Consider the following 55,118-nt stretch of genomic DNA (forward strand, 5'->3'; position numbering starts at 1 on the left):
TGCCGTGCTTTCTCTCACGCAAGCACACAGGACGCCGAGGGGAAGGGGTTTTACACCGAAGGAGAACGCGCGGGGCCCCTCGGTTGGAGAGGCCCGCGAGCTCTCGGGCGGACGGTGGGGCCGCGCGGGGGCGAAAGCACCAGCCCTGGAGAGAAACCCCCTCCTCCCAAGTCCCCCGGAAAAAGAAAGGCGGCCACGTTTCCACATTCTCCCGGGCCCTCAGGACCCCGAAGGCCTAAGCCCCCGGTCGGTTCGAGCGGCCCCGGCAGGTGCCAACGAGCCCGGGCCGTCGCGCAGGTCCGCGTCTCTGCGCGGTCACCCGCTGCCCGCCCGGGTTACCCCGGCCCAGGAGGCGGCGGCAGGTTGGGGCCCCGCCCCCGGCGCCGGGGGCCTGGGGCTGAGCGAGGGGCGCGCGGCGGCGGCTCCCCGGCGCTGATTGGCGGGGGCCGCGGGGGCGGGGCGTCGGGCGCGAAGGGGTGGCCTCGGCGGCCGGCTGCGTCCCCCGCGCCGCTCCCGCGTTGCATCATCTCCAGCCGGCGGCGGCTCTGGGGAGGTTGGGTAAGGCCAGCTCCGCTCCGCCCGAGACGCCAGCCCCAGCCCGCACTCCCGCGCCCTTCGTCGCCTTTCCGGCACCTGCCTCTGCGCCCAGGCCGGGAGACCCCGCGGGCCGGCCCCTAGCACCCGCGGGGCACAGCTGGCAGGCCTCGCCGGCTCTGCCCGCCTCCATTCATTGAGCGAGCCCAGGCTTTCCCCAGAGCCCAAGTCCCCCGCCTCCTCCAGCGCGAAGCAGCGGGCAGCGCCATGGAGAAGAGCGGCGAGACCAACGGCTACCTCGACAGCGCCCAGGCGGGGCCTGCGGCGGGGCCCGGGGAGGCGGCGGTGCGCGCGCGGCGCTGCGTGGGCTTCCTGCGGCGCCACGCGCTGGTGCTGCTCACCGTGTCCGGGGTGCTGGCGGGCGCGGCGCTGGGCGCGGGGCTGCGCGGGCTCGGGCTGAGCCGCACGCAGGTCATCTACCTGGCCTTCCCCGGCGAGATGCTGCTGCGCATGCTGCGCATGATCATCCTGCCGCTGGTGGTCTGCAGCCTGGTGTCGGGCGCCGCCTCCCTCGACGCCAGCTCCCTCGGGCGCCTGGGCGGGATTGCCGTCGCCTACTTCGGCCTCACCACGCTCGGTGCCTCCGCGCTCGCCGTCGCTTTAGCGTTCATCATAAAGCCCGGGTCCGGCGCACAGACCCTTCAGTCCAGCGACCTGGGGCTGGAGCAGTCGGGGCCCCCGCCTATCCCCAAGGAGACGGTGGACTCTTTTCTCGACCTGGCCAGGTAATGCTTCCCCAGCTCGCCGAGGGCGCACTGGGAGAACGCCGTGCACTGCGGTTCATAAACATTCACACCCTCGTACACTTCTGAGGGTTAACTATTGGCTGCTAGTGGCCTTTAACACTAAAAAATACCAAACTAAGCTCTGGAGTCTGCATGCAAACCACACATTTGGGCATACGGGACAGTATCAATTAGCTGGGCCGTATCATTTAGCAAGAACCAGTCCTGCCTTCGGGTGGGAGTGAGCCTTAGGGAAGAGCATTCCCACCTGTACTTACTTACTCCTTACACTGTCAGGCTGCCCCCACGGGTGACACCGCTCTGGCCTCGACCCAGTATTTTCATTCCATTCTCTCCTCATAGGGCCAGAAGGCTCCAGGGAGCTTTGGTTAAATTTTGCGTGTTGGGCCAGCCAGCTAGTAATTTCTGGGAGCGCTTGGGCTACAATGAAGCTGGCATTTTCTGAAGAGTTGCCAGTGGACCCAAGGATGTAGGGTGGGGTTAGTTATGTGGGGGCCATTGACAGGAAGCATCCCCCCCGCCCCCCAGGGACCTGCGTTGCTGTCCACCCAGCAGTCAGGGCCACCACAAGTGATAGGGTGAGGTTCAAGGAGCTTCATTTGTGGGGAGGGTGGGAGAAACATCTAACCGGGGCTTGGCCAGCTTTTCTGTGACTCTTAACAGTTACATTTCCTCCCTTGAGATGACATAGTGTATGTAGTGTCTTTGGATTATCCAAAGCCTCGGCCTCTTTTGGTGTCTCGGTTAGCTCCAAGGTCCACAGATGGGAAAACTGCATCCTGGAGGCATTTACGAACCTGGGTTGAGTGAGGAATCCAGCTGGCTCCCTCTTGAGGTTTCCAGCGGTTCTGGTTTCTGAGAGGGGTGTTTTGTCTCGGTTCTGAGGTAAAGCTGCGCATCACTTGGGCTGTGGAACATCAAACTCTGGGCAGAGTGACTTGACTTCTGCTGTTTCCATTTCTCCATCTGGAAAATGTGATGACTGTCTGCTACTTAGAGAACGATTAAAAAAAAATCCAGGGTATTTGCATTGAAAATAATCTCGGGTGAGGGAGACGAAAAATTCTTACCAAACGCCTGGTGGGCAAGTGGGGTGGCCTTTTGGGATTTCCATGAGCTCACAGACTGCATTCAGTATCTGGTTACTTGATGTTTGGAGTCTTTAGAGGTTCATAAAGTTTTGGGACTAATTTTTAAGCGGTTGCTGAAAACAATCTGCTGTGGTTGAGAGCACCTTTGGCTTGCCCTCAGGTTGTTAGCCCTTATGGGGAGGGAAGACATTGCTGGGGGGGGGGCGGGGGGTGGTGACAGGATTCTTTTCTGCCAGGAACCGTGGCATAGGGAGGGATTCTGGGTGCTTCAGTATCCCTTAGGGAGCCTCAGTAGCGTTCTTTTATCTCCAGGAGAGGGGCAGTAGCCAAAAATGCATGCAGCTCCAGTAAAAAACTACTTGCTACCCAATCACAGTTTTCTGGTTTTAAATGGAAGCCCCCTCAGCTCCTGCTTCTGAAGCAAATGGTGACCCATCCTCATGGCTTAGTAATCTGTATAAGGGCAGACTTTTCCATGGCTTGGGTAGCAGATGCAGGGGAGGTCTCAAGAAAGGTTTGTCATTGCTTGTTCAGTCCAAAGGCCAACTTTAATCCAGCAGCTCACGGGTACAGGTAGAGCAGGTATGTGATCCTGTTTTACGACTGAGGAAACTGAGACACAAGAGAGATTAAGTGATTTGCTCAAGGTCATGAAATGGTTTATCAAAAGAGAGATTAGAAGGACTAGGAATTCTCCAGCCATAATTCAGGGCTATCTGTTTCTCCCACCCACCCTATCCCAAGTCAGCATGCCATCGTAAGGATGCTGAAAAACGTGGACCTGTTAGCCTCTTCTAGTCTGATAGCCTCAGAAATGTTTGCCCCGGGCCAAAAGAGGAACCAGGTAAGATTCAGCTGGGTCAGGGCAAATGCGCACACTCCTCCCAGCTGGGGAATGGGCCTGTGTCCCTGAAGTGAAGGAACACTTCTGTGAAGTCGCCCAGACTTGGCTTTCATGCCCAGCAGTTCGTGAGAGGAAATGGAGTCCTGAGCCACCTGTGAATGCTTCCTGCGCCTGGGGAGTCTTGGGGTACAATTTTTAAAAATTGCTTCATTTCAGGAAACTTCATAGATTTTGTGTGACTCTAGGCATGTTCTTTGGCAGAGGCAGGCACCAAGTCCTTTCTTGCCTGTGGCACCTGAGTGAAATGAGACTCTGTCAGGACACACCTCAATTTTCTAGCAGGCCCTCACCTGGGAACCATCCAGAATGTAAAAACACCTGGACGGAGTGGAAAGTCTTTGATGAGTTGGTGACTTTTCATCCTAAATGGAATGGTTTTTGGCATCTAAAAAGAAACAGGTTGTAAGGACTCTAGACATTGTAGAACCTCTTGATTCCTAACAGTGATGTCAGATTGTGGGTCCTGGGGCACGTAACTTTCCTGTGCCTCAGTTTCTTCATCTACATAGTGGGGGTTGTGTACCCACCTCACAGGCTTGCTGTGAAGGGTAAATGTGTTATAATGTGTGTAAAGCTTTTAGAACCGGGATGGCCCAATATATGCTTGCTCTTATATTAACTGGAGCAAGATTCAGAGTGATTGGGTTTAGTTCAGATGGGCCAAGGGGATGGCCCTCTTTTCATAGCCTGAATAGATGAGGGCAAATGGCTTTGAAGGATGTTGGGGAGCTCAAGATGACGTGAAGCTGATGTAGCCTTGAGGTGTACTGGGAGTGCCGTGTAACAGTTGGGACTGACTGACTGTGTTTTGGATTAACAGAATCATACCACAGGAAATTTGGAAAACAGTAAAAGGTCAAAACTAAACACTGGAGGTCCTCCTGTTATGAAATGGGGCCTCATATATCCTTGTCAACATTCCAGTTTCTTTTTCCCTGACTTATGCCTTTATTGTCTCCACAGTTGACCTCAGTTTTCTTCAGCTTCACTTTGAAGATTGCAGTAATGAGCTTCTACCTTTCTTTTGGGCACTAAAATATATAATTTTGAAATGGAGAACCAGGGGCTTAACTGCAAAGGGAGCGGGAAGGACCAGTGTCCAGGCCCAGGACTCGTGTCGGCCCTGGTAGCCAGCAGCACGACCCCGGGGCACCGTCCTTTGCAGAAACAGAGCAATGTGCTGCCACACATGTGGTGAACAGAACTGGGTTTTGTCTGTTGCCTGGCTTTCCAGGTTTTCTCCTTGTGCTCATTTTCTCCACGGTAGACTGTGCCATGAGCCTTTCCCTCCACGGGGGGAGCAACGCAGAGCCCTTCCCCAGGTCTGACGGGAATGCGATGTCCCTCAAGCTGTGACGAGCACAGTGCTTTAGCAGGCACAAAGAAGCCTAACTGAGACTGGCATCTGCAGTGTTCCCCCCTAGATTGCAAAGTTAAGGGAGCGAATGGGGAATAATTTATTTTTGACAATGACAGGGCAGGCTGTTTTAACGATGCCTGTGCCTCTTCTGTAGGCAAGATGAATATTCCTGGTAGATCTCACAAGGATCCCATTTTTGGATCCCAGGAGGTTTGTCAGCCTGAGTAGTCTCTAAAGAGGAAAAAATGTTGCAGCTTGTAATTTTTAATTATTATATATTTTTTAACTTTATTTTATACATTTAATTGAAAATATAAACGATTAAAAAACACAGTTGAATAAAAACATACATTTCTCAATTGAATGTACTGGATACATTAAAAAAAATTTTTTGAATCATACAATAATATGTTACACAATTTATTTGGTTCATAGTAATACAATCCTACAGTATTTGTCCTTTTGTGTCTGGCTTGCTTCTCTCAACATAATGTCCTCCACTTTTCATCCATGTTATCATATGCTTTATGCAGCTTGTAATTAAAACAAAAAGGTTTTAAGTCCTGCCACCATTCCTTCTATCACCCAGGAACATACCTGAATGTTGCAGAGACTGAAAAGAGCATAAACCCAGAGAAGAAGCTTGGGTAGTAGACCAGACACTAAATCCAAGTACCAGGGTTTGAATCCCAGCTCTACCACTTACTAGCCGTATGTGGACAAGTCACTTAGCCTTCTCTGTGCCTCATTTCCTTAGCTGTAAAATAAGGCTAACAGGGTCTGCTAACGAGAATCGTTATGAGGATGGAGTTGCGTATTTGGGTGCCTCGCTAAAATTCTGGTGTATCCAGCTTCTCTGGGATAGCTAAGGACTATTTGATACAAAGAATGAAGGCTCTTCTTACCCTTTTTCGCCCCAAAGCTCTCCACCCCAGGGGCCCAGCACTAACTTTTCCCGCTGCGATCTAAAACTGGGTGTGGGCCTTAAACAGGATAGGTTCACCCTGTCCCTATGGTGTGAGCCCACCACTCCCTGGTAGGGGGTACCAAGATCTGAAGGGTGCGCACTCTCACAGTAAACACTAGGGAGAATAAATATTTATATGCCATGCCATATCCTATTCTTGAAGGGTCTTTGAAATTTTCATAAATTTGGTAAAAAATTTTTGAACTTAAATGAAAGGAAATAGTTCTGGAACAAAAAGTATATCTAAGCAAAAGAAAATTGTTTTACGTTCTTTTCCTATAGAACAGGGAAGTACATACTGCCTTGACAATAGGATCACAAGAACCAACAGTACCAGATGTAAAGAGGAAACATGTTTGAAGTTTTTAATTGTGTGAGCTGCATGAGCCTGTCCAGCCCCCCTGCTTTTGCCAATTAGCCTCAGCTCATACCAGCTTTTGTACTTGTTTGTTTTAAGCATTGTATTGAAAGACTCTTAGAGCACTGGAAAGGCTTGTGATTCTCTCTCGATTTGATCTGATTTGGGTCTTTGGAATTAGTAGTGTGGTCTTGGCACTTTTGCAAACGTTTTAGACTTTTACCTACAAAAAGAAATATATTTTATATGATGGCACCCATGCACACATACACAAACCAAAACACAAGTTCTGTAAAACAGTATTTTAAATATGATACAGGCTGATACTTTCTAGTCTGTCTCAAATACTGCGTCTTTTATAAAATGCTGATTGAGAGTCAGTAAAGTGATTTCAGGGCCTACTAATGTTTGAGAAACTTTAATGCAGGGGTTCTTAACCAGGGATCCATAGACCCCCAAAGGGTCTGTGGAAAAATTTCAGGGGGTCCATGAGCTTGAATTGAAAATTCAGAAAAGCTTTTATTCTTGTGGGGACCTGTTGGTATGTGTGATATGTTTATTAAATAATACACAGTATAGTGTGGATTTAGTAAGGGGTCCATGGTATTCACCTGACTGGCAAAGGGGCACATGGAACTAAAAAGGTTAAGAACCCCTAGTCTAATGTATATGGGGTATTACATATACATACTATCTCAAGATCAAATAACAAAAAGGATAAATATTTGAGAACTTGAATAATATGAAGAGTTGGTGGTTAATAGCATCCTAATACCCAGTGAAACCGAGTGAGGTACAGTGGTAAACATGAGAAGACTGTCTATCTTATCCTTCTGATTTCCAGACTCTGAATTTCAAAACTCTAGATCTCTGCTGTCCAATATTTTAACTAGCCACCTGTGAGTAGTTAATTTAATTAGTTTAAATGTAAATATAATTTAGAATTCAGTTCCTCAGTAGCAATAGGTACTATTTCAAGTACTTATTAGCTATGTGGCCACCATATTGGCTAACCCAAATATAGAAATGGAAATTTTCCTCTTTGAAGAATTTTTGTTAAACAATGATGATCTAGATGGAGCACAAATGGGAGACACATCAACTTACTGTCTCTGGGCCTTGGCTTTTCCATGCCCTAAAGGAAGGGGTTGAATTGGATCTCCTCCCAAGTATCTTCCAGCTAAAATGTTCCTCCTTTTCTGGGAAAGGGAAGTGAGGAGTTGGAAAAAGTGACTGGAGACAAAGCTCTGGGGAGCAAAACTGCTTGCCTAATGAGCACCTGATCCCTGAATGCAGAGAGCTCAGGAGTAAGAAGAAACCAGCGGACACTGTAACATCTGTGTTTTAATGCCAGAAGAGACAGGGGTAAGAAGAAGGCAGAGAAGTGTTCTGCTTTCCTCCAGCAGCTGGAGCTTCTTGGTGCTGGTGGAGGAAACTGCTTCTGATTTACACTGACCAGAGGCGTCAGGTAAAAGGAGTACGTTTTGTGGGAGCAGACATGTCAGCTAACAGCCCAGACAATTCCGTCCCAGGGATTAATATCAGAGTGCTGAGCTGTAGAAGCTAAAGAAATTTCTGTCATCTCATTGAACGTATATGTTTTTAAGATTGTAGAATCTCCTTATAGCACTGTACCTTTTAAAACAGTTTTAGGCTATGACTCCCAGAAAATGAAGTACACCCGCTTTAGCCACACAGTTGAATGAATTTTGAAAAATGTGTAACTCCTGTAACCACCAGTGCAATTAAGATACCCAGCCCTTCTCAGCAATCCCCACTTCCCACCCCAGGCTAGAGGCAACTGATCTGCTAGCTATCACTACAAAATGAGTTTTGCTTTTTCTAGAGTTTCAGGTGAGTGAAATCATTCAGTATGTAGTCTTCTTTGCCTCTGCAGTGTTACTGAGATTTTCCATATTGTTGTCTGTATCAGTAATAGTACTTTTTTATTGCCAGGTAATATTCCACTGTATGGATCTCTCACAGTCTGTTTATCCATTCATCTGCTGATGGACATTTGGGTTTTGGAATATTACAAATAATGCCTTTATGCATAGAGGTTCCTTTTGCAGACATGTTTTCATTTCTCTTAGATAATTATCTAGGGGTAGAATTGCTGGGTCATATGGTAGGTGTATGCTTAATTTTATAAGAAACCACCAGAATACATTGTGACCTTTATAGGAACTTGATATTTTTGGCAAGAGTTCCTGATATGCCTCTGGTATTAGCTGCACTCCTCTGTGCCCATTGGATTTTGTAGACTCAATATTGTAGAGTGTCTGAAAATAGGCCAGGTGTGTCAGTGGCTGTTTGGTGTAAAAATTCTTGGGTTTAGGGTCAGGGTCTTTTCTGGGTGAGATGGTACTGGGTAATTGTGCCTAGTAAAGAGAACAGGCAGGCCAGATAGAAGAGTCTAAGCAAATAATATTTGTGCTCTTTGGAAGAGTGCATTTGAAAGCTGGGGGAAAGGCTTTGCTTGCACCAAATGAGGAAATGACTTATCTCTGAAAAATATGAGCTATTTGCAGGGGAAATGTCCCCTCTGGGAAGACAGAGGGCTTCTAAGCGGCTCTTTCCTCAACTTCACTGCCTTCTTAGGGAGAGAAACCATTGGCCGTCATGTGATAGATGTAGACAGGGACACCTTGGTTTGGGACGGTTTCTGCTTCTAACTAGTATAACAAATGGAAACAAGATACCAGATCTACCCCATAAGATTGGAATATGTCAGAAAGTTGCTTTATATCCTAAATGATAGGCAAATGTAAGTTGTCGTTTATGTATATTCTAAAGAATAGCCAATACAAGTTATTAAGGTTTCTACCCTTTTTTTCAATTAATGTAATAATTTTAAGTGAAATAGAAATCAAATTTCTGATCACAATTTTGCAAAAGTTAAATCAACCAAAAATCACTTTTGTCTGGTTAAATATAGGCATGTGCTTGTTGATATTCTCTAAGTATGTTGAAAGCAATTCAGGTTTCAGAGGCATGTGAGTTTGGGAAATGCTGTGCTGCCATCTCTAAATACTGGCTCTCCTGTGGGGTGATCTCATTAAACTCTGCTGGTTGGTTATCAGTTATCCATTACTGCCTGACAAATGATCATAAATTAGTGACTTAAAATCGCACACATTTGTTATTTCACAGTAACTGGGCAGGGCTTAGTGTCTCTTATAAAACTGCAATCAGGGTGTTGGCTGGGGTAGAAGTCTCACCTGAAGGCTTGACTGGGGCAGGATGCACTTTGTTTTTTCTTTTGTTTTTTTAATAAAAACATCCATTTTTCAAATGTACTAGATACATGTAATTTTTTTAAAAATCATACAATATGTTACATAATATATTTGGTTCATAGTAATGCAGTCATACAATATTTGCCCTTTCGTGTCTGGCTTGCTTCACTCAACATAATATCCTCCAGGTTCATCTATGTTGTCATATGCTTTATAACTTCATTTCTTCACACATCTGCATAATATTCCATCATGTGAATACACCACAATTTCTTTATCCATTCATCTGTTGATGGACACTGGGTTGTTTCCAGCTTTTGGCAATCATGAATAATGCTGCTGTGAACATTGGTGTGCAGGTATCTGTTCATGTCACTGTTCTCAGTTCTTCTGGTATATACCCGGTAGTGTTATTGCAGGGTCACATGGCAAGTCTATATTCAAATTCTTTAGGAACTGCCAAATGGTCCTCCACAGAGGCTGTACCATTCTGCATTCCCACCAATGGTGAATAAGTGTTCCTATCTCTCCACATCTTCTCCAACACTTGTCGTTCTCTGTCTTTTTAATAGTGGCCATTCTGATAGGTATGAAATGATATCTCATTGTAGTTTTGATTTGTGTTTCCCTAATCATTAGTGATGTTGAGCATTTCTTCATGTGTTTTTTTGCCATTTGTATTTCTTCTTTGGACGAATATTTATTCGAGTCTTGCCAATTTTTAAATTGTGTTGTTTGTCTTTTTATTGTTGAGTTGTACCATCTCTTTATATATCCTTGATATTAAACCCTTATCAGGTATGCAATTTTCAAATATTTTCTCCCATTGAGTTGGCTGCCTTTTCACCCTTTTGACAAAGTCCCGGGAGGTGCAAAAGTGTTTCATTTTGAGGAGGTCCCATTTATCTGTTTTTTTCTTTTGTTGCATGTGCTTTGGGTGTAAGGTCCAAGAAACCACCAGCTACCACAAGGTCTTGAAGATGTTGCCCTATGTTTTCTTCTAGTAGTTTTATGGTCCTGGCTTTTGTATTTAGGTCTTTGATCCATTTTGAGTTGATCCTTATATAGGGAGTGAGATAGGGGTCCTTTTTTATTCTTTTGGTTATAGATATCCAGCTCTCCCAGAACCATTTGTTGAAGCGACTGTTTTGTCCCATTAACACAGATTGGTAGGTTTATCAAAAACCAATTGAAGGATCAACTCGGACCAGCAGAAAATCTCAGTCTACATATAATACCAGGAGTTAAAAATGCTTTTTGACCTGAATAAAAGGGGGAAATGGAAAGGACAAATGAGTTTATGTGGCTTTGAGTCTCCAAAAAGAGCCGGGAGGTTATCAGAGGGGTTGCCCTTATGCACACCTGAGCAGAGTCCCAGAGACAGATAAAGTAGATACAACCCCAGGTATTGGTTCTTCTGAGGGCTACAGAGACCCACAGGTTCTATGGTCATGGCAAATGGAGTTGAGTGCCATGTCAGTTGGCCCTACTTTGGTGTTTGTGTTTCTGTGTGATGGAGCTGGACTCAGATGTGATCTTTGTCTACAAGCCTCTCCTATTACTTTTACCGGAGCTATAGTTGGTGCTGGGGTTTAATGTATACCCAGCAGACCTGAATCTCTGGACTGACCATGTGATAGCCAGGCCCTGAGCCTCAAGAGACTTGCAACTCCTACACTCTGGTTTATTGGACTTACCCCACTCAGCTAACATGGAGGTGAAGAAGGTCAACCACCACACCAGGGAGCCAAGAGTGCCTACAACTGAAAGCAGGAGAATTGCATCCAGCATCCATATGGAATCTAAGCCCCCTCTCGATATAGATGTGGAGTAGACATAACCATTCCAGGGTCCACAGGATGAATAGAGTATGGATTAGAGTGGACTTACTGATATTCTATTCATGAGCTATTGTGATTAGTAATTGAAGAAAATGTGGCCTTGGTGTGGAGAAAGTGGCCATGGTGGCTGCTGGGGGTCAGGAGTGGGAGGAAGAGATGTGATGTGGGGGCATTTTCGGGGGTTGGAGTTGTCCTGGGTGGTGCTGCAGGGACAGTTACCGGACATTGTATGTCCTCCCATGGCCCACTGGGTGGACTGTGGGAGAGTGTGGACCATTGACCATGAGGTGCAGCGGTGCTCAGAGATGTATTCACCAAATACAATGAATGTCTCATGATGATGGAGGAGGTAGTTGTTATGGGGGGAGGAGTTTTGTGAGGGGGGTGGGGAGTATATGGGGACCTCATATTTTTTTAATGTAACATTAAAAAAATAAAGACAATTTTTAAAAAATTTAAAAATTAAAAAAAAAAAACAATTGACCATATAGGTGAGGGTTTATTTCTGGATTCTCAATTCTATTCCATTCTTTTCCCCATTGAGTATGACATTGGCTGTGGGTTTTTCACATATGCTTTTTATCATATTGAGGAATTTCCCTTCTATTCTTATCTTTTGAAGTGTTTTTATCAAAAAAAGGATGCTGGATTTTGTCAAATGCCTTTTCTGTGTTGATTGAGATGATCATTTGATTTTTTGCCTTCAATCTGTTAATATGGTATATTACATTGATTGTTTTCTTATGTTGCATCAGCCTTGCATATCAGGAATAAATTACATTTGGTTGTGATGTATAAGTCCTTTTTTTTTAAAAAAAAAGATTTATTTATTTATTTATTTCTCTCCCCTTCTCCCCCACCCAGTTGTCTGTTTTCTGTGTGTATTTGCTGCATCTTCTTCTTTGTCCACTTCTGTTGTTGTCAGCGGCACGGGAATCTGTGTTTCTTTTTGTTGCGTCATCTTATTGCGTCAGCTCTCCATGTGTGCAGCGCCATTCCTGGGCAGCCTGCACTTTCTTTCGCCCTGGGCGGCTCTCCTTATGGGGCGCACTCTTTGCGCATGGGGCTCCCCTACGTGGGGGACACCCCTATGTGGCACGGCGCTCCTTGCGCGCATCAGCACTGCGCATGGGCCAGCTCCACACGGATCAGGGAAGCCCAGGGTTTGAACTGCGGACCTCCCATGTGGTAGACGGACGCCCTAACCACTGGGCCAAGTCCGCTGCCATAAGTCCTTTGCTATGCTGTTGGATTCGATTTGCAACTATTTTGTTTAGAATTTTTGCATCTAGGTTCATTAGAGAAATTGGTCTGTAATTTTCTTTTCTTGTGGTATCTTTTATCTGGCTTTGGTATTAGGGTGATGTTGGTTTCATGAAATGTGTTAGGTAATTTCCCTCCTCTTCAATTTTTTGGAAAAGTTTAAACAGCATTGGTGTTAATTCTTTTCAGAATGCTTGGTAGACTTCGCCTGTGAAACTTTTTGGTCCTGGGCTTTTCTTTGCTGGGAGATTTTTGGTGACAAACTCAATCTCTTTAAATGTGATTGGTTTGTTAAGTTCTTGTATTTCTTTTAGCATCATTGTAGGTTGTTTGTGCATTTCTAGGAATTTGTCCACCTCATCTAGGTTGTCTAGTTTGTTGGCATACAGTTTCTCATAATATCTGTGGGGTCAGTCCTAACTTCCCCCCTTTCATTTCTGATTGTAATTCATTTTTCCTTTGTTAGTCTAGCAGTCTAGCTCAGGGTTTGTCAATTTTATTGATCTTCTCAAAGAACCAGCTTTTGGTTTTGCTGATTTTCTCTATTGTTTTTTGTTGTTGTTGTTGCTCTCAATTTCATTTATTTCTGCTCTAATCTTTATTTATTATTTCTTTCTGCTTGCTTTGGGATTGGTTTGCTGTTCTTTTTCTAGTTTCTCTGGTTGTTCAGTTAAATCTTTGAGGTTAGCTCTTTCTTTCTTTTTAATACAGGCATTTAGGGCTATAAATTTCCCTCTCAAGACTGCCTTTGCTGTATCCTATAAGTTTTGATAAGTTGTAGTCTCATTTTCATTTGTCTCACTATATGTACTGATTTTACTTGCAATTTCTTCTTTGACCCACTGATTATTTAGGAGTGTGTTGTTCAGCCTCCACCCATTTGCAAATTTACTTTTTTCCTGTCTATTATTGATTTCCAGTTTCATTCCGTTATGATCTGAGAAGGCGCTTTATATAATTTCAATCTTTTTATATTATTGAGAGCTGCATTGTGTCTAACATGTAATCTATCCTGGAGAAAGCTCCATGGGCACTTGAGAAGAATGTATAACCTACCAAGTTTGGATGCTGTGTTCTGTATATGTCTGTCAGGTCTAACTCATTTATCATATTGTTCAAGTTCTCTGTTTCCTTGTTGATCTTCTGTCTAGTTGTTCTATCTAATGATGTGAGTGGGTTGTTGAAGTCTCCAGTGATTATTGTAGAGATGTCTATTTCTCCCTTCAATTTTCCCAGAGTTTATCTTATATATTTTGGGGCACCCTGGTTAGGTGCATAGGCATTTATGACTGTTATATCTTCCTGGTGGATTGTCCCTTTTATTAATATATGATGGCTTTCTGTATCTCTTACAACTATTTTGCATTTAAAGTCTGTTCTGTTTGATATTGGTATAGCTACCCCTGCTCTTTTTTTGGTTACTATCTGTGTGAAGCATCTTTTTGCAACCTTTTACTTTCAGCCATTTTGTATCCTTGGATCTAAGGTGAGTTTCTTGTAAGCAGCATATGGATGGCTCCTGTTTTGTTTTGTTTTTCCATTCGGTCAACCTGTCTCTTTTGATTGGGGAGTTTAATCCATTTACATCCAATGATATTACTGTAAATGCTCTATTCCACCATTTTATTCTTTGGTTTTCTTATGTCATCTCATGTTTTTGTCTGTCTTTTTACACTTTTCATTATCATTTCTGCTATTCTTTCTTCTGTACTGTCCTCCAAGCCTCTTTTTCCTATCTTTTTATTTTGGGTTCTAAGACTTCCTTTAATATTTCCTGTAAAGTTGGATTCTTTTTTATAAACTCTCTTAGTTTCTGTTTGTTTGTGAATATTTTAAACTCATCTTCATATTTGAAGGAAAATTTTGCTGGATAAAGAAATATTAGCTGCCCATTTTTCTCTTTCTGTATCCTAATTGTATCATACCAGTGTCTTCTCACCTCCAGGGTTTCTGAAGAGAAATCTGTGCTAAGTCTTACTAGGCATCCCTTGTATGTGATGGTTTGCTTCTCTCTTGCTGCTCTGGGAATTCTCTCTTTATCTTTGACATTTGACATTCTGAGTAGTATGTGTTTTGGAGTAGGTCTACTGGGATTTATTCTGAATGGGGCGTGGTACACTTCTTGAACATGTAAATTCATTTCATTCATGAGAGTTGGAAAATTTTCAGCTATTATTTCCTCTAATACTCTTTCTGCCTCTTTTCCCTTTTCTTCTTTTGAAACTCCCATAACACATACATTGTTGCATTTTGTTTTGTCGTTATACTATCTAAGCCCCAGCTCAATTTTTCCATTCTTTTCTCTCTGTTCTTTTGTTTTCAATTTTAGCTATTCTGTCTTCTGTATCACTTATTCTTCTATCATTTCAAGTCTGCTGTTTTATGCCTCTAATTTTTTTTTAAGATTTATTATATTTTCCCACCCCCTCATTGTTTCCATTTCCAATGTCAGTTTTTGTGTGCTGGTCTTCTTTTTCTAGGAAGACTGGGACTCGAACCTGGGGATCTCCCATGTGGGAGAGAAGTGCTAATCATCTGAACCACCTCCACTCCCTGCTTTGTTGCATCTCTCACTGTGTTTCCTCTCTGTCTCTTGGTTGTGTCATCTCGCTAGGTCATCTTGTCATGGCAGCTCACTGCACCAGCCCATTGCATCAGCTAACCATCTTGTGCATCTTTTCTAAGAGGCACAGGGAACCAAACCCAGACCTCCCATGTGGTAGGCAAGAACTCAGTTGCCTGAGCCACATTCACTTCCCTCTAATGTGCTTTTGATCTCACCTATTGTGTCTTTCGTTCCCATGCGTTCTGTTACTTTTCTGTTCAGGATTTCAAATTCTTTGCACTCGCTCAGTGTTTTCCTGACATCATTTATCTCTGTAATTGTATTATCTTTCAATTCATTAATTTGATTCTGGAAATTTGTGTGCATCTTGATGATTAGTTCTTTCAAATCCTGGGTCTCTTCTGGGGCTTTGATATATTCCTTTTCTTGGACCATGTCTTCTATTTTCTTAGTATGGCTCATAATTTTTTTGCTGATGTCTAGGCATCTGATTAGTATGTAGTTTACTCAGATGCTCAATTTCTTTCTCTTTTGTAGGGATTTAGGGCAGAAGGCTGTGTATTACTGTTGCTGTTTGAGTCTTGGCTCAACCTGGATTGTTAGGATTGTTCCTGCTAGTTGCTCAAAACTGGGCACTGGACCCAGTAAATTATTGTAAACTCACTTCCTAGGGCCTTGGGGAGGAAGGCTATAGAGGCTAGAAAACTACTTATTTTTAATTTTCTTGTGTGCACTACTTTGGTCTGCCAGCAGATGGCGCTCTTTGGCAGCTCTCAGTTCAATGCCAGGTCGGATGTATTTGTTGCAACATAGACTGGATCAATGTGCTAGAGCTTCCACTTGGAGGCGAAGAGCCTTGTAATTCAAACTTTTCTCTGAGACAGTTCTCCAGCCTTCTCTGGAATAGTACAAGTTATAAGAATGTTCCTTCATGAATTATAATAAATGTACAAGGTGTTAATAATAGGGGGGTATATGGGGAAGAATACATCTAATATAAACTATGAACAATAGTACTATTTTAACAATTTTCTTCTCTTGTAACAAAGGTAACTATTGTTAAACAAAATAGTTTAATTTTAAAAAGTGCTGTCATCAATTGTGACAAATTTCCACACTAATGCAAGGTGTTGGTGATGAGGTGGTATATGGGAATCCTGTATTTTATGTATGATGATTTGTAAGCCCACGACTTCTCTAACAAAAGAAAAATTTTTAAAGGAGGAAAAAAGGAAATAGAAATACTGAATGAATCCAGAATTTACTAAACCATGGCTAGTCAATACCCCAGTGATTAAACACTTAAGAGACTGCAAAGAGAAAAAGAAACACTTGGCACAAATTGTCAGGATGATTCCATCTTTTGCCATGCCTCGACTTTGTTACCTCTTTCTTGTAGGGAGTAGAACAAATGGACCACTATCAGCTGGAATTTCTTGCATCTCAATATCCACATCCTGTGTAGAGACTGTCCCAAAGGAGGTTCTTAATAAAAACGGTTTGCATGAATAGATTTTGGTTTCAAAATTTGGCTCTATTGCCCCCTACTTATAACATATGTTTTTAACACAGATATAGCAAATATTTTATATCCTTCATCCTGAAATGAAATCCATAAATAGAATTTACCTACACATACAGTTTCAAAACATCAATATGGCTTACCTGTAATATAAAGGACAAAAATAAAATAATAAAATATCTCAATTATGTAAGTGCTGTAAAAGAGAGCACTATTGAGACATTATTGAGACAGCTATAAATGAAGACTGCTAGGTGATACTCACGTGTAGCATTAAGAACTCAGGTCCTACAAGTTGTCATTGGTGATACAGTTTTCCAGAAAGATGAACAACTTCGGAAACATTCTGAACAAAATGTAAGAAAAGTCCTTCATTGGTTTACATAATAGTTGTATTCCTAGAAATTAAGTTTATGTTAAAACCATGCAGAAAATGCTTTGTTTTGGAGTTAGTCTAGGTTCAGGTAATTATAAATAAGGTCTTCATCCACATGCACATCATACAGGACACCGGAAATTCACGAGGGCCTTGAGGCAACCTGTCGTCCAGGACTTTGCCGCACATAACAGGACAAAAGGCTGGCACCTGGGGCTCCCCCTCCTTCCACTCACTCCCCCAATTTCAGGAATGCCTTTCAATTGTTGTGACACAAAAGCATCCCCTTGTATTTCACAAGTGAGCAACACCACTCTCAGCTGAAACAGGGCTTAACATCAAGGGGAGAGGAAAATGCAGTTATGGTTTAGCTGGGCTTGTTAAGCCTAAATACCAAGGAGTACCACGAGGGAGATGAGGGCAAAGTTGAGTGCACCCAAAATATCTTTTGTGTCCCAGCAGCCAAGGACAGTCAGGTTGCTTCGATGAGGAAGACTGCAGCAACCAATGGGGGTGGAGGGTGAGAGGATACTGGGTTTGGCTGTTAGAAATCAACAGCACAAAGCAGATACTTCAAATGCTGAATTTTAAGAATACTGATGAAATGCTTTCTCTTCCAACAGAAACCTGTTCCCTTCAAATCTTGTGGTTGCAGCTTTTCAAACGGTAAGGTCTTGATGCTTTGCTAAAAATATGAACCTTTGGTGAGGGGGACATATAAAGTACTACTATTTATAGTTAGACACAGTGGAACTGGGAGGGATAGTGTTGTCAAAAAAATTTAGTAACATGGCCTAAACTTTTACAGATGGGCTTTTGGAGTCAGAACAAAGCAACAAACAAACAAAACCTTTCTAAAGCATCACGCTTGTTCTACCAACTGAGAAATACCCTCGTGACATTTTGGGAATCCCTTAAATATTTTAGAATTTTTTAAAAATATGCTTTTATCTTTTTTTCTCATGACCATATGAAAGCAACAAGTGCTTTTTGCCAAAAAAAAAGAAAAAGTGAAAGAAAATTAAAATCACCCATAATCACTACCTAGCTATATCCATTATTAACATTTCAGTATACAACCTTCCTCTATGGTTTCTCCATGCATGTACACACACGTTTTAAAAATAAAAATAAACTCATACTACATGTATTCTTTTGTAACCTGTTCCCCCTTTTTTGCTTTTGACGTAATTTTCTATAAAACTTTTAATTTTGAAATAATTGTAGAGTTAAAATAAGTTGCAAAGATAGTATAAAAAGTCCCATGTACCCTTCACCTAGTTTCCCCCAATGACTACATTTTATGTAATTATACTATAGTAGCAAAACCAGAAATTGACATCGATGCAATTTGTGTTTAAAGTTTATCCCATTATAATAACGGATGGGCCATTATTTCCTATTTCGTTGTCTTCTACTCTTTTGTTGCACACTGTACATTTTACTCTGGGATTTATTCCCGGAGATGTCTGTTTCTTAACTTTGTAACCAGCCAGTATGAGGCAGAGATTTTCTTGACCTTGGGCCCTCTGATCAGGAAAGTCTGCCATGGCGAATGCAGTGTGCAGGTTTCCCCTGCCTTTCTGGGCCTCTGTCATCTCCAGGCCTTTTGCTTGTTACTTGTTTTGGTGTTCCCCTGCTTGCAGGAGTTTGGTTGTCCCCTGTGTTTCCCAAGAGACGGACTTCCCTCTCCTGGGTATTTGAAGCCTGCAGGCCTTTGACCCAGGCTGTCTACCTCTACGGTATTTTTATACTCCTTTCATTGCCTCAAGCTGCTTTTGCCTGGAGGACAGATTCTGGGAGGAAGACACATCAGAGAGCTCTTTCCCAAGTCAGTCTTTCCAGCCAGGACAGGGCCAGGGACCCAGGACAGGGATGCAGACCAGCTCCAGGCTACCCTGGGGATGGGGTCTGGAAAGAGCTAATCCAATGGCTCCCCAAAGCTGAGCCAGTGCAGCCAATGCAGCCAATGCAGCCCTTCAGCTAGCTGTCCCACCCAGCGCTGAAGAAGCGCTATACCTGCTGTCTCCACCGACATTGTTCCTGTCCACAGAGGGTTGAAATGATGGGTGCTGCCACTTTTGTTGGAGGGGAGGATGAAACATTGGCTGCCACCACCTGGGTCCAGGCAGGTTGAAACAGCAGCTGCCCAGAGAGCCAGGCCCCTAGTGATCCAAATTTACTAACCAAAAGCCATGATCGCTGACCAGCAGTGCCCACCCCTGTTCTTGGGGAAAAGGATTGTCATGTCTCTCTTTATCACCAGTGAGCTGGCCAGTGGCTGGATCCCAAGGTGGATCTCTCCACTGAGCAGTAAGAGCTGTTTACTACTCTTTACCGTAATTTCTCAAGCTCTTCTGTGGATGCTGGACCAAGTTCTGGCTTCTGAAGATTCACAATAGTTGTTTCAGACAGTTCCTGCCTGTTTATTAGGTGTAGTGGTGGAAGAACTAAGTCCTGGAGCTCCTGATGCTCTCATCTTCCCACAACCCTAAAATTTCACAACTTTTATGGAAGACATAAATATACATGTCCAAGAAACACAAAGTATCCTAATAGATCTGCTCTATTAATATACTAATCAGAATATCAAATGCCAAAGTTGGGAACAGGTGTAGTTTGGTGGTTGAGCACCTGCTTCCCACGTACAAGGTCCAGGTTTCAATCCTTGGTACCTCTTAAAAAATGCCAAAGGTAAAGAGACAATGCTGAAGTAGCAAGAGAAAAGCGATTCATCGTGTACAAGAAATCCTTGATAGGCTAAGGATCAATTTCTCATCAGAAACCAAGGTGGCAAGAAGGCAGAGGTATGATACGTTTAAGGTACTGAAAGAGAAAAACTACCAGTCAAAAATTCTTTAGCTGTCAAAACTGTCCTTCAAAAGTGAGGGAGAGGGGAAGCGGCTGTGGCCCAATCAGTGGGGCTCCCATCTACCACATGGGAGGCCCTGGGTTCACGTCTCAGGGCCTCCTTGTGAAGGCAAAGCTGGCCTGTGTGCCATGGGGAGCTGATGCAGCAAGATGACGCAACAAAAAGGGAGACAAGCAGACACGGAAAAGCTCACAGCAAATGGACACAGAGAACAGACAGAAAAAGAAAAAGCTGCAAAGTGGGGGGAATAAATAAATTTCTTTTAAAAAGTGAGGGAGAATTTAAAATATTCACAGACAAACAGAAACTCAGAAAGTTTATCAATAAAAGTCCTGCCCTACAAGAAATACTGAAGAGTTTTTCAGGTTGAAAGAAAGGGACAGGAGAAAGTGGGTTGGAGTAATCTGAAGAAATGGACATCTTCAGTAATGGTAAATAAAAGGGTAAATGCAAAACCCAAAAGTACTGTATCCAAAATATACAACTCCACTCTTTAATTCCTGTAAGAGAATACAATTGAACAAGAAAAAGGCGTATTTCTTGATAACGGACATGGAAGCTATGAAGAGGTAATATGGGACAGAAAAAAAAACTAAAGAGGGGAGAACAGGGATATGGGAGCAAAGAACATGCTATGGAATGTAAGTTGGTATATTTTCAAATTACTAGGCTATAGGAATAGGTTGTATACTACGAAAACAAAGGTAACCAGATAGAAAGTATTTTAAAAATAAACAGAAATGACAAAGGGATCAGTCAGATACAACTATACAAAATACCAACTATACAAAAAGGAGTTTGCAATAAAGAAAAATAGAGACAAAAAAAAAATATGACAGGGAAGCAGATATGGCTCAGGTGACTGGGCTCCCACCTACTACACAGGAGGTCGCTGGTTCGGATCCCGGTGCCTCCTAAAGAAGACAGTAAGTTGACGCGGTGGGCAGGCGTGGAAAGCTGACACAAGAAGAAAAAACATAAGGAGAGACACAGCAAAGCAGGGAGCAGAGGTTCCCAGTGCCTCCTAAAGAAGACAGAAAGCTGATGTAATGGGCAGGTGCAGCAAGCTGACACAACAAGAGACGGGGAGGAAAAAACATAATGAGAGACACAACAAAGCAGAGAGTGGAAGTGGTTCAAGTGATTAGGCACCTCCCTCCCACATCAGAGGTCCCAAGTTTGGCTCTGGTGCCCCCTAAAGAAACAAGACAAACAGACACAGTAAGTGAAAAACAACAAAGGGATGGGGAGAAATAAATAAATTTTAAAATATATATATATGACATATAAACAGCAAAGCATGAAATGGCTGAATAGTTATTCAGGAATAGCACTGAATGTTGATGAATTAAACTCCCCAATCAAAAGAGACAATTTGGCAGAATGGATCAAAAAGCATGATCCATCTATATGTGGTTTATAAGAGATTCTAAATTAGACCCAAAGACACAAGTAGTTTGAAAATGAAAGGGTGGAATAAGATATTCCATGAAAATAGTAATCAAAAAAAGAGCTGGAGGGAAGTGGATTGGTCCAATGGATAGGGCGTCTGCCTACCACATGGGAGGTCCAAAGTTCAAGACCCAGGCCTCCTGACCCATGTGATGAGCTGGCCCACGCGCAGTGCTGCTGCGCGCAAGGAGTGCCCTGCCATGCAGGGGTGTCCCCCACATAGGGGAGCCCCACGCACAAGGAGTGCACCCCATAAGAACCACCCAATGCCAAAAAAAAGTGCAGCCTCCCCAGGAATGGCACTGCACACGGAGAGCTGTCGCAGCAAGATGACACAACAAAACGAGACACAGCTTCCGGGTGCCGCTGACACAAGCAGATACAGAAGAACACACAGCAGATGGACACAGAGAGCAAACAACCAGAGGGGGTGGGGAAGGGGAGAGAAGTTAAAAAAAAGAGAGCTGGAGTAGGTATACTAATATCAGACAAAACAGACTTTAAGTCAGAAGCACTTATAAGAGACAGAGGACACTATATATTAATAAAAGGGGCAATCCACCAAGAAGAAATAACTTTATGCACCTAGCCACCGTTGTCCCAAAGTACATGGGGGGAACCGGCAGAACTGAAGAGAGGCCCTGGGCTCCTGCTCTGCCTCTGCTGCGTCCTCCCCCAGCCGCCATCCTGATCGTCTTCAGGGACCTCATCAGCCATGAGGAGATGTTCTCCAATATTTATAAGATCCAGGAAATCGCGGACGAGCCATGCCTGGAGGTGGAGGGGAGGATGGCCTGGCCTGTAGGATGGAGAGAGGGTAACATCGGCGATGCACTCATCGGTGGAAGTGCTTCCACCAAAGGCCCCCGAGGGTGAAGGTACTGAAAGCACAGTTGTCACTGGCGTTGACGTTGCCATGAACCATCACTTGCAGGAAACCAGCTTCACCAAAGAAGAAGCTGTGGCCTTCCCTGACTTGTCCCAGAGCCACCGGTGCCTGCTGGTAGATCCCGTGGGTGTTTCTGGGGTGGTCTGAGACTGTGGATCAGCTTCTTGAAGGCAGGAAGCTTCTGGCTCTCTTTCGTGCACCCTCTCCCAGCCCTCTGAATCACTGAGCTTGTGCCCAGATTACTCGGTGCCAGTGACTGAGCCTGGACGAAGTGGTCTCCTCTGCAGCGTCAACACTGAAGGTCTGGAAAGAAGAATCAGGCAGAGGAGGAGCAGTCTCCTTGCCCGTCATCCCCAGGACCTGGCCTCTCCTCCCCATTGAAACCGGCCCCCTCTTAAGGCAACCTGTTGTGAACACTTTGTCGTGTCGGTAGGAATCCTGCATAACTGTTAATGGCTGTACAGGATGCTACTCTGAGTGGACCATGATTTTATTCCATCGGCCCCTTTTGGTGCATGTTCAGGTTGTTTCTGGTTTTCCCCTATTTTTAACAATGCTTTTCTCAAGCTAAGACTTGGCTGTTTGTACTTAACAACCTCTTGTTTTTGTATTTTTAAGCCGAGTACAAGCACAGGTGTGACTTGAATACATAATGTGAGGTGGGAGGGAAAAATAGGTATGGAGCTCTAAGTCAAAGAAGGCGTGGGGCGGCTTTGGCTCCTCTTGCTGCTGTGGTCACGGGTCAGCGGAGCACTCGTGCCTCTCGGAAGCCCTGAGCCATTAAAACTGAGAGCCCCCGTCGGCAGCGCCTCTGGATCTACCCCACCTAACAGGCTCCCCTTCTCAGGTCAGGAGCCAGGTGCTGGAGAAGGGCTCAGCAAGGCTGTTTCTTAACTGATTCCACTCACTGCTGGCACAGGGAGATGCCCCCCTTGTGAGGGTCCAGGAGACAGCCCCTGTGTCTCGCAGGTTTCCCCTGTAGGCTGTAGAGGACAGCCGCCTGCCCTCCCTGCATCCCTTCCACTGGAGAGGGCAGCTCAGGCCAGACCAGAAACAGATGCTGAAAAGCGTAAAGCTAAAATAAGTTCTGGAACAGAGTGGAGCATAAATAAATGACAGAAAATAAAATGGCACGTTGGAAAGTGCCCCTCCGCATTACGGAGTTAATACCAAGGTTATTCAAACAATACTAATAGGAACTGTCAGCTGCTTGGGGACATGGAACTGTGCCGGCTCTCCCCCTGGCTCTTCTGATCCCTAAATGACCCAGAGGCCTCTTAAAGTACATGTTAACCTTTTTTTTTTTTTTTAGCTTTTTATTTTGAAGTATCTTCGGTCTTATTCGTTGTAAAAATAATATAAAACAGAGAACTTCGGTATACCCTCTGCCCAGCTACCAACTGTTAACATTTTGCCACGTTATATCATTCTCTCTCCCACACTCTCTCGCTATCATATCTCTACGTATATAACTTATCTAAACATTTGAGAGTAGGTTGCATACATCTTTCTCCTTGAACACTTACTACTTCATGTGTTTTTCCTAAGAACAGGGATATTCAGTTAAGTAACCATATGAAATACAGTTACCAAGTTCAAGAAATTTAACATTAATATAAAGCTTCCGATTTTCCCAATAATGCCCTTTGGGGCATTTCCCTCCACCTTTTGAGCCCATCCAGCCGCCTGGATCTTAGTGTGACTTTTGTACAGTTCTCAGAGGCCCTGGTTAGACCAGCCGAGTGAGGGAGGCCGGGACACTGGGCGTACGGGCCCTGCAGTCCCTCCGCTCCTGGCTGGCGGGCTCAGCTGTGAACTGACAGCAGGTTTTTCCTTTTCTTGCTCGCAGTATGCCACGGATTACAGAGAGCTGACCCACAACACGAGCACCGGAAACGTCACCACTGAAAAGGTAAAGCTGTTCACAGGATTACTTGTCAAAAATGCTTATCCAAAAGCAAATAATGTTTCTTTAGTTGAAGGAGCATGCATGACACACAGTTTTCTCAGCAGGGTATAAAACTTTGGAGTGTGAATGGACTATTTGAAGCACTCGGGTTAAGCTGGCTACTTTTGGTTATTTACCAGTATACCCAAGTGCCAGCATATCTGTAGTGCTGAGAGCCTCAGTGAATCAGTTTAACCCTATTGGAACTAAGGTCTTCTTTTTTTTAAAAAAAATATTTATAACTGAGTAGGTATAGCTCAGTGGTTGTGCATGTGCTTCGTATGCATGGGGTCCCAGGGTCAATCTCTGGTACCTCCTAAAAAAGTGAAAAATATCTCTAAAACCTCTTCTGCTATCCTGAAATATATAATGAATGGATGATTTAACCTACATATATATATAAAACTTTTTAAAAATCAGCATAATACAAGAGAGAAAAAAAGTAATTTAAAATAAAACAATATATATTTTTCCATGTAAAGGCACAACTATACGTAGAAGGCATAATGAAGTTCTCAGATATTTGCATCTACTTAAAAATGAATGAATTTGGATTTAAAAGCAGTGAGGCAAAATTCAACTAGTATTGTTGACACTTTGGGGGGACATTTGAAATAAGGATAAATAAATACTATTTTGTCTGTGTATAAAATCACCCTGAATGGAACAGCTACAACTGCAAACTGACATAAATGTGTTGTGCTGGTGGCTTGGTTATTAATCAGCACTTTGGCTATTGGCAATCAAATTTTCTAAAATGACTAACACTAGGTAACGTTCAGAACAAAATAGCTTACAGTCTTCTTTCTGCGTACATCCAGTGGGCATTGCTAGAAAACCCAGAGTCCGTTAAAACGATGGAGAAAAAAAGCTTGTGTTTATGTGTAAAATGGACTTAGCTCCAGGCTCAGGTGATAAACCTTTTTGAATGTTGGTGGCATACCCAGAAGCCGGAAGGCTATAGGAAAGTCTGCTCTGCTCCCTACCACGCTGCCCAGAACACTTCAGGACATTTGGGTTTCCCACAGCCCTGCCCACTGATTTCCCAGTAAGATCCCACAGTTATTATGGCAACCAAAAATATACATACACACACAAATCCTGGAATGGTATTTTCCTGTGCTGTGAGAAATATTGATTGAACCAGAAATATTCATTGACACTCTTGAATTATTGATTCTGTAGGAGGGGTGTCACTCCCCATCCTCAAAGGCATGGCTGGAGGCCCACCTGTGCCCCCTTCTGACAGTCCCTGGATTCCAGAGCAGGGCTGCTGGAAATGAGGGGTTGGTGGGCCCACTCCATGGGTGACCCCCTCATAGCACACATGCTCTCCTTACGTCATCTCATTTGACCATAGGACAACCTGATCAGGTAGGATTTATTATCCCCGTTCTCAATTACTTGAAATTAAAGTCCTTCAAGCTTGATCAAGATGATTTTAAACCAAAAGTGACAAATAATCCTAGAAAATTGCAAATTGCCTGTGCAGTACCTTTTAGTTTTGGCCCCTGGCATGCCTCTGCTGCTCTGACGTCCCACTGGAAATGCCAGTGACCCGTGAACATCCCCCCCCGCCACCGATGGACTCTTGCCTCCACTGTGAATTTAACTGAGGAGTGCAGGGGCTCGGGCTTTAAGAAAGAGGCGTGGTATCTCCTCGCTGGGCCCAGTGGCTAAAAAAACTTTGTAAAGACAACACCAGGGTAGTCCTTGTCCCCAAGGATAGGATGTGGGTGACAGTGAGAAGTCAGGGACCCAGAGGTCCAAGAAATGCAAATTCACACCTGCTGCCAACCTCTCCTACAGAAAGGCACATGGCCTTGGGAGAATTATTGTCGTTGCCCTCAAGGCAGTGAGTGGTTTCCGGAATCAGCTGACACCTGAAGCACCACAGCTTGAAATTTCAGATCTGCTGAAACCAACTCTTGACTATGAGTTGATTTTTCAGGTTGTGTTGACTCTTGCCCCTCAGTTCCATTTAGTACTTGGGGTTTGGACAAAAAGTATGAGTCGACAGCCCTAAAGTCACACACCAGGCATTAGCTGCCCAGCTCAAAGAATTCTAACAGTATCATCTTCTCCAATCCTCTTGTGAGCTGTGGTGGAGCAAGGACAAAACCCAAGTCTTCTCTCTCCTACAGTTCTTTAAATTGTGCCTACCGTAGCTTCCATTGGTCAAGCTCTGAGAGAGAATGGCGATATTCAGAGGTCTTATTGTCTGCGGAATTAAAATAGCGTGGTTAAACAACAACAACACATTCCAGACATCATAAGCCTGGAATGATCTCTAACAAAATACCTCATTAGAATAATAATAGCAGCTAATGCTTTTTGGTTTTTATTTGCCAGACACAGTCTAAGCACTTTACACATATTAACACATTTAATCTTCCCAGCAGTCTTATGTTAGCTACTGTTATTGTCCCAATTTTGTAGATGGGGAACTGAGGCACAAAGAGGTTAAGTAACTTGCCCAACATCACACCAATAGGAAGTGATAGAAGTGAGGCTCCGATGCCCATGTTCCTTAACTATTATTCCTGTTACTTCTCTATATAAATCATAAGAACCAGTATGAACAAAAGCATTGTGTATGGCGATCATTGTGCTATAGTTCAGCTTTTTATTTGAAATTTTTCATGATAAAAAGTTGGAAGGGCTACCCTATCAATTTTTATGGTACATTTCAACTCATGGGTCCTGGTATATTTCAGGTGAATCGTGCCTGTTCCCTAGGTGTCTCCACTGAACTTGGGAATTAGAAAAGTTTAAAAAATGTGTTTGTGGCCATTTAATTTAAGAAATAAACATGCCTCTTGGTACTTCTTGCAAAGGTAGTGATGTGAAACCACAGCTCCTAAACAGTTTAGGATCTCTGTCTCATGGGCTATACTTGTATAGCCGTCAGTCATTCACATGTTTTTTGAAGCCTCACGGAGCTTACATTCTGGACATACAAATGTTAGAGCTGGAAGTGATGAGGCAACTCAAGGGTTATTTGGCACAGTGACTTTCAGACGGTCACAGAGCCCTTCAGGTGAAGGAGGAGGTTCTTTGGGCCCCCTATACCTTTTGACCCCTAAGGGTGAAGGGCTTTGAATTCTACCAGCCTTTCTTTGATTTAAGGGGAAAATTCTACTTTAAAAAAAAAAAAAAATGAAAGCTACTAATTTAGTCCAATTTGTTTCATCTTACCAAAATTTTAAAAATCAGGGTAGTCAATATCAGGGCCAAGACTAGAACTCAGATCTATGGTAAAAGTGCTTTTTCCATTTATACTATGCTGACATGTTTTCTGTTCATAAATTCATAACATGTTAGGGTGGGATAAAATGTTTGTCTAATATATACATGCAGTGCTGAGATTTGGCATTGGTGGAAAAAATAAAGAATGCATTATGTGTCTATAGTTTAAGTCAGTAGTTTAGGAAAGAATGTCCTGAAAATTTATCTCATTGATCCTGAAAATCTTTTGTGAAATGCATCAGCTGGGACGAGTCACCAAAAGATCCTAACAACAAAAAATTGGTTGATATTCAGGAGGTAAATTTATAAGCATTGACTCTTGATTTGAAGGAACTTCTCACCAACCACCTATTTCTTTAAAAGCAAACCTTCAAGGTAACTGTCCAACCTCTATTTCAGGTGTTCTTAAACCGTTTTTGTTCCCCAGATCCCTTTGCCAGTCAGATGAAAACCACAGACCCCTTACTAAGTCCATACTATACTTTGTATCATTTAATAAATATATCACACCTGCACCAATACAGCCCCACGAGAATTTTTTTTAATTTAAATTCAAGCTCATTGACCTCTTATTAAGAACCCCTGCTCTGCTTTGAGTATATCCAAGTAAAGGGAGCCCACTTCTTCCTGCTTCACCTATGCCATTTTCACATAGCTTTTTGAGTTAACAACTCGGTGAAAGTTCTGCTCACTTTTGTACCCTCAGGCTCCATCTCCTCTTGGGTTTCCTGCCCCTTTATTTGTGAAATCACAAGAGCTGAAGGAAACAGGAACTTTTTTCTCATTGTAGGCATGGCGTTTCCTTGTGGTAAAGGTACCAAGCAAATGTGTGTCTGTGTATCTCACTTATTTGTTGTGCCCTTGGGCCATTCTGTCCCCTCTGGTCTGCAGATTCCCGTTGGCACCGAGATCAGAGGGACGAACATCCTGGGCTTGGTCCTTTTTGCCCTGGTGTTAGGAGTGGCCCTAAAGAAGCTGGGCTCCGAGGGAGAAGAGCTCATCCGCTTCTTCAACGCCTTCAACGAGGCGACAATGGTGCTGGTGTCCTGGATTATGTGGTCAGTGCCGCCCCTCCTCCTCCCGTCCCACCCCCTCTCATGCCCCAGACTGCTGTTCTAGGTCACCCTGTGGGGCCACCCAGCCCCCAGCTCTGTGTGTGGCCGATGCTCCAAGGCGGGTGGGCTGGTCCTCAGGCCGTGAGATGGGGTCTGCCTGGGTCCAGGATCTCGTAGAGTTAGGCAGGTGCCCTGGTTACCAGTCACTTCCTCAGAGCCCACGGGCCTATTTAGGGGTTCAACCCATATCATTCTGTAGTGTAACAAGTTCCATAGGTTTGCTACCTGTTGCATAAAATAAGGCTCATTTATCTTAAAAATGGCAGGGTAGCTGTAGCATTTCACAACGTGGAATACAGGTCCATCCATGAGTACCACCTCCTAATTGTATAAACTTGGGAAGGTCCTCTTTTATACAGGCTTTTAATTTGTGAATGTTTCTTTATGTAGCGTTAATGAGAGGATGAGTGTTCGGTAAAAATCATTAAATTGATCCGTGGCTGAAAAGTAAAAGTTTAACTAGATCCCTCAAAGCAAACTCTCAGAAACCATACAATTCCAGCACCAGCCCTCAGAACCTTTATCCTCCTGTTTTGCCCAAGCCAAACTTCTGTGGATTTTAGCTTCTACCCATCAGTAGTTAAGAAACTAGTTTATCCTTTCACTCACAAAGCGTTTTCCCCATGATCAAACCTTCACGATTCCTGAACCTTTCTCTCAGATGGAGTTGGGGAGGCAGCTGGACTGACTTTAGGAGAGAAGGCTGGAATTTGTAGGAAAGTCAGGAATTGAATGGAGGCCCAGTCCACACCAGTGCTGTTCATCTTACGCAATCCCAAAATTCCAGAGTCCAGCCCAAAAATTCATATCACTGCTGATGTTCTGGGGAGAGATCTTATATTTTCAGAAAGTTTTTTCATCACATGTCAAGTTCCTTACCTGGCTTATTTTTTTAGCCTAAAATCTTCCACAACTAGGACTAAAGGAAACCCTAAGCAAGAAAATGATGGTGTAATGTTAAGACATGTGTTTTCAATCTGGGGGCCAACTTACAATCATTCCTTCAGTTTGGTGTGCTAGTTAGATAAGCAGGTACTCAGCAAGGAGATCCTGCTAGGTGCCTAATGGCGGAGGAGATGGATTGCCCAGGAAATGCATGGTAAAAGAACTGCCATGTCAGGTGTCTAACTGGTTAAGGGACCTCACCAGCTGTGGGGCCTTCAGTGGTGGCTCTAAGTCAACTCTTTTCTGCTTTCTCTCCTACACTAATTACCTACTCCAAAACCAAAGCACCTGTCTACCCTTTACTATTCATAGACATAAATTCTAGATGGATTAAACACCAGATCAGCAGACTGTGGTCTCAATCAAAGCTATGTCTGCCATTGTAGGGTGAATGAGCATGGCTATATTCCAACAAAACCTTATTTACAGAGCTCCGTGGTGCCCATCCATGGATTAAACTAACCAGGGAGGAAGGAATAAAAAGAAAGATGGTAGCTCTCTAAGGTATTAGAAGAAAATATAGAGGTAGGGAAAATCTTCCTAAGTATTAAGATGCAAAAAGCAAAAGGCTTAAAAAGCTACTAAATTTGACTACATCAAAACATAAAATCTTTGAATGCAAAAGTTACCAAGAACAAAGTTAAGAAAAAAGACAAAGGAAAAAATTGATGTATGTTTATTTATAGTATGGGTGATTACACACACACACACAAACACAGTCTCAAAGCTTAGTAGCCAAAAGGGCTGGCACCAGTTTAAAAACTATCCTCAGTGAGATTTGTAGGAAAATTGAGAATAAGTGATATTGCTACAACTTCCAAGCACATGATCTTATTCTAATATTTTATATTAGAATATAATCTAGATATATAATAGAATATAATATAGACTATAATATGTTCTAGTGGGAACATGAATTGGAGCAGCTGCTCTGGAGAACAACTGTCAGTATCTACTGAAATGTAAGATGCACACACCATAACTCAGTGCTTCCACTTCTCAGTGTCCCTACCTAGAGAACAGGGGCATGTCGGCACAAGGAGGCACGGAACCCTGACTATTGGCAATCTTGCTTGTAATGTTGAAAAATGGGGAACAGTTTAAAGTTCTGTCAGGGGAATGACAATATAACCTTCATTCAGAGGATGATATTTTAAAAGAATAAGGTAGATTTCTGTATACTGATAGGAAAAGATCTCAAAGATATAATGTGAGGTGAAAAATAACAGCTTGGGGAGAGTGTGTAGCTCAGTGGTTTGAGCACCTCCTTCCCATGTCCAAGGTCCCGGGTTCAATCCCCAGTGCCTCCTGTAATAGTAATAATAACAGCTTTAAATACATACATAAGTATCTAAATGCATAGAAAGTAGGAGTGGTCATCTGAGGAGGAGTCTGGCTTAAGGATGGTGCCATAAAAGGATTTTAATTTTTTGTAAGGATAATGTATTCATGGATTTCTATGACATTTAAAATTTTCTATCCTGCTTAGAATATCTCCCAACAGAAAATTCAAGAAGCCAGTGACATTGGTTATTCTCAGGGGGGAAAACTTGAGTGCTTGGGCAACAGAGGTAGGAGGGAGACTTTGCACTATTTACCACTTTGTACCCTTTGAAATTTAAACTGTTATTACCTATATGAGTAAAAATTCACAAGGTCAACAGTTATAAAATTCTTCCTCAATTTGTACTAAATTCAAAATAATTGTCTTTAGTTTTTAACTCCCACAGTTGAGCCCTTCGTTCCGCTTCCCCATCCCGCCATTAAAAAACCTTGACACTTTGGGCGTGTTCCTGGGGATGTCATTGCTGGTGACATTTTTCCCCAGAATCATGTTTTCCAAAACACGAAAGAACTTAAAACTCGGCAGACCCCCAGCTTTGGCTCCGTTTTTCACCCCAGCAATTCTGTGAACTACGTGTCAGTCTTTTGTGTGTCTAACGCAAGGTCTCCGAGCAAGCTCGAGCAAAGCTCAGGTCAAGCTCACAGTCCCCAGAGTCTTGGATCTTGAGTCTCCTGCCTCTCTGCTTGGGAGCCCAGGCAGTAGGCAGTGCCCATCTGTTGAGAACATCGAGTGTCTGCGGGGAAAGGAGCCTGCGTTCTGCTCCTGACTCTGTTACCCAGGGTGAAGAGTAATCTTAATTTTACTCACCGCCTGTCAGGTGGGGACAGCGTTCCCCTTTTTGTCTCTATGCCTCAGGGTTATTCTAGGGAGAGTGGGAAACCACCTGCTAGAAAGTCCCGACGTCACCACCCTCACTGACGAGCACCTTGCTTATGCTCTAGGTATGTGCCTGTGGGCATCATGTTCCTGGTTGGAAGCAAGATTCTGGAAATGAAGAACATCACCGTGCTGGTGACCAGCCTGGGGAAATATATCTTCGCATCTATACTGGGCCATTTTATTCACGGAGGAATTGTTCTGCCACTTATTTATTTTGCTTTTACACGAAAAAACCCATTCAGATTCCTGCTGGGCCTCCTCACGCCCTTTGCCACAGCATTTGCCACCAGCTCCAGGTGAGTGGGTTTCACTCTGAGCCACATTTATGAAACCAGGTGATCCCAGTGGGAGAAGTGAGACCAGCATCTCAACGTATTTTAATACCCTGAAAACTCTAAATTCATCTTGTCCAATTTTTTTTTTTTAATGACCAGCCCCAAAGCTCTTCCGTATTCTTCTGGGGTAGATTTTCTGCTGCTTCCCCTGATCTGTTGAGGTTGCCTCATTCCTTCCTCCTCCCCCTTACTCCTTAGAAGTTAGATCTATTCGCCCAGCTCCGTATCTCTTACCCTAATTCCTCTCATTCTGTGAATTAGAAAACAAGACTGGTGCACCATGGTGAGAGCAAGACACTGATTTCTCTAAGGGTCTGAAGTATTGTAGGATTATCTACAAAAGAAGCCACTTGTCATTAATTGGAAAGCCTTCAGAAAACATTTGGCCTGCTGTATTAGCCAAAAGGATGCTGATGCAAAGTACCAGAAATCTGTTGGCTTCCATAAAGGGTATTTATTTGGGATAGATGCTTATAGTCACATGGCCCTAAAGAGTCCAACTCAAGGTTACTTCCTTACCGAACTCTGTTGTCACATATTGAAGCAAGATGGCAAGTGTTGTCTGCAAGGGTTCAGCCTGCCTTCTTCCTCTTCAGGCTCCATGGTCCCATCTTCTTCTGATCTCAGCTGTAGACTGACATAAGTCTCTCTCCACGGGGCTTGTTTCTTTCTGGGCTCAGCTCTTCTGGTCTCGTCACAAGGTCAGCTGTAGACTATTAGGCTCATCCCTCTTCCTGGGGCTTCCACCATATTTATTGAGCTATCTCTATTCCTCTGTGTTCTTCTCTTTGTCAGCTTCTGTGTATGAGTCTGTTTTATCAGCCTGAGTGAGTGGGACTCAATACTGAGTCTCACTCTAGTGATGTGGTTGAATCAAAGCCTTAATCTTAATATAATCAGATGTCTCCGCTGAATCTAATTCAATCAAAGGGTTATCACACCCAGAGGAACAGACCAGTTTATAAACATAATCTCACTTTTTGGAATTCATAAATAATCTCAAACTGCCACACCTATCAAAGTATGTTCAAGAAGACTTACAAAGGATGGCAGCCCATTGTTTCATTTGAACATTTAATTTTTGCCTCTCCACTGCACACCTTCTCCCATCCTTGGTGGCAACTTACATGGTAAAGTGTCAGCAGTAAACATAATGAGGGAGGAGGTTAGTTTCTCTGCCCTAGACAGAAACAAGTTCTCAGCTGCACCTGCTCACCTCTGCAGAGCCCATTGGAGAGACACAGTCCTGTTCTTACTGTTGGCCTGGACCTTTCATGCTTGTTCAGTTGCTCTGTGCAAACTTTTAGAGCCATTTCTGCCTCATGGCCCCAGAGAAAAATAAATTATAGTTTGCCTTTTACGTTTTGGGTAAAAAATATTCAGAGAGGAGATGCACAGAAAATTGAGTAAATAGATTTTGTCCTCCAGATAACATTTTGCACCAAGAGATGATGTGTAGTTCATGAGAAATTTATAACAGGTGAATCCAAGTAAATAGCAGGTAAACCCAGGGAGTCATATTTTGAACACTTTGGGAGTTGACAAAACCCCAATGTTGTATCAGAAAACTTCAAAACAATTCTGCTTTAGAAAAATGTTCCCTCTTATTGCAAGGGAAGAACGCTAAAACTAGGATAGTGCTAATTGCACTGTTCAAGGGTACAAGATGAGTGATGAGTTAGCCCAGAACTGTTTCCATGTTTTTTGCTTTCCATTTCTAGCTCAGCAACACTCCCCTCAATGATGAAGTGCATTGAAGAAAATAATGGTGTAGACAAGAGGATCAGCAGGTTTATTCTCCCCATTGGGGCAACTGTGAACATGGATGGAGCTGCCATCTTCCAGTGTGTGGCCGCAGTGTTCATCGCCCAGCTGAACAACGTGCAGCTGAATGCAGGACAGATTTTCACGATTCTGTAAGTTCATTCTTCTTTCCTTCATCTTTGGGCCAGGGTCAGAACTCAAGCTTTTCCCAGTGACTTCCTTTGAAAAACCTCATGAGCACCCAGCTCCATATCTGGGGTGTCTCAGCTATGAAATGAGGAGAGTGCATTCATTAATGAAGAGAAGGAATCATCTCTCAAGGGCTCTGCCAGAAGATGCTACCATTGATTGTGTGGTTTTCAGTTTCCCAGCTAAGGCTGGCCTGGCATGTTCTGCATTCCTTCATGCCCACTCCGGGCTTTGTGTTAATGGTTGACCCTGCTTTGCAATCCCCTAGAGTGACTGCCACAGCGTCCAGTGTTGGAGCAGCGGGTGTGCCGGCGGGAGGAGTCCTCACCATCGCCATTATCCTGGAGGCCATTGGACTGCCCACCCGTGACCTCTCTCTGATCCTGGCTGTGGACTGGATTGTGTAAGTAGTAAGTCCAAAGGGCATCAAGTGGATTGGAAGACAGCATCATTGGTTCTCTTTTCTCCCTTAAACTTCTTATTTTGAAATAATTTCAGATTTATAGAACAGTTGTAAAAATACTACAAAATCCATACAGAAACTCCCTAGGTAATCGTATCACCAATTTTAATATTTTGTCACATTTTCTGTATCATTCCATCCATCCTTCCATCCGTCCATCCATCCATCAATCAAAGTATTTATTTATCTGTCAATCTATCTCTGTTTTCTAAATATTTGAGAGTAAGTTGTATACATCATGCCCCTTAAACACATACTACTTCCATTTACATTTCCTGAGAAAAAGAATATTCGCTTATGTATCTACCTTAAGTACACTTACTTTAAGTTCAAGAACTTTAACATTGTTATAAAACTTAGAGTCTATATTCCAATTTTTTCTTATGTCCCAGTTATATCCTTTTGGGCCCTTTCTCCTCCATTATGTGATCCAGTCCAGGAACATGTATTGCATTTAATTGTCATCATCTCTTTAGTTGCTCTTTTTAAAAAAAAATTTGGGAACATATATACAAATAAACTTTCCCATCTCAGCCACTCTAAAGTATACTATCCAGTGGAATTAATTGTATTCGCCAATGTCAGACTTACTTCACTCAACATGATATCTTCAAGATTCAGCCATGTTGTTGCATTTATCAGAACTTCATTCCTTTTTAAGGCTGAATAATATTCTACTGTATGTATTTATAATATGGCATTCTTGTTTTGTTCCTGATCTTAGAGGTAAAGCTGTAGATTTTTCATATATCCTTTATCATGTTCAGAAAGTTCCCTTTTATTCCTGTTTTCTGAGTGTTTTTACAAGAAAGGTGCTGGATTTTGTCGCATGTCCTTTTCTGCATGAATTGAAAATGTCATGTGGTTTTTATCTTTATTATGTTAATGTAGTATATTACGTTGATTGATTTTCTTATGTTGACCCACTCTTGCATTCCTGGGATAAATCTCATTTGATCTCAGTATATAATTATTTTGATACACTGTTGGATTCAGTTTGCTAGTATTTTGGAAGAGATTTTTACATTTATATTCATAAGAGATATTGGTCCATAATTTTCTTTTCTTGTGATATCTCTATCTGGCTTTGGTATTAGGGTGATGCTGGCCTCATTAAATGAATTAAGAGGTGTTCCTTCCTCTTCAGTTTTTTTGGAAGAGTTTAAGGATTGGTGCTAATTCTTTTTTGAATGTTCTTTGAATATCTGGGATGGGGCTTTTCTTTTTCGGGAGGTTTTTGATGACTGATTCAGTCTCTATACTTGTTATTGACCAGTTGTGATCTTCTGTCTCTTCTTGAGTCTGTTTTGGTAGATGGTTTCTAGGAATCTGTCCATTTCAGAGAGGTTGTCTCATTTGTTAGGGTACAGTTGTTCATAATATACTCTTTTAAGCCTTGTTATCTCTGTGGGATTGCTATTAATAATAATGATGATCCCCTTTTCATTTCTTATTTTAGTTTTTTGTGTCCCTTTCTTTTTTTCTATGTCAGTTTAGCTAAAGATTTATCAATTTTATTGATCTTTTCAAAGAACCAACTTGGTTTTGTTAATGCTATTTGTTTTCTCAAGTTCATTTATTTCTACTATAATCTTTGTTATTTCTTTCCTTCTGCTAGTTTTGGTTTCGTTTGCTGTTCTTTTTTAGTTCTTCCAGGTGTTCAGTCAGGTCTTTGATTTTAGGTCTTTCTTCTTTTTTAATATAAGCATTTAAGGCTAGAAAGTTCCCTCTGAGCACTGCCTGCACTGCATCCCTTAAGTTTAGGTATGTTGTGTTCTCATTTTCATTCATCTCAAGATATGTACTGATTTCCTTTGTATTGTTATCTTTGACCCACTGCTTAAGAGTGTGCCATTTAACATCCATGTATTTGTGAATTTTTCAGTTCTCTGCCTGTTATTCATTTCCAGCTTCATTCCTTTGTGGTCAAAGAAGATGAATTGTTTAATTTCAATCTTCTAAAATGTATTGAGACTTGTTTTATGACCCAACATGTAGTCTATCCTGGAGAACAATCCATGTGCACTTGAGAAGAATATATTAATATATACTGCTGTTTTGGGGTGCAGTGTTCTGTATATGTCTGTTAGTTATAGTTCATTTATCGTATTAGTCAAGTTCTCTGTTTCCTTATTGATCCTCTGTCTAGGTGGTCTATCAATGTGAGTGGTGTATTGAAGTCTCCAATTATTATTGTAGAGGTGTCTGTTTCTTCCTTTACTTTTGTCAGTGTTTGCCTCATGTATTTTGGGGCACCATGGTTAGGTGCATAACTATGTACGATTGTTTTTTCTTCTTGGTATACTGACCCTCTTATTAATGCATAGTGTCCTGATCTCTTGTAACAGCTTTTGACTTAAATTCTATTTTGTCTGATATTGCTATAGCTCCCGGAGTTCTCTTTTGGTTACCATTTGCATGGATTATCTTTTTTCTATCCTTTCACTTTCAACCTAGTTGTATCCCTGGGTCTGAGGCAAATCTCTTGTAAACAACATATAGTTTTTTATTTCTTCTTGAAACAACTTTTTGTATTTTGTGTGTCCATTATCAGTAAATATGACTTTTTAAAACATTTTTATTATAGAACAATCATGCATAAAATACAGGATTCCCATACTCCACTCCCACCAATAACACCTTGCAATGGTGTGGAACATTTGTTATAACTGATGACAGCACTTTTTGGTAATTGTACTATTTTTTTTTAACAGCAGTTACTTTTGTTACAGTTGATGAAAGATTATTAAAATAGTTCTATTAACTACTGTCCATTGTTTACATTAGGTGTATTTTTCCCCAGATACCACTCTATATTTAACATCTTGTATTAATGTTTGTTATAACTCATGAAAAAACATTATTATAATTGTACTATTAACTAGTCCATCATTTACAATAAGGTTCGCTGTGTAGTACGGTCCTAGGTTTATTGTTTAATTTTTATTCTAGTAACATATACGACCTGAAGTTTCTCCTTTTAGTCACGTTCACCTATATAATTCAGCGCAGTGAATTATTCTCACAATAATATGCTACCATCACCACCATCCATTTCCAAACCTTTACAGTCAACCTAAATAGAAATCACGTACAAGTTAAGCATTCACTCCCCATTTTCTACACCTTTTTTATGGCTGAATAATATTCCAGTAGTCCATGTATGTCCATTATTAGGAAATATGCATTTTTCTTGTCCAATTGTATTCTCTCTTTTTTTTTTCAGGGAAGCAAACATTTTATTTTTTTGTTTTAGCAATTACTCAGTTTCAGAAGTTCAGATGCAAAAGTACAATTGAATCATTTTAGATGGGGCTTCTGCTTCTTGGTAATAAAACTGATTGTAAATAGAAATAATTAAAACCTGAAATTATCATGAGAGATGGCAACCTAATGCTAACATTTAATAAAAGGCTCAGAAAAGTCTATTTTATTTCTCATCCCCTTTAATTTTCTGAAAGAAGATAGACACATGTAAATTAGCAGCCACAAGGTGAGAATGACACTGGGACAAGGCTGTACCTATTTAAGAACAGAGATAAGCTACCCTTTCTTGTGTAGATGACAGTTATAAGACTCTTCTTTAATCCTTGCCCTAAATGCTATAATTCAGGACTGAAAATAAAGTTAAATTTAGGAAGGTCTACTGATGATAAAACAAAATCCTTTTACATTCATGATACATAATTTAAATTTTGATAAGTAGTTACATTTTACCATGTAAAAAATATAATTTTCTTGAATGGTACTAGAGAAATATTTGCTTGCATATCAGGGGAAGCTGCTGACCCTCATTTTGCATGGGGATTCACTGGAAGTTTCTTATTAGTTGGTATATTCTGACTCTTACTGGACTTGAAGAGTAGAGTTGTATATTGAGGATACACTATTACAGGGTTTTGCTTTTACCATTTAGGTTACCTTTACTGAAGCTCTTCACTTCTCCACACTGCTCCATACTACTCTCTCCTGTCTTTTTCTTTCAACCCGAAGGAGCCACTTTAGCAGTTCTTGTAGGGCGGGACTTTTCATAACAAACACTCTCCATTTCTATTCATCTTTGAATATTTTAAACTCACCCTTATTTTTGAAAGACATTTTTTCTGGATGAAGAATTTTGGATTGGCAGTTTTTCTCTTTCAGTACCTTAAATATATTATTTCTGATGAGAAATCACCTGGTCTTATTGAGGATCCCTGTGTGTGATGAATTGCTTTTTTCTTGCTGTTTTCAGAATTCTCTCTATATTTTTGGCATTTGGCCTTCTAATTGGTATGTGTCTTGGAGTGGGTCTCTTAGTGTTTATTCTGTTTGAAGTACATTGCACTTCTTGGACATTGTATATTTTTGTCTTTTCATAAGAGTTGGGACATTTTCTGCTATTATTTCTCAAATATTCTTTCTGCCAAGTTTCCCTTCTCTTCTCTTCCTGGGACAAGCATGCTGCATATGTTTGTGTGTGTCATGCTGTAACTCAAGTCCTTAAACACTATTCAATATTTTCTATTCTCTTTTCTATCTGTTGTCTTTATGATTTCAATAGTTCGTCCTCTGGTTTGCTAATTCTTTCTTCTGTCTGTTCAAATCTGCTATATATGCCTCTAGTATCTTTTTTTTTTAAAGATTTTTCTTTCTTCTCCCCTCCCCCACCCCATTTGTTGTCTGTTCTCTCTGTCCATTTGTGGGTTTTTTTGGTTTTTTTAAAAGATTTATTTTTATTTTTATTTAATTCCCCTCCCCTCCACCTGTTTGTCTGTTTTCTGTGTCTTTTTGCTGCGTCTTGTTTCTTTGTCCGCTTCTGTTGTCGTCAGCGGCATGGGAAGTGTGGGCGGCACCATGCCTCGGCAGGCTGCTCCCTCCTTCGCGCTGGGCAGCTCTCCTTAGGGGTGCACTCCTTGCGCATGGGGCTCCCCTACGCGGGGGACACCCCTGTGTGACACGGCACTCCTTGCGCGCATCAGGACTGCGCATGGGCCAGCTCCACGCGGGTCAAGGAAGCCCGGTGCTTGAACTGCGGGCCTCCCATGTGGTAGACGGACGCCCTAACCACTGGGCCAAAGTCCATTTCCCTGTCCATTTGTTTTGTCTTCTTCTATGTCTGCTTGTCCTCTCTTTAGGCAGCACAGGGAACCAATCCTGGGACCTTCTGGAGTGGGAGAGAGGTGTCAATCTCTTGCACCATCTCAGCTCCCTGGTCTGCTGCATTCTATTGTCTCCTCTCTATGTCTCTTTTTGTTGCATCATTTTGCTGTGCCAACTTTCTGCTTGGGCCAACTTGCCGCATAGGCCAGCACTCCTGCATGGACCAGCATTCCTGCAATGGCTAGCACTCCTGCATGGGTCAGCTAGCCACATGGGCCAGCACTCCACATGGGCCAACTCTCAGCTCAGTCCAGCTCACCACATGGGCTTGCCTTCACCAGGAGGCCCTGGGAATCAAACCCTGGACCTCCCATATGGTAGACAGGAGCCCAGTCGTTTGAGCCACCTCCACTTCCCTAGTATATTTTTAATATTATTGTGCCTTTCATTCCCATAATTTATTACTGTTTTAAACTTTTTAATTCTTCTTTATGCTCACGCATTGTCTTCTTAATATCCTTTAACTCTATAGCTACCATTAATTTATTTCTATCCATATTTTCCTTCATCTCCTTGAATTGCAGGAAGTTTGTTTTAACTTCTTTGATTAGGTGTTCCAAATTCTGTGTCTCCGCTGAAGTTTTAGTTCATTTCCTTGAATGAGGCATATCTTCTTGTTTCTTATTATGGCTTATAGTTTTTGTTGATGTCTGAGCATCTGATTATTTTGATTTACTAACTCTGAAGGTTAGTTTTTCCATCTTGCCTAGGGTTTTGTTATAGATTGTGTGTTAAGGCTCTTCTCTGATGCTTGGTCCAACTTACATTGGATCTTTAGAATAGCCCGTTTAGATTTTCTCAAGTTTTCTGTACCTGATTCTTGTGTTAGAATTTTCAGATTGCCTTTTTTGTGTGTGCAGTTGTTTCACCTCTAGGAGAAAGTTTCCTGTCCTCTATAACCTCTCCAAATATCTGTTTGTTTTTGTGCAGAATTTTCTCTCCAGTTCCTATGATTTCTTTAAATTCTTCCCCCTACTCAGTACCCCTTTTTCATTATATTTTTCAGTTCTGGGACCTGACCTATATTACAGCATTTCTGTTACCTACCCCCTCCCCTTTTTTGTGAGTACTTTCTGCCTCTAGTTTCTTCCCCATTAGGGGATCCCACCCTGGGAAGCCAGATGGGGTCAATCCAGAAAGGTCCGTTTTGTGCTTAGGTGGTCCAGCAGACAGACTGGATCGAGTGCAGCTCTCACAGTACTGCCATGGTCTCTCTTTTCCCTGGGGGCACTTTTTTTTTTGTAGTACTCGTCAGCCTTGTCCTCCCCCTGGGTCTCTGGGGACTTGCATCCCTGTGCCTGGATATGCATGGGGCTCTAATGCTCTGCTATGAGTGCCTCTGCAGCAGGAGGGGCCTGAGCCGAGTTGCCCTTGTGACTTTAAAGTGTGTGGGACTGAGTGAGGGGGAGGGATACAGACAGGGGCATCCAGCTGTGGATCTCCGACATGATTTGGTGTTTTCTTTTTCTTTGATTCAGCTTTGTGGAGTCCTTCTCCAGTCTCTGTTGTCCTCCAGAGTTCCAAGCAAGTGCGATTTGTCATTTCATTCATTGTTTCTGAAGGGAGACTTTTCCAGGGAATCTCTTTCATTGCCCCATGGATGATGTCACATCTATGTCATTGTTATATGATGGTGTCAATTACACATAAAATACATGCATAGAAAAATGACTGGAAGGAAAGAGATCACAGTGTTAATACTGATTCTTTGATCTCTTCTTTCCAGGTTTTCTACAATGAGGGCATATCACTTCTATAAGAATAAAAAATATTTAACAAAAATAAATGTGGAGTAAAATACCCTTAGTGTCATTCTCTCCAGGAAACAACAGCATCCTGCAAAACCACATCTTCTCCTAGGCCACTGAGCCTGCTGGGGACCGGGGCCTGGCCACCTAGTGGCTCCAAGCAACACTGGATATAACATTTGCCTTTTTTCCTTTTCCCATCAGGGACCGCACCACAACCGTGGTGAATGTGGAAGGGGACGCCCTGGGTGCAGGCATTCTCCACCACCTGAACCAGAAGGCGATGAAGAAGGGAGGGCAGGAACTGAGCGAGGTGAAAGTGGAAGCCATTCCCAACTCCAAGTCCGAAGAAGAGACGTCCCCGCTGGTGACACACCAGAACCCCACTGGCCCTGCACCCAGTACCCAAGAACTTGAATCCAAGGAGTCGGTTCTGTGATGGGCGCCAGCTTTGGGCTTGCCTGCCAGCGGTGGCACCCCACTCTGTCAGTCCAGCCGCCAAACATGGGCACTGCCCTGGCCAACTTTTAACCTCCTAAGCAATGCTTTGGCCCAATAACCAATTTGAAGTTTACTTCTCAGCATAGGCATTGGGCTTTCCAGTGGGAACTGGTTACCAAGGACCAAGATATTCTAATATTTGGCTTGATCCATGTGCAGGTGCAAACGTGAACAGTGGGGACTTGTTTGGAAACATCCCATGGAACTGCCAGGCTTGGGGAAATAACAGGCTCATGGGGAGGTTGTGGCTAATGCTTGGAAACATGCAGGTGTAATCTTCATTGTGCCCAATCAGCTCTGCTTTGGGCAAACCTAGGGCTTTCTAGTCGTCTGCTGCATTGCTCTGTGAGTGGTAGTTGGGAAAATTCCCAAATTCTCAGCTTTGCAGGAATTCCCTGAGCTGGAATGCAAGATGTTTTAAGGGGTTTGTATTACAGCTAGGTGGAGGTGGCTTCTGATTTGTGGATTGCTGATGAGCTGGAGGCACTGTACATTGTCCAGTTAGGAATACTCCAATGGGTATTAGCGCTGCTTGGGTCTCTGGTCACTGGCATTAAGGAAACAGTATAAATTCTGTGATCAAGGAAAGGAGAGGAAGTGTATCCTGCAGGGGGAAGGGAAGTACCCTAATCAGGAATAAAAACACACACACACACACACACCACCACCACCACCACCACCACCACCACCCCTCTTTCTCTGCCCAACCCTGGAGGAGTTTTCTGTTGCTGTGACTTGGGCCTGTGACATCGCTGGAGCTTTTTATCTCCAGCAAGTCTTATTTGGCCACAGGCCAGAGAAGGGCCTCTTCCTCGAGAAGATGAGCTGTGGTCATCACATTCAGGACCCAGGGTGGCTTATCAGCGCAGTATTTTAATTCCGCTAGGCCTTCTCTAAAATGCTACATTGAAGAAAACAAAACAACCAACCAAACAAAACCGTGAAGCTGCCCTGCTAATTGAGGGGCGCACCCCCACTCGCAGGCCCCTGGCCATCGGCTGATTTCTTGGTTCCCTTTCCTGCCGGTACAACAGAGTTGAAAATGACAAGCGGAATGGTCTACCTCCCTCCAGTTCCCTGCCCATCTGGTTTTAATCTAGGTGAGGGTCTTTTTATAGGAAAGACCGTGTACTTCCAGCAAGAGGACAGACTTAAAGGCACGTGTCCATGGTGTGACCGGCAGCAAGTCCCCGGGCCTCACGTTACTGCATTTGTAAAACGGCTAATGCCACCTGCCTCTTACCTACCTCAGAGGGATTTGGTGAGGCAAATTGAGCAAATCTGTGAAAACGGCCATTTGGCTTCTTGACTATCAAGTGCTAACACCTGTATGCTCTTATTTTTTGTCCCCTTAATGGAGGCCTCATGCTCATGGCGAGCAGGGCATTGTTCTCTGCATGCAGTTGCAAACTTTCATCGGGCCACTTTTCCTTTTTGTAGTCATTTTGTAGCATCAAGCATAGTCTCTTCCTAATGTTCCTCAAATTTGATGAAGCAACAACCCCGCCTTCTGCCACGTGTCTGGGTACCTTACTTCGCTGTGACTCCCAGAGCCAGGCACTGTTTCTGCCACCCCATAACGGGCCATTAAAGCCCCCGGATTTTTAGCTTTGCTCATCCCGTTTTCCCTATTGTCAAGTCCCTCAAGGCCCTAGACAGGGAGTACACACCATTATGCATTACCACTGCAATGAGCACAGGTGGACCGGACAGAGACGACCGAGCTGCCCCCATTTTAGAATTGGAGGCCTGCAGCTGAGCGGAAGGGGCGGGAGGAGCCGGGCAGGGCGCCGAGCTGGCCCCCAGCCCGTGGGCAGCGCCAGCTCCCTCCAGCCCTCTAAGACCAGCTGAGCCACTCCATTCTCCTCTTAAGCCAGGAGCTAACGAACAGCAGCGGAACAGAGCAGGCCTGAAAACTTTTACCCTCTGGCTAGAGCTTGTTGCTAATGCCTTTCTCTTTCCGAAGGAGAAACACATTTTGTTTGATTCCGAACTGCAAATGGGCAGTCACTGTTTTTCCGGCCTCAGTAAATCTTCTCTTTCCTTCCCTGTATAAATACAATCTTCACCTATATGTGGAGGGTTTAGCTCCAATCCAAGCACGTTTGAGCTTGGATAGAGGTGAACTAAACTGCAAGTTGTATGGCTTTGCTCTCCTGGTTTTCCCATTTCTAAAGATGAATTTCACAAAGGATGGAAAAGAAGACCCACCGTCTACTCAGACCTGTGAATGCAGTGAGAAGAGCGCCACGGGCTGGAGAAGGTTGCTCTAGAATCCAGGCCGTCAGTCCCCAGCCACTGGGAGGTGAGAAGAGGAGGAGGAAGGGGTCGCTTCTCTCCAGAGCCAGCTCCAGGAGAGGACTCCACAGGCCAGGGGTGTCCTGGCCAGGAAAATTACACTTTCTCATTGTCTAAAAATGCCTCCCCTGGTATTCTCTTTTCTAACATGTTGTCATAAATATTGTGCCATACTGTTCATCTCTGTTTTGTATGGGTGACACTTGCCTTAAAACATAGCACAGCCCTCAAAAAAATGAATTCAGTCTTCTACTAGGATCTGCATGTTCCTTTATTCCTCCGTTGTGTTTTGAAATGGCCTTTATTAATAGAGCCGTCGCTCTTCTTGGGATGGCCGGGGGGTGACCGAGCTGCAGTTATTTGCCTCGCCTCTCCCAGCATGAACCCCTAAAGCAGGCACGCTCGGGGGGATGAGCTGCGGCCAGGGCTTTGCAGATGCTTTGGGAGCAGCCGGCTTGCGGCTCCTCCACACCCCACACTGGCAGGGTTCTTGCAGAAAGCGTGTGGTTTTGCCACGTTCCCCCACGACGTTAAGTCTTGTCTGAACAACTCGAGTCAGCAGACCTGAAGGGAGCATCTCCTGCCAGCCAAGAGCTGAGCGGGGCAACAAGGAAGGTGCCCCAGGCCGACCAGAAAGTCCCCAGTAAGGACAGGTGCCATCTGGCTAACCATTGGTCGTCCCCACACCCAGCCCTTTCTTTGATATAATTTCATTTCCAGCAACACCACATTTCCAGCACAATCGGGGACACTAGAAAACTCATAATGGGATTATCCTGTAAGTTCACACGAGGCCCTGGGGCTTCTGAAGGAGCAGGTGACCCCTCTGGCCGAGGCATGCCCAGCTCTTCATGGCGCGGGGGAACTGCCTTTAATTTCTGGGCAAGGCCCAAAGGGATGAGGAGAGAGTCTGCAGGGCCCAGGCCCCAGTGGGACCTGTAACTAACGACCGTTGGGATTCCCATCATGGAGTGTGAGTGCCTTGACTCTCTGGAGTCGAGAATTGGCGTTGGGACCAGTCCTTAGTGATTCAGCTTTTAGCACAGCCAAATCAGGAGGAGCAGTTCTTCCAGCAGCCCGGTTGGGTCACAGGACCCTGCTCAACCGAGGAACTTCCAGGTGCATCTGGGAGCAGCACAAATGGTTTGGGGGAGCAGGGACTCTGGGCTTTCCATTCCCAGCTTTCCTTGCTGTGTGACCCTGGACACGTTAACCGCTCTGTGCCTCTGCTTCCTCATCCCTAAAATGGGGGTGATATTTGTACCACCCTCACGGGCTGGTGCAAGGCTTAAGATGAGTCAATATACGTAAAGTGCTCAGAAAAGTGCCCCACGTGGACCGTGCTAGGTCTGTGTTTGCCCTCGTTCGGGCTCCTGTTGGAAATCCAGCTTTCTTACCTTCGTCCCGGCTTGGTCTGTTAGAAGTGACCCACTGTGTCAGTTTCCATATCACAGCTTACCTTTTTTGCCACATCCTGGGCCTTCTGGTAAATACTTCCCAGCAGGCCTCAGAAGCAGCCGGGCCCCCGTGGGGGTGGCGGCGGCTCTTGGCACTTGGCTTGTGCTACTGCTCTCCTGTTTTTGAGTGTCAGTATCGCAGCCCTGTGTGTCCACCGGCAAGGCCAGTCTAAGCCAAAGGGCAAGAGCAAAAAGCAAAGAGCAAGCAAGTAAAACAACTCAGGAAAACCCGGGCCAGTCACACGCCCTTGGTACTGCACCTTCTGAATGCAAGGGATGTCTGCGGGAGAGCAGCGGCAGTTGGAATTTCTGGGATCATCTGTTAAAAGCATTTGCAAAGGAAAGTCCCAGTAATTAATTTTTAAAAAAACGTTTCAGTTAGCCGAACGTCTTGAGTAACCTGCACAATTCAGCTTCATAGTTGAAACTTGAAGACAATCCCCAACATAGAAGTTTTTATACAAATAACTTCCTGAGAAAGAGGAGGTAGGAAGGGGCCAAGGAGCCACAGTGGCATTTCTTACTCAGCATTTTCTCTCCCTTTACATCCCAAAATACTAGGACCTGAACTTCCTTTTGGGAGCGGATGTGGCTCAAGGAGTTGAACACCTGCTTCCCACAAGGACAGTCCTGGGTTCAGTTCCTCGTGTCTTCTAGAAAAAGCAAAAACAACAAGCAAAAACAAAAGGGAAGCAATGTGGCTCAAGCAGTTGGGCGCCCACCTACCACAAAGGAAGTCCTGGATTTGGTTCCCTGTGCCTCCTAAAGGATACAAGCAAGACAGCAAGGTGATGCAATGAGCTGAAACAATGAGAGCCCCAACAAGAAGGGAGCAGAGGTGGCTCAAACGACTGGGTGCCTCCCTTCTACATGGGAGGTCTTGGGTTTGGTTCCCAGAGCCCCCTAAAAAAATAAGCAGACACAGTATACAACAGAGAGCAGATAGCAAGCACAAACACCGGGGCAGGGTGGGAGGAGATAAAATAAATCTTAAAAATGAAAATGCCAATTCGGGAACTGATGTAGCTCAGTGGTTGAGTGCTGGCTTCTCACATATGAGGTCCCAGGTTCAACACCTGCCCCAGTACCTCAAAAAAAAAAAAGAGGGAAGCAGATGTGGCTCAAGTGATAAGGCGACCATATGGGAGGGCCTGGGTTTGATTCCTGGGGCTCCCTGGCAAAAAAGAAGAAGAGGAAGTGTGCCCACGTGGTGAACCAAGTGCCCACGCAGTGAGCTGAGTGCCTGTGTGGAGAGCCGAGTGCCCACATGGCAAGCCCAGTGCCTATGTGAGTGCCCACGTGGCGAGCAAATGCCCACAGAGCAAGCTGAGTTCTTGCGTGGTGAGCGCATGAGTGAGTCACACAGCAAGATGATGACACGACAAAAGAGAGACGAAGGAGGAGAGTCAAGGTGAAGCGCAGCAGAGACCAGGAACTGAGGTGGCACAATTGACAGGGAACCTCTCTTTATATTAGGGATCCTCAGGATCAAATCCCGATGAATGCTAGAGGAGAAAGACAAGAAGACAAAAAGAAATAGATACAGAAGATCACACAGCAAAAAGACACAGCAAAAAGAGCAGAGTTGGGGAGGGGAGGGAAAGAGGGAAAAAAATACTGGGACCTGAAATGACCTTGAAATCCAGCCAGATGACTTTAGGACAAAACAGAGAAGTGTAGCTCAATGTTTGAGTGCGTGCTTCCCGTGTACAAGGTCCCAGGTTCAATCCCCGGTACCTCCTAAAAAGAAACAAAAACAAAAAACACAGAAGAGAAAACTTGGCACTTGTTTCCCTGGTAGGTGCTGTAGACAAAAAGTATGAATCAGGTCCAAAAGGGTTCGGGTGAGTTTATGGTGGGGGGGACTTGAAGAGGCTGGCAGCTGACCACTATTTGGGGCCACTGTTGAGGAGAGACATCCACCAGGGCAGGAGGCTCCTGGGCCTGTCCTGCTTGTCAATCCCTGTGTTTCATCTCTTTTTTCCTTACTCCCTTTTTCCTCCTCATTCCTTTTTTCCTTGGGCATTACCTAGCCCAGGGGTGGGAATGGGGATGTTCTAGAAAGAAATCAGCTTTCCATGCTAATGATGATGATGTACAGCTTTCTCTTGAAGGCTTGAAATGTATAAGTAGCATCAGAGTTAACTCAATTTTTTTTTCTTTCCTGAGGTATAATTTATATGCTCTAAAATCTTCAGATCTTAAGTATATGATTCTGGGAGTTTATGTCTGTCACCATCCCCCAAACCAATATTCCCATCAGAAGGTTCTCTTCTGTCTTTTATACCTCTTTAAAAATACTTTTGGGAAACAGATGTGGCTCAAGCAGTTGGGCTCCTGTCTACCATATAGGAGGTCCAGGGTTCTATGCCCAGCGCCCCCTGGTGAAGGCAAGCTGGCCTGCACAGCGAGCTGGCCTGCACAGTGAGCTGGCCCACGGAAAGTGCCGGCCCACATGGGAGTGCAGCCATGCATGGGAGTGCTGCCCCACACAGGAGTGCCAGCCAGCAAGATGATGCAACAAAAAGAGACACAGAGGAGAGGCAATAAGAGACATACTAGAACAGGGAGCTGAGGTGGTGCAAGAGAATGATCACCTCTCTTCCATTCCAGAAGGTCCCAGGATCAGTTCCCAAGCTGCCTAACAAGAATACAAGCAGACATGGAAGAGCACGTAGTGAATGGGCACAGAGGGTAGACAACGGGGGGATAAATAAATCTTTAAAAAAAATACTTTTATGTATGGGATCTAGTTTCCAACTTAGAGTGCAAGAATCATAGAAATTATTAGCAATTCTACAAAGAATCCATCAAAAATTTAATGAGCACGTACTATGTGCCCTGATTAGATCCTAAAATGAAGCAAGTCCAGGATACCTCCCTGACTTTAAGAGCTGAAGCAACTGTGTGGGCCTATGGACTGGGAAATGCCATTCTCTCTGAAGTAGCCAAAATAAACAATTCACACCCCAATTGGGCAGAGGGGCAGGGAGGGTTTCCAACCAACCCGTGTCCCTTTGAGTCCAGCCCAAGTGTCAGGCAAGGGTTTGACTTTACCCCTGGGAGAGACCAGAGAGGAAGACTGATCTCAACTCCTTGGCCTTTGTTCATTCCCATCTACACAGTGCTGAGTGTGGCCATTTGTCATTTGGTTCTAAAAATATCTGGACAGCTGCTTACGAGGATCGGGGCCTCGTCCACGATGGTCAGGAGGCACTTGAATGCCTTGTACCTCACGCTTCCCCTCCTCTCTGTTAAATTCTCCCAAGGCTGCCCGGATGCAGAGTGCTCCAGCAACACCCAGAACTCACCCTCCTGGCCCAAGCTCGATCTCACACATCACAGCAGAGGGAGGCAAAGACAGGCTTGGGGGGGTGGGGATCTTGGCAAGGGAGGGAGTACATAGCAGTAGAGAAAAACGTGAGCCTCTGACAGAAAACTTCACCCTCTCAGAGGAAGACACTGGGTTCTCCTCTTTTCAGAGAGTTGGAGCACTGGGCTAGATTTTAGCATAATAAGGATAATTTGAAACGAGACAAGAGACAGAGACTGTAGTCTTGGGATTCTTCGCATGGTTTGTTACAGGTGAACTTGCCCCAGGACCCAGGGCACAACTGGCCCCAAACTTTTCCTTTAGGGGAAAGTAAAGCATGCATGAAGTTCAGAAGGGTTCCTGCTTTGAAGAAATAGCTTCAGGGGTGTCTTGAGGTCAGAAAAGATTCAGTGCCTCTTCACGTTTTTAAAATCATAGCTTTATTTAGACATAAGTCACATTCCATAAAATTTACCCTTTCAAAGTGCACAATTCAGTGATTTTTAGGATAGTCATAGAATTGTGTAAACATCACTGCCTAATTCCAGGGCATTATCTTCACGCCCAAAGGAACCCAGTGCCCAAACCTTTCCTCCAGAATCCAGCAACTGCTAAGCTACTGCCAGTCTCAAGGGACTTGCCTTTTCCGGGTATTTCCTATAACGAGAATCATGGCATCTTTGTCTTGTATAGACAGACCTTAAACGAAGAGATCTGATGCTCAGAATGTAACTGCCACCCCCCATTCCACCCTCCCCTCTCCACACGAGCCCAAAGGAGCAGGAAAGAGCCTCCTCCGCCTCAAATACGGATCCGGGCATTTTAAGCTGCTCCTACGTCTACTCAGAAAGATTTTTCTTTGAAGTTGGGTTAGACCAAAAGAAAACAAACAGGATATCTGGTTAATGGCCTAAGCAGAATACTTTATCTACAAGAAGAGCCTTTTGTCCAAACACACAGAACTGGCGAAGGTCTAGGTGTCTAGAGCCCGAGTGAAAACGTGCCTGGGACCAGGGCGGCAGATGCTGCCGACACTGTCTGGGTGCGGACTCTGGGCTCCCCCAGGTGCCGCTCGCCTCAAATTCGGTGTGAACAGCACCCCCTGGAGGGCGCAGGGTGTACCTGGTAGCCCTGGACTTGGGGGGTGTTGCTTTTTTTTGTTTTGTTTTTAATTTTATTTAAGATTTATTTTTTACTTCTCTCCCCTTCCCCCTTCCCCCCCCCCCCCCCCCCAGTTGTCTGCTCTCTATGTCCATTCACTGTGTGTTCTTCTGTGTCGCTCATATTCTTTTCAGCAGCACTGGGAATCTGTGTCTCGTTTTGTTGTGTCATCTTGCTGTGTCAGCTGTCTGTGTATGGGGCACCACTCCTGGGCAGGCTGTGCTTTTTTGGTGCAGGATGGCTCTCTTTACAGGGCACACTCCTTGAGTATGGGGCTCCCCTATGTGGGAGACACCACTGTGAGGCACGGCACTCCTTGCACGCATCAGCACTGTGTGTGGGCCAGCTCCACACGGATCAAGAGGCCCTGGGTTTGAACCTTGGACCTCCTATGTGGTAGGCAGATGCTCAATCCATTGAGCCAAATCCACTTCCCCAGAGGTGTTTTAATTAAAAGGTTTGTCGCATACTGGATATGCCTGGCCTGTAAAAGTGGATTTCCCCCCTTTTAATAAAGAGGGACAAATGACTCTCAGAGGCAGACAGGGTCATCATCTGTCGGAATGTCGGCCTGAAGGGTACCAGGAATGAAAGGAAGAGAAAAAGGAGAATGAAACAAAGAGAAAGAGAGAGAGCTGGAATCAGGGGATCTGCGAGTGGAGACTCATCAGACAACTTTATTGTTTACAAGGGGCTCTCTATATACCCCAGTCTATGTGAGAACAAGCAGCAACATGCAGTTAACTAGTAGCATTACTCATGATCTAAGGAATTCAAAAAATCTTACCTCAAGGTGCAAAGTCTAACTGTTCTATTTGCTATAAAATATATGTGCTCATTTTTATCTCTGCCAGTGGCATCATCCTGATAGCCATCAAGCATTCCACCATTGCATTCCTAATGTTGCAAGCATAGCCATGGAGACAGCATGTCTCTCCTTGTGAGGCCACTGTGCCTCAGTTTCCAACATTTCCCCCTTTTTGTTTCAGTCAAAGTGACTGTACCTGTCTTAGGTTGCCCTCCTCTGAGAGTCTCACCCATCACTGACTACCAGCCAAGCTCTTTGACTAAGGGAAATTATTGCAGTGCTTTTGTTAGCACCAAATTATTAGCTTGTCCCATGGTTGTTAGCTTTGCAATTTTCTTCTAAAGCACCATCTGGCTTAGGCGAAAATCATGAGGAACAGAACAAATATGATTAGCCCTATTCCTGAAGCTGACAGGAAATGCTGTGATTTCCACCAATTAACTGGGTTAAATTTTGTAATATGTGAAATCATATCTGAGAAAATATTCTTATCATTTGCTACATGAATTTGATTATGAGACATCTCTAATATTTTCCTTTGTAATTCAATTATTTCCAGAGAAATATTACTTATATGGCCTAGTAAATGATTCTTATTTTTTTCCATACTATATCTGATGAATTATATGCAAGCAGAGTTATACAGAAATAACTTTCATTCCAATCACACCCCAACCCCCTTAACAAATTTAAATTATACAATTGATCTCCAATATGTAACACAGCTGATTCCAAATCATTAACTCAATTATTTAAGTGCTTGTCTATATGCTCTTGACTATGTCACAAATCACTAGCATTTTTATGCCAATCATGTACATATTGTTGTGTTTGTACTTTCATGTAAAGCTACTACAGCAGTAGCAGCAGCTGTAATGATTTCAGTCAGTCCCAAAATGCTTATAATAAACAGTCCAATCAAGCATCTAGTCTGTTTCAAGAATTATTGTGCCATATGTAGCAATAACTGACTTTCAGGAGATGACTGCCAAATCCACGTCATTCTCACAGGTATCCAGATGCCTTTTCTTCTTCTGGCCATTGCTATTGTTTCTCCATCCTGCAACACACTTTCTGATAGACATGTATACAAGGCATCATTTTCATAAAACAATGGGTCGTTCTTAATAGTCATCTTACCAGTTACGAAAACAAATGGATCTCTAACACAGGCCTTAAGATGATATGTTTCATTAAGGGTCAAATACTGTCCTGTCTTATTTATATTTCCCAGCTATTCATACATAGAGGGAATTCCAAGAAATGTCTCCCCCCAAATTCTTTCACAGTTTATGACTATGAGTGTCATTAGCCCAAGGGGCCGGAATCCATTTTCCTTTGTAATACTAACAGTTCCTGCCACAGTAGCATAAGGAGAGCACACGCAAGCCCAAAGTCCATAGGCAGACACAAGCTGCAAGTTCACAGTTCAAGGATTGTTAAGTTAATGTGATGCATGGCAGCAATTGCCACAGGTCTCAGTGAAGTATTTTAACCTCCGGTCATATTTCCACATTTCCCCCTTTTTGTTTTAGTAATGAATACAGCTTAGATGGATTTTTGTTGTATTACTCCCCGGAGGGTTTGTAGCATACATCTGAGGGCTCATTCCTCTCAAGAGCAGGAGGGATCTGATGTCACAGTCATTGGAGTTAGCATGATTGACATTCATGGGTGAAGTTCATGAGCTGCTGGCAAGTAACAGGCAGCTAGAACTGCTGGGCTAGGCACCACAAGGTCTGGTACTCATGATGTTCACCTTTCTGGTGGAGCCACTCCACCTTTTCTCAGGTTTCAGTGGTAGGGCCCTGGATCTTCACAAAGGCATCTGCATCAACAGTCCTAAAAGGGATGTTAGTGGAGTGGGCAGGGACATGACAGACAGTCACCTGTTACTACTAGCAGGTATCCTGGATAGTTTTTTTTCATATTCAGAGGGTGATTTAAACAGTCCATCATTTCTTTCTTGCTTTCAATATTTGTAATCCACCCTTGGATAGGGATGGCAGTCTTTAGAGTGCCCAGACACTATTGGATTAAGTCTTTCACTTTTAGCAGTGTTCTATTTGCTATAAAATATATGTGCTCATTTTTATCTCTGCTGGTGGCATCATCCTGATAGCCATCAAGCATTCCACCGTTGCATTCCTAGTGTTGCAAGCATAGCCATGGAGACAGCATGTCTCTCCTTGTGAGACCACTGTGCCTCAGTTTCCAACAATCATCCAAAGGAACCCCCTTAACTGCCACCAGCAGCCAGGTTGGTTTTTCCATCTGTTGGCATTTCCGTAACAGAGCACCTGGATCTGGTGCTCTGCAGTCTTTGTGGCATCCGTGAACCTCAGTCCTCAGGCCACTCTGGGCTGGATGGGGGGGCTGCACACAGGCCATCCTCCCCTCCAGCCCAGCCCCCCAGGAGAACCAATTCATGACAAATGGGGCAACACCAAGCTCTCAGGCCCACACCACTCCGTCCTTCCAGAAACACTAGGGTAAAAATAGTCAGAACTGAAGGAGACCAGATGCCAAGGAGCACACGGCTACATGAGGCACTATTCCACGTAAACGACAGTGTTCTGCAGGGTTAGAAGTCAGTTTCGTTGCTTTCTTCACGAGGGAGGCGGTAAGATTGGGAGGGGGCAGGAGGTGCCAGAGGGGCCTGTGGGAGTGCTGGCAGCATTCTAGCTCTGACCTGGGTGGTAATAAAACGTGTGTTTGCTTTGGATCATGCATTAAGTAGTACACTTAATTTTGTATGTACTTTTCTATAAGTGAGTAATATTTCATTAGGGAAAAAAAATGGAAAAAATAATAACAAGGGCGAGGTCCTGGCTTTTGAAGATCTCACTTACTGTAGTGGTAACCAGTCACCTGGGTAACCATATCCTTTCCTGAGTGTCCTGTAGTCCAGAAATTCTCTCAGCTGAGCCTTGGTGCTGTGAAGCAGGGGTCAGCCAACTGGAATGGGCCAATTCCAGCCTCCTGCTTGCTTATGTATGGCCCACGGCACCACTCCCGGAGACTGGCTCTGTGAGCCACGGAGACCAAGCCAGGGCAGCCCCCTCCAGCTGTGTCAGGGCTACTTACCATTAAATATAGGAAACACAGTGCCTCGTGCCCATAATACTTTTAGAGGTCCATGAGGGTGTTTCATTTTTTTCTTAGTCATAAGAAAAAATTACTGCAGGCCAGTCTGGATTATATTCCTCTTTATACCAGCACAGTCATGAAATATAATTTTAAATATTTTTTATGAAGGAAGGACCCATGGAGGCAAATGTGCCAAGAGCCCATAAAAACCAGATGATAACCCTGGCCGCTGGCCCTCCGTCTGCTCCCAGCACCAGCCTCCCTGATAAGTGGTCAGGTCTTGCCACTGCCCAGGACCTACCGATGGGGGCCTGAGCTGTTGGCAATGTCCAGGGACCAAGCCGTGGAATCCCAGCCCAGGAGGTGGCAACTTGGTGAATTGCCTTAACTCTGACCAACTGCCCAAACTTTCTGGGCTCTCCAGAAAGAAAGAAGAGTGTGTCAGGACTCAGGCGACACTGGCAAAGAGTGGAACTGTGGCAGCCAACCGCACCTCCACCTCCTGTCCCTTCAGGCCCCTTCCCTTCAGGCCAGCCATTCCTTGTCCTGAAAATGTCCCCAGCTGATGGCAGCTGGGCATAAATGTGTCCACCCCCTGAGATAGCTCAACCCAGGCAAATGGGACAAGGCAGGATGCGGCAGGAATTTTCTCTCTGGTAATATTATTAGTACTGTGACAGTTTGAATTTATTTTATGATTCTCAAAAGAGAAAGAGATTGTTCTTGAACTAATCTATTCATTTGGGTATGGGGCCCTTTTGATTGGACCATGTCAGTGAGGTGTGACTCAGGTTACGTCTCCGCCCTCTTACTGGAGCTTTATATAAATGGAAACAAAGAGACACGCAGAGGAAGGAAGCTGCCATTTTGGATCCTACCATGTAAGAGAGGACTCAAGGATCAATAGCAGCCAAAGCTTAAGCACAAAGCAACCAAGAGGCTGCACCCACAGAACAGCTTCAAGGCCGATAGCCCACAGCTGAGCCCGGGAAGAAAGCAGAGCAGCTGAGCATGAGACAGGAGGCTGGGAAAGAGACAAGCCCTCAGCCCGATTGCCCACAGCTGAGCTCCAGAAGCCGGTAGATTCTGGATGGGAAAGCAGGGATCTCAGCAGAGATCAGCCACCATCTTCACCCCATGGCAGGACACCAGGATCACCAGTAGCGGACTTCATAGATAAAGCATCTCTGATGGTGCTTTGATTTGGGCATTTCATGGCCTCAAAACTGTAAGGTTTCACCCTAAATAAAATCCCCATTATTAAAAGCCAACCAATTTATGGTACTCTGCATTGGCAGCCCTGTGGCAAATTAAGACAAGTACCTACA

The 55,118-nt window shown here is 43.9% G+C and overlaps 1 protein-coding gene across 1 annotated transcript; it reads left to right on the top strand.

Moving 5' to 3' along the window:
- Nucleotides 1–461: 461 nt before the first annotated feature.
- On the top strand, nt 462–44,219 carry SLC1A4 (solute carrier family 1 member 4). The gene is made up of 8 exons (XM_058278680.2): nt 462–1,319; nt 17,451–17,493; nt 23,890–23,952; nt 28,129–28,295; nt 31,584–31,817; nt 33,578–33,772; nt 34,078–34,212; nt 41,367–44,219. The coding sequence occupies exons 1-8, from the start codon at nt 802–804 to the stop codon at nt 41,599–41,601; spliced, it is 1,590 nt and encodes a 529-aa protein (XP_058134663.1). The 5' UTR covers nt 462–801; the 3' UTR covers nt 41,602–44,219.
- Nucleotides 44,220–55,118: the final 10,899 nt, after the last annotated feature.

Source organism: Dasypus novemcinctus, chromosome 17, assembly GCF_030445035.2.
Source record: "Dasypus novemcinctus isolate mDasNov1 chromosome 17, mDasNov1.1.hap2, whole genome shotgun sequence".
Lineage (NCBI taxonomy): Eukaryota > Metazoa > Chordata > Mammalia > Cingulata > Dasypodidae > Dasypus > Dasypus novemcinctus.

What these genes read in the sequence shown, in the direction of transcription:
- SLC1A4 (XM_058278680.2), top strand. Translation starts at nt 802, where the DNA reads ATGGAGAAGAGCGGCGAGACCAACGGCTACCTCGACAGCGCCCAGGCG. An exon ending in GAAACGTCACCACTGAAAAG is followed by an intron (nt 23,953 to 28,128) that starts GTAAAGCTGTTC and finishes TCTGGTCTGCAG; the next exon opens with ATTCCCGTTGGCACCGAGAT. An exon ending in CTGGTGTCCTGGATTATGTG is followed by an intron (nt 28,296 to 31,583) that starts GTCAGTGCCGCC and finishes CTTATGCTCTAG; the next exon opens with GTATGTGCCTGTGGGCATCA.